General features: G+C 43.3%; 2 protein-coding genes across 2 annotated transcripts in view; both read right to left on the bottom strand.

Moving 5' to 3' along the window:
- Nucleotides 1–15,370: 15,370 nt before the first annotated feature.
- On the bottom strand, nucleotides 15,371–30,498 carry lurap1 (leucine rich adaptor protein 1). Its single transcript, XM_085983001.1, has 2 exons — nucleotides 29,785–30,498; nucleotides 15,371–19,086 (listed from the first exon to the last, which is right to left on the bottom strand). The coding sequence occupies exons 1-2, from the start codon at nucleotides 30,028–30,030 to the stop codon at nucleotides 18,490–18,492; spliced, it is 843 nt and encodes a 280-aa protein (XP_085839127.1). The 5' UTR covers nucleotides 30,031–30,498; the 3' UTR covers nucleotides 15,371–18,489.
- Nucleotides 30,499–69,667: 39,169 nt separating this feature from the next.
- The window catches only part of LOC147122169 (uncharacterized), a 10,756-nt gene continuing 8,334 nt past the window's right edge, over nucleotides 69,668–72,089 (bottom strand). Inside the window, exon 2 of the mRNA XM_085977722.1 lies at nucleotides 69,668–70,431. Within this exon, the coding sequence (XP_085833848.1) occupies nucleotides 70,265–70,431 (167 nt within the window). The 3' untranslated portion in view covers nucleotides 69,668–70,264. The remainder of the gene's footprint in view (nucleotides 70,432–72,089) is intronic.

The raw sequence follows: 72,089 nt of genomic DNA, 5'->3' as shown, positions 1-72,089 counted from the left end.
TTCATCCTCCCCCTTCAGAATTTTCTGCAGCTGCTAAGTGACATCCTTGACCCTGGCACCAAGGAGGCAACATACTATCCAGGAATCAAGTCTGTGGCTGCAGAAACACCGGTCTGTTCCCCTAACTATTGAATCCCCTATCACTATTGATTTCCCGATCATCCTCCTTCCCCCTTATACAGCTGAGCCGCCCATGGTGCCATGGACTTGGCTCTGGCTGTACTTCACAGAGGAACCATAGCCCTCACCAGTATTCAGAATATTGGTTAGAGAGTGACTCTGCACTACCTGCCTGGTCCTCCTTGTGTGTCTGGTGGTCACCCATTCCCTCTCTGCCTGCACACTCGTACGCTGTGGGGTGACCACCTCCTGAAACGTGCTATCCACATAGCTCTCAGCCTCACAAATGGTCCAAAAGCCAGAGCTTGAGCTCCTCCGGCTGATGACACTTCCTGCAGATGTGGCTGTCCTGGACACGGGAAGCGTCCTGCAGTTCCCACATGTCACAAGATGTGCATTCCACAGGATTGAGGTGCCCTGCCATGCCTCTATTTAATAGACCATTAACTAACTTAATAGAAATAAAATCAAGACTTAAGAAAAAACAGCTACTCACCAATATTTTTTTTCTTTTCAACTCCTTCCCTTGTGCTGACGTCACTAGGAATTTTTTACCTCGCTCCAGGGCCTACCTTTATCTCATAGAAACATAGAAGATAGGAGCAGGAGTAGGCCATTCGGCCCCTCGAGCCTGCTCCACCATTTAATGAGATCATGGCTGATCATCCAAATTCAGTACCCTGTCCCTGCTTTCTCCCCATATCCCTTGATCCGTTTAGCCTTAAGAAATATACCTAACTCCTTCTTGAATATATTTAATGAATTGGCCTCAACTGCCTTTTGTGGTAGAGAATTCCACAGGTTCACCACTCTCTGGGTGAAGAAATTCCTCCTCATCTCTGTCCTAAATGGCTTACTGTGGTGATTATTCCTTGTTTAGTAAAAGTATTGTGATTGGTTGTTTGTTAACTGCCTTGGGATATATGTTGTAATCTCATTGGTAGTTGATGTCACATGATGTGTGGTGGCCACCTTAAATTCAGTTCCTTTCCAGCTTTGGTTGGGACTGGATGTGGAAAGATGTGCTGCAGATTTTAAAGTTAATAAAGCCTAGCTTTGGAAGGCAAATCTATTCTTTATTTCAATTTATTAACTTTATGTTAGAATGGAGCGATATCTTCAACCAGAACGATTCAAGGCTGACCCCAATTCTGCTGGAGTGGATGATAAATGGAAACATTGGTATTGTAAACTTTTTGGGCGTGTTGGATCAAGAGTCTCTAAATAAGCTGAATATGCTGATCAACTACATTGCTCCGGATGTATATAAATATATTTTGGACTGTAAAACTTATGAAGTGGCTATTTCTACATTGGAAAAGATTTTTGTTAAACCAAAGAATGAGGTATTTGCACGTCACCTTCTATCTGCCCGTAGGCAGCAGGTGGGAGAATCTTTGGATACTTATTTACAAGCACTTCGGTGCCTTAGTGTTAACTGTAATTATAAGGCCATGACGGCTGAAGAATATAAGGAAGAATCGGTACGGGATGCTTTTATTAATGGATTACTGTCTAGATCAATTCATCAGCGGTTGTTAGAAAATAAGACTTTGGATCTTAAAAGTGCTTTTGAGCAAGCTTCTACATTGGATGTGGCTCAGAGAAGTTCGGATTCTTATGCTCTTTTTAATCGGCCTGCGACTGCAGTTTCGGATGAAAAGGAATTATGTGGACTTAATGGGAGTGGTTTACTAGATTCTGAAACAGTTTCTACTTCGGCGGCTGTTGCCTCTAGGATTCAGAAGTGTTATTTTTGTGGGAATATCTGGCACCCTCGTCTGAAGTGTCCTGCTCGGGAGGCTGTGTGTAGTAAATGCGGTGAGAGAGGTCATTATGCACGCGTGTGCAAATCATCAGGTTCAATTACCTCCTCCTCTCCTGGTGTGGGAGGGCCCTCCTCTACCACCTCCTCCTCTGTGACTATTCAGCCTTTAGATAGGGCATTTATTGCATCAATTTCTGCTGCATTTGCTCATGGCCTAAACAAAGCTATAGTTACGGCTCAAGTTAATGGGTTGGAAGTGAAGGCCCTTATAGATACGGGCAGTACTGAGAGTTTTATAAGTCTTCAGTTTGCGAAGGAGAAGCATTTGAAAATTTCGCCTGTTACGTATCAGGTGTGTATGGCTCAGACGACCCTTACTTCACAAATAGCTGGTTGTTGCTTTGTGAAAATGATTCTTCTAGGTAATACGTATACTGATATGCGCCTATCTGTTTTGCCTAATCTCTGTGCGGATATTTTGATTGGACATGATGTGCTTTAGTTACACGAGTCTCTTAGGTCTTTCATTTGGAGGGACTAAGCCACCTTTATCTATTTGTGGATTAACCTCTTTATCCATTATCACTTTTTTCCAATTTGATGCCGGATTGTAAGCCAATTGCTACCAAGTCGAGAAGATATAGTAGTCAGGATAGAGAATTTATTCATTCTGAAGTTCAACGTCTCTTATTGGAAGGAATCATTGAACCTAGTTGTTCGCCTTGGCGAGCACAGGTAGTTGTCACGACTAACGAGAGACACAAGAAACGAATGGTGATAGACTATTCCCAAACTATTAATAGGTATACTCAATTAGATGCGTACCCTTTGCCTAAGATTGATGAGCTTATCAATAAAGTATCTCAGTATAAGGTTTTTAGCACTATTGATTTAAAGAGTGCTTATCATCAGATTCCTATTGTTAAGAAGGATCAACCATATACGGCCTTTGAGGCTGGTGGAAAGCTGTATCAGTTTTGCCGAATACCATTTGGTGTTACTAATGGTGTTGCTTGTTTTCAACGGGCAATGGATGCTTTTATAAGTGATAACTCCCTCTCTGACACCTTTTCATACTTAGATGACATCACAGTGTGTGGCAAATCAAGGGTGGAGCATGATTCTAATTTTAAAAGATTCCTTCAAGCTGCGGAAAAAGTTGGTTTAACTTTTAATAAAGAGAAATGTATCTTTTCGACTACTGAGGTAAATCTATTGGGGTATATTATCTCGGGAAACAAGATTAAACCAGATCCAGAACGTCTGCGACCATTGATTGATTTACCTTGTCCTACTAATTCTAAGGCTTTGCAACGAGTTGTTGGACTGTTTTCTTATTATTCTAATTGGATTGCAAATTTTTCACGAAGATCCGGCCTCTTATTCGGGTTACGACATATCCTCTATCATGGGAGGCCAGGACATGTTTTGAGAATTTTAAAAAGGATATTTTAGGAGCAGTTGTGCATTCTATTGATGAGCAGGTTCCTTTTGTGATCGAGACGGATGCTTTGGATTTTGCAATTGGGGCTACTCTGAACCAAAATGGAAGACCTGTGGCCTTTTTCTCACGTACTTTGAACAATAGTGAAAAAAGACATTCTTCAATAGAGAAAGAGGCATACACAATAGTAGAAGCATTGCGTAAATGGAGACATTATTTATCGGGGCGACATTTCACGTTGGTAACTGATCAAAAATCTGTGTCCTTTATGTTTGATGTTAAACATTTTGGAAAGATCAAAAACGATAAAATAATGAGATGGAGGATTGAGTTGGCATGTTACCATTTTGACATAGTTTATCGTCCGGGGAAGGATAATGTTGCTGCTGATGCACTGTCGAGGGCTTATTGTTCTGTGATTCACGGAGATACGCTTATTAATCTTCACAATGCCTTATGTCATCCTGGGGTTACGAGGATGATACACTTCGGACGCAGTAAGAATTTGTCCTTTTCAGTTGAAGACGTCAAGCAGATGACTTCATCATGTTCTATCTGTGCTCGGTGTAAACCGAATTTCTTTAAGCCTCAACGAGCTCATCTTATAAAGGCTACTTCTCCTTTTGAATGTTTGAGCGTCGATTTTAAGGGGCCTCTTCCTTCAACTACTCAAAACCGATATATTTTTACTGTTGTGGATGAGTTTTCAAGGTTCCCTTTTGCTTTTCCTTGTGCAGATGTATCAGCTGCTACAGTTATCAAATGTCTGACTCAACTTTTTGTCATCTTTGGGATGCCTGCGTATATCCATTCGGATCAGGGAAGTTCTTTTATGTCTTCCCAGTTGAAGGAATACCTTCAGAGTTGGGGAATTTCTACTAGTAGAACTACCCCGTATAATCCCCAGGGTAATGGACAGTGCGAACGATACAATGGGGTGATCTGGAAGGCAGTTATGTTGGCTTTGACATCCCGGAACCTTAAGAATACACAGTGGGAAATGGTACTGCCTGATGCCCTGCATTCCATTAGACCATTGCTTTCAACGGCTACTAATGTGACCCCCCATGAAAGGCTCTTTAACTATCCGCGGAGATCTACTACGGGATATTCGGTACCTTCATGGCTTACTATGCAGGGACCTGTGCTGCTTCGACGCCATGTTAGATTGTCAAAATATGATCCTTTAGTGGAGGAGGTGGAGCTGTTGGAGGCAAATTCCCAATATGCTCATATTCGATTCCAAGATGGGAAAGAAAGTACCGTTTCAATTAAAGACTTGGCTCCTTGTGGTGGCCAGCCCTCTTCTGAGGATATTAACAATAGTCATGATTTAGATAATGTGGATGCTGTTACAGATACTACGAATGTCTCCAATCCGATTGCAGATAATTATACTTCTATTAGTCAGCCCTTGATGGATGTTTATGACCGTCCCAGTTTACCTTCTGATGGGATTTCTAATCCGGAAACCATTGAAAATCGGGATATGGATAGCCTTCCTGCTGAAGATACTTCTGTGCCTTCTGGTGTGGGAGGGCAAGGAATTTCACCAAGGTTAAGAAGGTCGACACGAACAAGATATCCAGTCGACCGATTGAAAATGGACTTTTAAATTGATAATGTTTTAAAATTGTTGAAATATTATATTATATTGTTTTAGTTGAGAGATACTTAATACTTATGTGCAATGTTATTATTTGTTGTTGTTCACTTAGTATTGTCATGTAAACAGTTTTACTCTTGTTGTGCATAGTTTTAGTTGTAAATAATTAATTGTAAAGGTTATTTAGGTTGGAGTATATTTTAAGAGGGGTGAATGTGGTGATTATTCCTTGTTTAGTAAAAGTATTGTGATTGGTTGTTTGTTAACTGCCTTGGGATATATGTTGTAATCTCATTGGTAGTTGATGTCACATGATGTGTGGTGGCCACCTTAAATTCAGTTCTTTTCCAGCTTTGGTTGGGACTGGATGTGGAAAGATGTGCTGCAGATTTTAAAGTTAATAAAGCCTAGCTTTGGAAGGCAAAGCTATTCTTTATTTCACTTACCCCTTATCCTTAGACTATGATCCCTGGTTCTGGACTCCCCCGCCATCGGGAACATCCTTCCTGCATCTAGTCTGTCTAGTCCTGTTAGAATTTTATAAGTTTCAATGAGATCCCCTCTCATTCTTCTAAACTCTAGCGAGTATAAGCCTAATCGACCCAATCTCTCTTCATATGTCATCCCTGCCATCCCAGATATCAGTCTGGTGAATCTTCGCTGCACTCCCTCCATGGCAAGAACATCCTTCCTCAGATAAGGTGACCAAAACTGCACACAATACTCAAGGTGTGGTCTCACCAAGGCTCTGTACAACTGCAGCAAGACATCCTTGCTCCTGTACTCGAATCCTCTCGCTATGAAGGCCAACATACCATTTGCCGCCTTAACCGCCTGCTGCACCTGCGACTGGTGCACAATAACACCCAGGTCTCATTGCACTTCCCCTTCTCCCAACCTATTGCCGTTAAGATAATAATCTGCCTTCCTGTTTTTGCCACCAAAGTGCATAACCTCACATTTATCCACAGTATACTGCATTTGCCATATCATCCAACCTGTCCAAATCATACTGGAGTTTCTCGGCATCCTCCTCACAGCACACACGCCCACCCAGCTTTGTGTCGTCTGTAAACTTGGAGATATTACATCTAGTTCCCTCGTCTAGACCATTAATATATATTGTGAATAGCTGGGGTCCTAGCACCAATCCCTGCGGTACCCCACTAGTCACTGCCTGCCACTCGGAAAAAGACCTGTTTATTCCAACACTTTGCTTCCTGTCTGCCAACCAGTTCTCTATCCAAGTTAGTACCTTACCCCCAATCCCATGTGTTTTAACTTTACACGCCAATCTCTTATGCGGGACCGTATCGAAAGTCTTCTGAAAGTCCAAATACACCACATCCACTGGTTCTCCCTTATCTATTCTACCAGTTACATCCTCAAAAAATTCCAGTAGATTAGTCAAGCACGATTTACCTTTTGTAAATCCATGTTGACTTTGTCTGATCCTGTCACTGTTTTCCAAGTGCTCTGCTATTACATCTTTTATAATGGACTCTAGCATTTTCCCCCACTACCGATGTCAGGCTTACCGGTCTATAATTCCCCGTGTTCTCGCTACCACCTTTTTTGAATAGTGGGGTTACATTCGCTACCCTCCAATCCATGGGAACTGTTCCAGAGTCTATAGAATTTTGGAAGATGACCAGCAATGCATCTACTATTTGTAGGGCCACTTCCTTAAGTACCCTAGGATGTAGATTATCAGGCCTTGGGGATTTATCGGCCTTCAATGCCATCAATTTCCCTAACACCATTTCCCTACAAATACTGATTTCATTCAGTTCCTCCCTCTCATTAGACCCTATGTTCCTCCACATCTCTGGGAGATTATTTGTGTCCTCTGTGAAGACAGAACCAAAGTATGTATTTAATTGGTCAGCCATTTCTTTGTTCCCCATTATAAATTCCCGATTCCTACTGCAAGGGGCCTATGCTTGACTTCACCAATCTTTTTCTCTTCATATATATATATATATATATATATATATATATATATATATATATATATAGAAGCTCTTAGTCAGTTTTTATGTTCCCTGCAAGCTTACTCTCATACTCTATTTTCCCCCTCTTAATTAATCCCTTTGTCCTCCTTTGCTGAATCCTAAACTGCTCCCAATCCTCAGGTTTGCTGCTTTTTCTGGCCAATTTATATGTCCTCTCCTTGGATCTTATGCTATCCCTAATTTCCCTTGTTAGCCACGGTTGAGTCACCTTCTTTGTTTTATTTTTATGCCAAACAGGGATGAACAAATTCTGTAGTTCATCCATGCGATCTTTAAATGTTTGCCATTGCCTATCCACCGTCAACCCTGTAAGTAACATTCCCCAATCCATCCAAGCCAACTCGTGCCTCATACCATTGTAGTTTCCTTTATTTAAATTCAGGACCCTAGTCTCTGAGCCAAATACTTCACTCTCCATCTTAATGAAGAACTCTACCATATTATGTTCACTCCGCCCCAAGGGGCCTCGCACAACAAGATTGCTAATTAATCCTTTCTCATTACATAATACCCAGTCTAAGATGGCCTGATCTCTAGTTAGTTCCTCAACATATTGGTCCAAGAGACCATCCCGTATACACTACAGGAATTCCTCCTCCACAGTATTGTTACTAATTTGGTTAACCCAATCTATATGTAGATTAAAGTCACCCATGATAACTGTTGTGCCCTTATTGCACGCGTCTCTAATTTCCCATTTAATGCCATCCCCAACCTCAGCATTACTGTTTGGAGGTCTGTATACAACTCCCACTAATATTTATGCAGCTAATTCATCCACCTTATTACGAATGCTCCTCGCATTAAGACACAAAGCCTTCAGGCTTGTTTTTTTTAAACACTCTTAGACCTTTTAGAATTATTATTTACTGTGGCCATGTTTGATTTAACCCCTTGATTTCTCTGCCACTTTTGCTTTTCTCCTTCCTGTCTTTTGTTTCTATCCTTGCTTCCCTTTCCTGTGTCTCCCTGCACAGGTTCCCAACCCCCTGCCATTTTAGTTTAAACCCTCCCCAACAGCACTAGCAAACACTCCCCCTAGGACATTGGTCCTGCTCCTGCCCAAGTGCAAACCGTCCAGTTTGTACTGGTCCCACCTCCCCCAGAACTGGTTCCAATGTCCCAGGAATTTGAATCCCTTGTACCATTCCTCTAGCCACATTCATCTGAAATATCCTTCTATTTCTACTCTGACTAGCACGTGGCACTGGTAGCAATCCTGAGATTACTACTTTTGAGGTCCTATTTTTTAAATTTACCTCCTAACTCCCTATATTCAGCTTTTAGGACCTCATCCCGGTTTTTACCTACATCATTGGTACCCATATGCACCATGACAACTGGCTGTTCCCCCTTCCCCTTCAGAATGCCCTGCAGCCGCTCTGAGACATCCTTGACCCTTGCACCAGGGAGGCAACATACCATCCTGGAGTCTCGTTTGCGGCCGCAGAAATGCCTATCTATTCCCCTCCCAATAGAATCCCCAATCACTATAGCTCTCCCGCTCCTTTTCCACCTGTCCTGTGCAGCAGAACTACCCACGGTGCCAGGAAGTTGGCTGTTGCTGCCTTCCCCCGATAAGCCATCTCCCTCAACAATTTCCAAATTGGTATATCTGTTTGAGAGGGGGATGGCCAGAGGGGACCCCTGCACTACCTGGCTGCACCTACTACTCTGCCTGGTGGTCAACCATTCCCTTCCTGCCTGTGCAGCCTTTACCTGCGGTGTGACGAACTCCCTAAACATGCTATCCATGATGTCCTCAGCATCGCGAATGCTCCAGTATGTATCCATTCGCACATAGCGCAGGAGTAGCATGCCACGGGGCCAAGCTGTCCTGCCATGACTTACCCTTTAATTAAAATTAATTTAAATCAAATCAATACCACTAATTACACTACAATTAAATGCTATACTCAAGGGCCCTTGGTTACTAGCACTCCCCGATACACAACAGGGACCTTAGAAACTATAACCACAAAAATTAAGACCTTCTAAATTTTATAAACTATTAATCTTAACTCTCAAACTATAGAGTAGCATAAATACTCACCTGGCCGTACTCACCCAATCAGCGGCTTCCTCTTGCCCGCGTCACTTTGAATCATGACATGGCTCCAGAACGCCGCCGCCGGTCTGCGAGATTGGTAAGCCTTGTACCGCTGCTCTCTCCGCTCCCAGCACTGGCCTCAATCAGCTCCCTTCCCTTGTGCCGACGTCAATTTTGGCTTCTGACGTCACTCTTTGAAAATTCTGTCGGTGCTGAGTTGGTACCGCCACCGCCGCCTCACCACTCCTCCCAGGTCTGCACTGCCACCGCCGCTGCTGCTGCGGGGCCTACCTGCGCTTTGGGCTCTCTTTATATTGCCGCCGCCTCACCGCTCCTCCCAGGTCCGCGCTGCGGCCACTCCTGTTGCGCTCTCCTCCTTCTCCCCCTGCTCAGAATTCCCACTCTCTCCAAATTCCCAACTTTAGCACTCGGTTTAGAAGCACTCTATTTAGGATCACTCTGAGCTTGGTCTGCACAGGGTGTTGTCAGACCTTGCCTGATGTCCAGTTTATGATAAGCCACAATTTTCTCCAGCTAAACATTGGGAAGACCAAAGCCATTGGCTGCAGCCCCAACCACAAACCCCATACCCTCGCTACCGATTTCAATCCACTCCCCAGCCACTGTTTCCAGCTGAATCTTAGTATCCTAGATGACCCAGAGCTGAATTTCTGACCCCATATCCTCTCCATCACAAAGATCACCTACTTTCACCTCCATAACAGCACTCACCTCTGCTCCTACCTCAGTCTCTCTGCTGCTGAAACTTTTATTCCAGGCTTTTTCTCACCTTCAGACAGCTATTCTAATGCTCTCCTGGTCATTTTCCAATCCTTCACCTTCTGTAGACTTCAGTGCATCCTACACTCTGCTGCCTGTATTCGATCCCACACCAAGCCCCACTGCCCAATCATTCCTGTCCTCGCTGACCTATATTGGCTCTCAGCTCTCCAATACCTCATCACTAATGTTTAAATCCCTTCATGGCCTCATCCATCCCCATTTCTGCAACCTCCTCCAGCCCTACAACCGTTCCTCTGACTCTGGCCTCTGGCGCACCCTCCTCCTCCCTTTGCCCCATCATTGCCAGTTGTGCCTTCAGCTACCATCATGTACAGGCTCCATTGGAAAAGGAGTAGAACTAACTGTATTTGGGGATTGGGATAAAAGGCATCAAACCGTGGAATTGCCCATTTCATGCAGCTGGGCTTTTAAAAAATCAACTAAGCTGGGAGGGGGTGGGCTGTTCAGTAAGACAGTGCAAACACACCAGAGTTTTGTTTTCTCCTTCTGAGCCTTTTAATGAGTAATTTACCAAGTACTGGATATAAGCTGGATTGAAGGCATGTATAGCTCATTATATTTGCAAGGGCTTTTAACGCAGTCGATGCCAACAGTGATATCAATTATAAGGAAGATAACAGAACACACTGACTAAGTTCTTTACTGTAATTAAGATCTTTCATTTTTTTTAAAACACTTTTATTCAACAATTTCTTACTGGTGACATTTTTAAACACTTTCTACATTTAGATCAGGAAATGTAACAGCCCACAGCAGATGCCATCTCCACATGCAACTGAAAAGGGTACAGAGAACCAAATCCTGTGAAAGTAATTAATCTGGTTTCTATTTTGATTCTTGTCCAAAAGAAGACAGGACAAAGATGCACTTATTGTTTTCTATATGTAAAAATACCCCCTGACGTAAGAAAATTATTAGGCACTTGGTCTAAGCATTAAACAAAGCTTTAATCAACTGTTTTACAACATGGAGGTCTAGTTGTGTCCTTCACTAGTTCCTGTTAAGAATGTCCTGAGCAAGCTGGGCCTGTGCCCAAGTATTTATACTCTCCCTGGACAGCGCCACCCGCAGGCCGCTCAGTATTATTTCATAAGTCTTTCTTTCATGAATGACTGATTCATGTCACCCCCTAAACAAATACTAGGGATATGCTGTATTTTGAAAGCCTAGTGCATGAACGTTTCTTTATTATCCCAAATATAGCGACGGTTTGCTGAAATCATTATTTCCAACACACAAAAGCAGCTCATTCTTCATTTAGGCATGAAATATTAACGCAGGAATGCAGCATATCCCTGTTTTGTACCAAGGGCAGATTAAATTATGAGAATTCAAGCATCACCTTTTAAATGGAGCCTATAAAGTGAAGAGCTGGGGTTCAGTTGTGACTTTACTGTAAAAAGAATTCATTGTTTTCAACAGCCTAGAAAAAGTACTAGCAGGTTTTTGGACTCATGGGGCATCCCAAACTGGCGAAAAAGGTGTCAAGACTCCCAGCGTCAATGGAAACATAACCCATCATGAGTTAATAGAAGTATGACCGTCTATGAGCCAAATGGCCTTTTCTAACTTTGCTTCACGTTTCAGAAAGGAGCTGATTAAATTGAGTATATTGTTCTCCAGGCCTTTTATCATTCCTCTTTTTAAAGGAGCTAATTTAATTTTAACGGAGCTAATTTAATTTTAAAGTAAAATAGGGATTCTGCTTCAATAACTTACAGAAAATTAAATTTTTTATAATCTCCCCTGTAATTCTTATGTTTATGCCCCACTACTGTCTTACCAGCCAATGGAAACAATGTCATAGTCCCTTATAATCTTCAGGCTAGAAATTCAGTGCATTTGCACCTCCCGTTGTCGCCTCTAGGGGGCACTAACGGGGCGCAAACAACTTTTTGCCTGGCCACAGCGCCGCTAACGACTCCCGCCAAATTCAGCGGGAGTTTAGTGGCGCCGGTAACCGGTAGCACCCCATTCCGCAGGACGTCATCGCCCCGCCTGCAAAATTGGCCCGCGCCCCCTGAATCTGTGCCAGGCGATGACAGCGACTGATTCAGGATGCGGGAACGGAGTAGCAGGAGGCTCGCAGGGTGGTAAGTAAAGGGGAGGTGCTGGGCGAGGGGGGAAAAAAAAACAAAAATAAATTAAAAATTAAAAAAAAAAAAAAATTAAAAAATCGGCAGACTTACTTGTCGCGGCCCGTTGTGTGCCACGACATCCCGCTCCGATAGTCCAGGTAGGGCCCCGCAGAGCTGTGGGCTTGGGCCCTTCCCTTTAATGACGGGTGGAGCTCTTCCACGTGGCAGCGCTACGTGGCCCAGTGCGTAGCGCTGCAGAACGCACCGCCCCGATATTCAGGGTTAGCGCTCTAAGAAGGAAGTGCAGCACTTGAATTAGCGCTTCACCTCCCTCTTGGGATGCTAAAACTGAAGTTCGATCGCCGGCGCTATTTTTCGCCGGGCGTTAAATTTAGCACCCAGGTGATGTTAGCGACCCAAAATGGTCGCTAATGAATTTTTCCCCCTTAAACTTTTAACATGTCTCTCCTAATTATACTGTGGTCATCATTTTCTAAACATTCACCTACCTAACTGCTCCACTTCATTACCAAGAACCAGGTCAAGTAGTACTTCTTTTCTTCATTGGAGTAACAATTCACAGAGCAAACAGTCCTGAACACAGCAAAAAAAAGTTATTCACCATAAGCATTTTCTCTATCTCAGTCCATTTTTTGGACAATTAAGACCTCCAACAAACTATACAGGCCCCTCTAATTCATATACAAATCTCATTCTACACAAGTGGGTAAGTAAAACACTTTCAGGAATCAAAAAAAACAACTTTTCATTGGCTGTAGGAAGAACTCTTGTAAACTTCCTTCCAAATTCCTTCACTGAAGTTGTGTATCCCTCTTCCACAACAGAAAACCTCTGACTTGCCATGAAAAAGTGCTAGTACAGTATATACATGTGTTTGATTTTTAGATATCTCATTCCAATATTGGTAATCCAATACTGTTAAACAGGTAAGTTCATTACAGAATTCTCTCAAGTAACAGAAAGAGGCTGAATGAGTTTAATTTCATCTGATTGGAGAAAATAGATTTGGAGATGTGGATATAATTCCTAAATGCATTGAGGTAGGAATAAATGTGAATGGCAGCAAATTATTCAATTTAGCTGTGATCGCAAGACTAAAAAGCATGAACGAGGCCCCTGGTTCACGATGACCAAATATACCAAATTCAGGTTTTAGAACAAAAAATTCCAGGGTTATTACCGCGGTTTTGGAAATTGCATCGCACGATACCTTCCGTTTTCCATGAAAAGCAGAAATCAGAAACTTTGATTAAGAGTAGAAAACTGGAAAGTTCTAAGAGAGATTAAACATTAGAATATTTTCCTCAGACGAGAAGACATCGGAGGTTTCCATTGAAAAAAGAGACTGGCTTCTTTATAAAACAGATGATATTATTTTATATATATGATTGAAAGTTTAAAAAGGATGCATACATACAGAGCCTTCCATACTCTAAAACACACCTGGGTCCACAGGAAGAATACCCACAAGATGCAACTAATCAGGCACAAAGAATACACATTCCAGTGTTAAGATCCATATCCTGGAGATTTTGCTTCATCAACCTCTAGAGATGGGGAGGAATTTCAGATTTTTCTCATTTTAGCAGTCTTCCTTTGTGGTTTCATGTTTTTCAGATAATAAATTTGAACGGCATTCAAGATAGCTCAACTCATGCATGGTTTGATTGTAGAAGCATCTAGGCCCCTTTTCCTTTTATATATTAAATATATAGAAAAAAAGGAATCAGACCAAGAGCAATGAAGTCATTTTCTTTCATTGGGTAGCCTTCACTACAGTCGAAAAACACACTCAGGCCTGAACCATAATTCTTATATTTTTTCCTAAAGGTTACAAGTTTCATTCGTTTCTGATGCTGTGCATTTTTATTCAGTGCCATGAACCATCTCCTGCCAAGTATCACCATTTTTCCCCCCCAATCACACCCTGATTTTTCAGGCAAACACTTTTGTGATGTGCTAAGATGCTGTGGTCCTGCACTTTTGTTCCCAATTCTGCACCAGTACATTTTTTTTTTAGTGTTATGTATTTAAACATTTAAATTTTAAACCCTTTGTCAAAATCATTTCTTTTACACAGGAGTTTCTCTGCACATCGAAATGAAATCTCTTGCTCTCGCATAAAGCATCCACCATTTCCTTTATACATCTGTGACGATTGTAACTGATGTTGCCAGTGGTACCATGGAAGGACCCAAAGGCATGGAAGTTAGGGCTGTTGTGACCTTGTGCTGTTCACACGCAATGGCAGTGCTACACCTGCGGATGAGCTTCAGTGCAGCTCATCTTGCAGCATTTTGACAATTCAGTCACTGCCTTGTGCATTGCAGCCTGCGCAAGTAATGATCCTTTGACAAAATCTAGGTCTGTAACTTCAAGTGCAAGGGTACCAGGTGACCAGCGAATGCCTCTTGCACCCCTAGTTATTGGAGAAAGGAGGATTCCCATGGTGAAAACCCATTTTTTGGGGGGCCACTCCCATTTTTGTTCCAACAGTTGCCACAAAAAAAGCTGTCTCAAAGCCAAGTGGGAACCATGGTGAGCATGAGGCAGCCGCAGTCCCCTTAACTCATTTGCCCAGCCCCTTGGCATGTCGCTGTGTGACATTCAGCTCTCCCTCCATTTTTAGTTAATTATTTTAAATATATTATGTAATTTTGAAGTGAGAAATGCCATGGGAGAGCCACTCGTTTATAAATGACTATTCAAATACATTCTTCAGTAATGCATTGTGCAGATTGATGAACACATTTATCATTGTTACAGATGAACAGTTAGATGCACAAAAGAGTCCAAAATAAAGTGATGCAATCTCAATTTCATGGATCATTTAGACTTGGGAGTGCTCTGTTTCAATTGGATAGTTCCTCGGGGAAGGGGGTGGGGATGAAGGGAAAATCAGTGTTCCAATAAAGTTATCATGAGTCTTTTCAAGGAGAATACGTGCTTAATCTTAGAACTCAAATTCCCTTACATGAAATACGAATAACGCAAGGTTAATTGGTTTAAGCTTAAAATAGCTTACTATATAACACACTCAAAACCCTTTGTGGAATGAAATGTCAGGCAATAGCAAATAAAATGGTATGCAAAGGCCAGGAAATCCACAGTTTTAGAGGGTTCCAAAATACCTACAAAATCAGTACATTACACAAAAGACAAAAACAGGAAGATTCTAAAGGTCTATGGTAATTCACAAAAAGGTAGCCCCACGCGGCAGGTATATAAATTAGGAGGTCCCATAGTGCTAGATCACATTGATCATTGGTTAAGATTCTAGTGCATCTCACTCAGTAGACTTTTCATTTGTTACATGAAGATATATTAAAAACCTCTGGCATCATAAATGAATAAATAGCTAGTAACTGACAAAGACACAGGCCAACTAAGCAGGCAAAGCACAAATAAGGAATCTGATTCCAGCAATGTTTGACTAGACATTATCCAAACTATTTACACACAGGTTTAAGTTTGTAAACAGAAGAGTTTAATATTGCTGTTACTGCATTGATCTATAATACTTTAAAGATATCTGTTCATCCATTAGTAACATTCACAGGTATACTACCACACTATGATTATATTTTAATCATAAAACTAAGCTTTGAGTTTTATAGTAAAATATAAAAATGTATAACCAAGGAATGTATTAAACAGAGTTAACAATAGAATGAAGCAGTTTACTGCAAACCTTAGTTTGGCTAAAATGAGGCAGCGAGTCCCAAGCACACAGGATTGATCATAGAAATTTACGGCACAGGAGGCCATTCAGCCCATCATGTCTGTGCCGGCTTGATTTGAAGATCTGTCACTGAACAGGTTAAATTTGGCAATTTATACAACACCCAGACACATCATACCATACACGTCACATACAAATAAGGGATTTTCATGGTTTGGCAACCATCATACTTTAAGACTTTAGTGCATTGTGTTGCTTTGCTGAAGAATGTTTCTTTTTCTTCTTTCATTAAAGTTTGGCAGGCACTTCAATCACCTTTGTGCCTTTGTTTTAAATTTTTATACATCAGCATAAATATCAATATATTTTGACAATACAATAATTATTTGAAGTACAGCATAAAACAATACACAGAGTCAGACCTGGTTTATCCATAATTCATTAAGCCAAACATTCTTTCTTCTGATATCCAGCTTACATTATAAGCATACTGGATAATCCAAAAACCTTGCACTCCGAGACCAAAGTGAATCAACTGGCAAATCCCTATTAATCCAAAAATGGCTGCCTATTAGACTGATTTACTGTCCGTCATTAATGCACATGCTTTTCCACCTTGCTGTCTTGCATCTGCTTGCATATATTGTTACTATCTGGACTTGCATTATGAGCCTAACAGGATACAAAATTATAAAAAGCCCCGCCTTTACTCATGAACACAGCATTTCAACATTGGCCAGGTTTTCAGACTTAAGCTCTGCAGGACATGTGCCTACCTCAACACATTCTAAGCTCACTCACTAGATGTCCTGTAACTGCACTCCGAAGAAGTCTCCTGCTAAATAAAAAGGCAGAAGCACAGTCTGGGTTTGGCCTGCGGCTTAGCCCATCAACTAGCTTCATTTGGAGAAACAGAGAAGCGGCTCGATTAAAGTGCCGACTCGTCCAGCTGGACCCGTGTCCATCAGCAAGAATGCTTAAAAACTCAAAACAAGGTTTGGTGGGCTGGGGGCGAAAATTTGGCCCCTTGCACCTCCAATAACCCACGATGACCTTCATTCAGTGCTTCACTATCCGAAGCAGCACGTGTGACCTGATGCTGTGATGAATACGTTTAAATTTAGGGATATCAAAAAGGGTCCAATCAAGACAAAGCAACAAAAAGATTCTCTTTTCCTCCGACCCCAGTTTGGTCACACAATTTTGAGTGTACGCTTGTATACAGTTCGAATGCTGAATGTGTTCTTGATCATCTGCAAACTGTATACAGAAAACTGCTCGTTTTTTGATGCATTTATGTCCATTTTCATTCTCTTGCACATTTTTTGAATGGACAGAGTAATCCAGTGATTTTCAATCTAATAGAAGCCAGTGTTCCAGAAGTATTTGAATAAACCAGGTCAAACTGCAACTACGGTATTACAGAACACTAGTTATTTTAGCAACAGCAAATCTCTGCAGGTTTCAAAAAAAGTCAGTCATTCAACATCTCCTGAAAAAATATTTTTTCTGTACCTTCCCAAAGTCAATCATGTAAGAAATCAGATCTCAAACCACAAATGTTCTCAAATAACTAGATGAAAGGTGGTTATATCTGTAATTTGTGCAGAATAGCAACAGCAGTCCAGAGGGCTGATATCTCCATCTTACTAGATTTTTAAAAAGTATTTTTAATGACCTTTCTAATCTCTGCTCACCTGAAGGGAAAAGTATGTATGTTGAACCGAATGACATTTGAGAAAATGTTTCCCAGCCATGGCGAGAGAGGTTAACTTACTTACAGTTGACATGTCATTTAAACATGAACCAGAATTTCCCTCTTGACCAAATCAGATGGGATGAATATGTGCACAAAAATACTCCATGTAAAAAGCCATATAGTGTTGAAGACAGGGCTCATACACCAGGTAATCCCAGCTGGAACTATCCACAAGGAAGGAATAGCTTTACAAGAATAGCTCAAATATTTTAAGTTTACACAAATATTTAAACCTGTTGAACCTTGGAATGTTTCCCTCCTCAGATCACCGATTGATACATTTTACTAATTAAGTGCTTACCTCCATGTACAAAAGCATAATCTTTCAACTGCTGGGCCAACACCTCAGAAATATAGTAGTATTGCAAAGGAAAGTACATCCAATCAATGTTATAGTTATACTACAATTATCATGGTTTCTAATTGTTGAAATAGGTAGGAAACAGTCCGATTATTGATCTTGCATGTGATAATACCATTCACTGTGAGATCACTGCCAATCCTATACATTAGGAAAGTGGTACTCAACCTGTAGCTCCAGTCATATTTGGCTATTCAGAACCACAATGCAGATTTTCATCTCCCCCACCACCCCTGTTAGTGATCACAAACACCAAAATACATTTTAGAATTATAAATGGTATTGATGAAAAAGCAAGCTGTTTCCTTTCAAGTGCATTTACACAGAGTCTGTGTGAAATAGTTTCTACTTCATATCGATGTTAAATATGTGGTGTAAATCCAGTTATGGCCCAGCCTAATTGTGCTTTGTTCCAGTGTCAGGTTAGGCCTGGACTCCAGATTATGGGTGCATTTACACTACAACTGTAGAACAAAGTGACAAACCAACCGTTTGCACCGACTGTGGTTCTAATCTAAAATGTAGTCTGTGATTGAAATTCCATTTCTGTTCTGATTTCTTAAAACTGCCAAATCACTCAGGCTACTACTCTGTCCTGACGCTGGAAGCATTTGACTTTTAATGCAAGAGTAACTCCAAATGTGTTTTTCTACATTTTGCCATCCTGACCACCCATACCTTTGAACTTGGCTGTTTGAGTCTACTCGGTGCTATGGTGGTTCTGATTGAGATGAGGTTGAGTACCACTGCATTGACCAACAACAGTGTCAACCCTACCTCCTCACAGGAATGTTACATCATCTTGTGACTGCACCCAGTGCCAGTGCGCATCATATTCAATGTGCATTTTATTTCGTTTACAACCATCATAATCTATTTTCCCATTTTTTTGAATCTTCAGTTTCCCACCATCTTTGCATAGTTTATCATGAGATAATTTACTTTCCACATTGTAATCAGCAACATTGTTCCCTTGCTTTGCCGAAAAGCCATTAGCCATGTTGGTTTGTTGACAGTGCGTCTCATTGGAATATATTTCTTTCTCCATTGTGGCGAATGGACCTCCTTGGCTCGAGTGTGTAGAGGACAATGGATCTATGGTGGTTTGACAGTATTCATCCATATCATCGGCCAAAGTATCCAAAAAACTTCCAATGGAAATGCCATCCAATTTATCATTTGGATCCTGCAGGCTGTTCCAGCTACCTCTCCGTGAGGTCTCCTGACTCTCCACAAGGCTGTACATACTGCTGGTCAGACTGCTGCATCTGCTGGCAAGTGTGCCTTTTTCTTCCAAAATCCACTTCACTGCCTCAATTCCTTCATTAACAGCCATCAACTGGTGCATTATCTTGATATCAATCGCCCTTAGATATGCCTAATGGTAAAAATGAACGGTTACTGGTAAGAATGAACAGTTACTGATAAAATCATAACAGCTTCACATTCTACTGCCTAAAGAAGCAATTTAAAAAAAGAGTTAATATCTTGCTGATCGGTTTCATGCTTAATAAAATTAGGTTATTTTCAAGGACAAGTACTATGAATAGCAAATGCCTTCCCCTCAGCGTCCCAGTATTCTTTATATCCAATAGCTTCACTTTAAATAAGGGTCACTCAAAGACCCTTTACACACATTTTACATCTGATATACTTTAACGCTGAGGATTAACCCACAAGGGTATGAAGACAGAAATGAGGAGGAATTTCTTCACCCAGAGAGTGGTGAACCTGTGGAATTCTCTACCACAGAAGGCAGTTGAGGCCAATTCATTAAATATATTCAAGAAGGAGTTGGATATATTTCTTAAAGCTAAAGGGATCAAGGGATATGGGGAGAAAGCAGGGACTGGGTACTGAACTTGGATGATCAGCCATGATCGCATTGAATGGCGGAGCAGGCCTCCTCCACCTGCCGGCGCGCAGTGCTTGCGTATCCCAGGGGTGCAGTTAGTTCGATGCGTCCCCTGGGATCACGTGGGCCATGGAGAGCCAATGGTAGCAGGGAATGCTGCATTCATAAGTTTGACAGGAAGAGCTGTCAAACCTATAAATACTATAAGCTCCAAAACATCACTAAAACTTCAAATAATTTTTTTTTTTTTTTTAAATCACATTTTTAAAAAGCTATAAATTACATGAAATAACTATTTTAAACAATAATTTAAATTTTTGAAAAAATTAATTACTTTCCAACGGGGCTAAAAATAAACTTACCTTTCTTTAAAGTATTTAAAAATAATAAACCTGTGGAAAAAATGTTTTAATTTTAATTAATTCACCACTTACCTTGTTAAAAGCAGGCCTTGTACCTGCTTTTTAAAAGTGTAACTGCTGGAGACTTACCCTCCTGCAGAAACTTGGGAAAAAAACGCAAGTTCAATGCGCACGCGCTGCCTCTCCGACGCACGCGTTCGACCACTGAACCCCTTCTTTCAGGGGAACAGAAGTGCCGGTTTCCCGTGCATGCACGAAACCGGCACTTTCATTGGGCCTATGCGCGAGTACCCCATGAGTACTCACACGTTGGGACCCGAATTTCTGGGCCTATGAGAAGGATGAACCATCCGTAGATAATTAAGGAAGTTAAGGAGGGTATCAAATTGAAAGAAAAGGCATACAATGTTGTGAAGATTATTGGTAGGCCAGAAGATTAGGAAATTTTTAGAAACTTGCAAAGGATGACTAAAAAAAAATAAAGAGGGAGAAAATAGATTGAGAGTAAACTAGCAAGAAATATAAAAACAGACAATAAGAGCTTCTACAAGTATATAAAAAGGAAGAGAGTAGCTAAAGTAAATGTTGGCTCCTTAGAGGAGGAGACAGGGGAATTAATAATGGGGAAACAAGGAAATGGCCGAGACTTTGAAAAAATATTTTGTATCTGTCTTCATGGTAGAAGACACTAAAAGCATCCCAATAATAGTGGAAAATCAAGGGGCAAAAGGGAGGGAGGAACTTAAAACAAATCACTATCACTAAAGAAAAAGTGTTAGGCAAACTAATGGGACTAAAGGCTGACAAGTCCCCAGGACCTGATGGCCTGCATCCTAGGGTCTTAAAAGAAGTGGCTGCAGAGATAGTGGATGCATTGTTTGTAATCTTCCAAAATTCCCTGGATTCTGGAAAGGTCCCAGCGGACTGAAAAACTGCAAATGTAATGCCCCTATTCAAGAAAGGAGGGAGACAGAAAGCAGGAAACTACAGGCCAGTTAGTCTAACATCCATCATTGGAAAAATGCTGGAATCCATTATTAAGGAAGTAGTAGCAGGACATTTAGAGAATCATAATATAATCAAGCAGAGTCAACATGGTTTTATGATAGGGAAATCGTGTTTGACAAATTTACTAGAGTTCTTTGAAGATGTAACAAGCAGGGTGGATAAAGGGGAACCAGTAGATGTCGTGTATTTGGATTTCCAAAAGGCATTCGATAGGGTGCCACATAAAAAGTTACTGCACAAGGTAAGAGTTCATGGTGTTGGGGGTAATATATTAGCATGGATAGAGGATTGGCTAAATAACAGAAAAGAGAGTCGGGATAAATGGGCCAGTTTCAGGTTGGCAAACTGTAACTGGTGGGGTGCCACAGGGATCAGTGCTGGGGCCTCAACTATTTATAATCTATATTAATGACTTGGATGAAGGGACCGAGTGTACTGTAGCCAAATTTGCTGATGATACAAAGATAGGTGGGAAAGCAAGTTGTGAGGAGGACACAAAGAGTCTGCAAAGGGCTATAGATAGGTTAAGTGAGTGGGCAATAAGGTGGCAGATGGAGTATAATGTGGGAAAATGTGAGGTTATCTACTTTGGTAGGAATAGAAAAGCAAAATATTATTTAAATGGAGAGAGACTACAGAATGCTGCAGTACAGAGGGATCTGGGTGTGAATGTACATGAAACACAAAAAGTTAGCATGCAGGTGCAGCAAGTAATTAGGAAGGCAAATGGAATGTTGGCCTTTATTGCAAGGGGGATGGAGTATAAAAGTAGGGAAGTCTTGCTACAACTGTACAGGTCGTTGGTGAGACCACACCTAGAGTACTGTGTACAGTTTTGGTCTCCTTATTTAAGGAGGGATATACTTGCATTGGAGGCAGTTCAGAGAAGGTTCACCAGGTTGATTCTTGGAATGAAGGGGTTATCTTATGAGGAAAGGTTGAGCAGTTTGAGCCTATACTTATTGGAGTTTAGAAGAATGAGAGGTGATCTTATTGAAACATATAAGATTCTGTGGGGGCTTGACTGGATAGATACTGAGAGGATGTTTCCCCTCGTGGGGGAATCTAGAACGAGGGGGCATAGTTTCAGAATAAGGGGTTGATGAGGAGGTTGATAAGACGCAGATGAGGAGGAATTTCTTCTCTGAGGGTCATGAATCTTTGGAATTCTCTACCCCAGAGAGCTGTGGAGGCTGAGTCATTGAATATATTCAAGGCCAAGATAGACAGATTTTGGGGAACAGGCAGGGAAGTGGAGTTGAGGCCAAGATCAGATCAGCCATGATCTTATTGAATGGCAGAGCAGGCTCGAAGGGCCTACTCCTGCTCCTATTTATGTTCTTATGTTGCATTGCTTGGGAAATAAATCTGTTCTTCAAGTGACTGCACTTGCATTTCTGGTGCTAGTGATCAAGGATTAAGAAAGGAAACCCAAAGCTCCAAATAGCCTCCATTTACTACAGAGAACACTCCTCTGGGATTAATAGCATTAATTCATTAATTCAGTTTTATAATTTCATCTGCATTTTAAATTAGGGCTCAAAGTGATTGCTGTCAGATCAGTGGCAAACAATCATAATTACTTTGGGGTGATCATTGCCTGCCCAGGAAGCCAGGTGATGTACAGAAGTTTCTTGCTGCTACCTAAAATATCTGAGAAACTATTTTTAAATAGGTCAATGCAGGAAGGCTTTAATTAATTGGTATTTAAACAGGTGTTTTTTTAGGTTCCCTAAAAGGTCTCTTTCCAACTCCCCCTCCCCCCCTTCCATCCTTAAAAAGACATTTGTGAACCAGTTGAGTTTTATGACAATCAGACAGCTATCACTTTAACCAATATCAGTTTTTAAATTCCAGATTTTTAAAAATAAATCTGAATTCAAATTCTCAAACCGTCATGGTGGGATTTCAACTCACATTCTGGATTATTAGTCGAGACTTCTGGATTACCAGTCCAGTAATATAACCACTACACTACCATACCCCCCTTGTATTCCAGAACAGAGCCATAGACCCGGTAGATGAAACAGTGCCAAAAAGATTCATTGCCTTGCTGGAAAATAGTGCAAACATCTCTCAATAAAGCTTGCCCACTATCACAAATATCTTCCCCAATGATGGTGGGCAGTAGTAGGGTGTCGTGGTGGTGGGTCCCTTGTACACGAAGATGGTGGTGCCAACAATGAAAGGAGCAGTGTAGGTGGGTGCGTTGATGACTATTCAGGCCAATATGGGACAGACATTTTCTACTACAAGCCTCATATAACCATGTTCCTGCCAGGCCGCCTGTTGATCCCTCTGATGTTGCCAACACTTCCATCTCTTGCATCTTGTTGCCACGGTGATGTAGCACAATGTTCTTCACTCCTTCACGCCGCTGCCTGGCAGTGGTCAGGGTTTCCCCAAGACCATGTCAGTGTGTCCTTGTAGTGCCTTTGTTGTGCAATCTGCTGGCATCCATCAGTTCTCCATAATGCACCTGTTTCAGCAACGATATGCTGTCCAGTCTAACAACATATCCAGCCCAATGGAACTGAGCACTGATTATTACAGCCTCACTGCTAGTGCTGTCAACACATTCGAGTACTTCGTGGTTAGTGACCTTGTCCTGTCATCTAATACGAAGAAGTCTTTCCAGCTGTTCCAGTGTGAATAGAACTAGGCCCACTACACATCCTTACCTCACACCATTCGAAACATGGAACGATTCAGACAGAGTATCGTCAATACACAATCTGCCACAAATGGTATAGGAGGTAGCTCCACCAAGTGGCAAACATCTTCTGAAAAAAAAAAAAGAGGTTCAGTAGTCACTGAGCCTGAACGTGAATTACCATTGCACTGTGAAAGGCAGAACTGCATTTTAAAATGAAGTGTTGGGTCATACTCCAGGATTTCACCGAAGAAAGAATATATGAAATCCCAGAAAGGGACTTCCAGTCCACTGATAGAAAATTCTCTTTCCTTTTCGGAAGAGGCCAAAACATAATAAACTACAGTTCCACTGGCACCAGCCACTCGTCAATAATTCATTCAGGTGGCCATTCATACGTGAGCAATATTAGGCTATTGGACAGTGGGAACCTGGGCTGATTTTTGCCTTCCTTACACTTGTGAACTTAAGGCTAATTTTAATTTGCCACAACCGGTCTGGCTGAGATCAACTAACTCAGCACATTTAGATAGCACCTTGACCATTCTGACAAAAGGTCATTGATCACAGATGCTCCCTGACCTGCTGAGTATTTCCAGCATTTTCTGTTTCTATTTCAGATTTCCAGCATTTTGCTTTTGTAGATAGCACCTTGGGCTGTCCTGGTCTATTGGCTCAGCTTCACACTAGGCCATGACTAACAGCAAAGGGGAGAAGAAAGCTCCATTGGTTTGCTTTGGAGTTATACGTACCTTCCTCCCATTTATTTCCCTTGCATTTACAACTGCAAGTATTAACATGGCTAAACACCATTGGCCACAAAATGCATTAAATATACCTACATACAAAAATAAACAGATGTACTAGCAGAGAAAAATATCTGTGACAATAATTTTCCAACAACCTAGCCCTTATGAATAACTAAAGTTTAATTAGCCAAAAATCAATTAACCTGGCTATTTGGCAAAATTTTACAATCGCACACTGCCTGCATATGCGTAATAATGATTCTGATAAGCAGTTTCCACTCTGACTATGCAGATTTAAATGTATAAAGGCAATAGCTCTCAGAACATTTAGAAAATCTACTTGATCATAAATTCATGCTTCACTCGCTTGTTTCTTTGGGGATTGAGGGAAAGCAGATAATATTGACAGCTTGCTTGACCAGTGATTCAGTCTACGATATTGAGGACTAAATTGTTTCTATAATATCCCTCATCTCTACTCCATGGAATCGTTGCAGTACTTTATAATCGCAGTTGAGGGGGATATCAACTTGCATGATGCACAAGCACTGGGGTCCTTGTCCTTTTTAAATCAGATTGTGACCCATTTCAATAATTCTAGTAGGGTGTCCACCATCAGGATCCAGTGGAATAGCTTTATCAGCATGAGCTGACCGGCAAGTTTTATATCACCCAATGTAACTACTTGCACTACTGTCAAGTCTGTCATTTTATATAGGATCCTATAATCCAATGCAAACTGTCCCCCTTAGAGCTGACCCTCTACACCACAGAACCTCACCTCACCTTGCCCAAAGTTGGCAAATTTCACCCAGCCCTGGCAGGAGGGCTGGCAGAACTGTGGCCACAAACACACATTCCTACTTGCATGCTGATCCCACCCTACCCTCCTGAACAAAAGTGCTGCTGGCTACTGAAGCTACAAGAGTGCTAACCACCCCTCTGAATCCAAGCCCTTGTATACCCAGCCTACTACCTGGAAAATGAACCCCTGTCCCTCTCGAGCTCTCACAGATCTCCATCCTGGTAGCAAGATAATGCATCCCCCGGTTGTGCCAAAATCCAACACAACATATGCAGTCTAAGCATATGGGACATCTACCAGTCAGATCAAGTAATGTACAGGCTGCTAATGGATCTGGAGAAACACCAGGAGATGTTTGACACCTTCCTGGAGGCCAGCCACCCATCCACAGCCAGGCCACGCCTAGGATTACCTGCACCCTCCAGTGTCAGCAGGGCCCAAATAATACTGCAGTCTACAACCCACTATCTCCCCACAAGCCACTAGGATTCCGTGTCTAGGGATAACACCAGCTCCAATACCAAATGCTCTAATGTATAGATCTATATAGTTATGCATAACCCTCATTGCATTTACCTGCAAGTATGGAGCCGTGTACTATAGCATACACTGTAAAACCATACTTAGTGTGTAAACTTCTATAATAAAAAGGTATTGTATGGTCTTCATAAAATTAGACTTACTGCAATCCTCCCATGGTGAATTTTCTCTTTACTTTGTAAATAAAAGCTGCAAAACTTGTGCCTATTAACATCCTCTCCTCTCTGGGAAGCTCCTGTCCAACTTCCATCATCTAGCATGAAGTGCTTAGAAGTAATCTAGTTTTCTGAATGATATTTTTGCTTCTGTGAGTTTGAATCATTTGATTTAGGCTAATTTAATCAGATGGCTGCAAATGATTCTGGAAAATTTCTGAGAAGACAATGTTCCACTGAATGTCACAGGAATTCCTTCTCCCACAAAAGATTATTGCAAGTGAACTTTCTTTTATTCCTGTGCTCTGTTCAGGTCTTTGGTTTGAAAACTCCACATTACCAAATGTAACATGGAATGACAAAATGCAACACTCTTCCTCTGCTTTCAAAAAATGCCACTGCACTGACTCAGTCTGAAGACAAACCCAAAGGCCCGGATTTTGCGGTTAGTGGCGGCACATTGAAGAATTTTCACAGGACAGCAAACCAGGAAATAAAAAGTACTGATTATCCTTCACTTTTTAATCATTTTACAGAGAGTGAAATAAAGATTGGAACCATACACATGGGATTAAGGTAGAAGATGAAATATCATAAACTTAAAAAAAAATGTTTTATTTATTTTAAAAATCTATGGGAATTTTTTATCATAATGGAGAAATTTGACATTCCACAAATATAAAATTAGTTTTTCAGGGCCAGAGAGGTTGTTCAGCAATAATTATAACTTACTACGCCGTTAAAAACCCAGTTACATCTCATTCAACAAGGCTTAACTTTTTTGGGGGGGGGCGGGGTTACAATGAAATTAGAGCATAAAAAGTTGAAGTTCACATCAAAGCATTGTAAGATTTCTATCTGTGAAGACTTCAACAGCACACCCTGTGGAGGTGCAGGGAATCACTGACAACAACTTCTGGATTTAACTGCGCATGTGTGGACGCCAGAAGTGGCTGTCAGTTTCACAGAGTAATGACGGCGAACGCTGACAGTTTTGCCGTCATTACAACCGCAAAATCCGGGCCAATATCTCATTAGGAGCGGCATGCAATTTGTGCAAAAGATTTATTAATTTCACACTACTGTTACAGTACCACTAGCTGATGGAAATAAAGGATATCTTGATTAACATTTTTAATGTGGCAATCTTCCAAACACAATGTTGCATTCTACGGAATAAATGAAGATTTTAAAAAACTGAACGAATGATGCAATTAAAGAGAAGAAAATACTTTTTGGTGGTAGGAATATATAAAATCTTATCCTCCAGTATTTTCTGAAAGATATTTGAAATATTTAAGCACGTGCAGACAATGGTCAATTTTCACACCCAGGCAGGAATGTAGCAATGGCTCAATTTTAATGGCCTGGCCTCATTAGCATGTTGCTTCCCAACCAAAAGGGCCAGGAAGTCAGCGGGAAGCGAATGGCCGGACGTTAAAATCATGCAGTTTGGAGGCAGCCGCTGGGGACCAAAGCGAACTGTCCCCAGCACACTAAGTCCAGCGGAGGGGAATTCCGGGGCAAGGACAGCCCCAGGTTGCCCTGTGGGGCGCAGAGGAGCACTCTGTCTCCTGGCCCATAGGAAATGAAAAACAAACTGGCTTTGCCTCTTCTGGTACAACACCTCCTCCCCCAGGCCCGAGGTTAAAATAGCAAATCAGGCTCAATTAGGTCATCAGAGCCCAACCTGCATGTTTAAAGAGGGACCTGTCGGCTTCAAGCAATTTAAAATTGCAGTCAGTCAGATTGGGGTCTGAAAGGAGGGAGGAGTGGATGTGTCCTACTTTAGTTTAACTGCCCCCCGCCAGTCCAGTTTCCGCCAGTAAAGGAGTTAAAATTACCCCCCCTCCATGGTTTCTGTATTTATCCACCTCCAAAAACCATTGTTTCTGAATCTGCATACTGTTCTTCATTACTAAAACCCCTCATCTGATGCAGTTAGCTATGTCATAAATATACTGCTCATATCCTACAAAGCAGCAGATAAATCTTGGATGAATCACACACAATTATATAGTGATGGGACAAGTAAGACAAAACAGAGGGATATATAGCTCCCATTATATGAGAGATAGCAAATTTACCTACATACAAAAATATCCTGGCATGTCAAACACTACCAGTCTGGTCTAACCAGGGTCCATTCATTTCTAACAATCAGCATTTATAAGGTTAGCTTAGATCGGAAGCAAAATTAGGGGGAAAAATTGAAAGGAAAAAATGAAATCACTTGAGAAGAAACAGATGTAGCAGGCAGTAAATATAAATAGAAAAGTTAAGCAACACTTAAAAGATACAAAAAAAGTAAACAAGTTCTAATGCTTGTGTCAGCTCGATGAACTTGGGTGGTACTTAGCCTTAAAGACGAGATAGATACTGGAATCAATCCCTAGTGTGTGTGGGCTGAATTAACTAATAGACTAGGGTGTGGTTTGGTCTCAGAGTCCATTGGCTGGGCAGAGTCAGATATAAGAATTAGGAGCAGGAGTAGGCCATACGACCCCTTGGGCCTGCTCTGCCATTTAATAAGATCATGGCTGCTCTTCGACCTCAACTCCACTTTCCCGCCAGATCCCCATATCCCTGGATTCCCCTAGAGTCCAAAAACCAATCTATAGATATACTCAACAACTCAGCATCCACAGCCCTTTGGGGTAGAGAATTGTGAAGATTCACAACCCTCAGTGAAGAAATTCCTCCTTATCTCAGCCCCTTATCCTGAGACTATGCCCCCTAGTTCTAGACTCTCCAGCCAGAGGAAACATCCTCTCACCCTGTCAATCCCTCTTAGAATCCTGCAAACAGGGGATCCCGCCCTCGCCGGCATAATATGACCTAATATGCAAAATAATTGATTTTTTTTTTTAAAAAGCCGATCCATACGATTTAGTTCATTTACTCATGCACCTGCTGTTTTTCCTTTATTTTAAATCATCCATATGTTTCTGCTGAATTTCATTCTGAGGAGGGCCAGAAACATGAATAAGTACCGCGTTACTAGACGAACTCTAGCAATGTTACTGCAAAATTAGGCAATGTTCCAACAGAAAGAAACTAAAGACGCATTTGCAAAATTAAAAAAAACTACTGATCAGCTCCGACTTGATGAATGCAATCGCTTTCAAACGTCGCGAACTCGGTTCAATAACAAGTAGTGAAACCAGCCTCAATGTTATAGCAAGTTGCAAAATTACAGGAGCCCACACGCCAGGGATGGCCGAGAGCCGAGCACTGGTATCGCGGGGGCGGGGGGCAAGCCCATCCAGGCCTTGGCAGATCCGGTCACTTTTTAGCATGAAGTGGGTGGGTTTTTTTTTTAAAACAGAGAAAGAACTGCTGGCCCATTTAATCACCCGGGCCTCGGTGATTTTAAAAATGCATGGGGGAGGGGGGGCGAAATGACAAGCAAACCTCCAATAAATGAAAGGGTTAATGTCATTCAGGTGACAACCGCGTCTGGTTTAAATGCAACCAGGCCGGGTGCATCCGCGCTTTGTTCAGCAGCAGCAACCGCGGAGCCGGGGAGGGGTGAAACAATGCTTGCCTTTCCTCAGAGCCGCAAAACCGGCCTGGGCTGCTCACACTACCCGCGGGAAGCTCCTGTTAACACACACACACTCAGCATTACAACCCCCGCCCCTGTTGCACTCGTGGGCTGCGGGTTTAATCAGCTGTGGACCGGAGACAAATCCAATGGAAGGTGCAGCCGACAGGCGGCGAGTTCTCGCCTGACAGGTCTGCACACCCAGGGGTTAAAGTCAGTGCTCCCGACAGGACAGGACAGGAAATGTCAAACTCCGGACTAACTTTCCCCCAGAGGCTGTGTGGCCAAGGTAAATAAATAGAAATGCGACCACAGCTTGCCCCAAGTATTTCTAAAGTACCTGCACAAGCGAGCCGGGCACCTTTAAAGTGTAAATACAGCGCTCCCTCTCCCTCCCCTCACCATTTCCAGCCTCAGCACTCGGATCTTCTCCGCCAGCCCCTCGGGCAGCCTCTTCCCCGGACTGTTGCCGGCCCCGCAGACCGGCGCCGCCTGCTCGCCGCTCGGCCCGGGATGGTCCAGCTTGTCCCCGGCGGGCCGAGCCGTGTCCTCCCGCAGCCAGCGCAGTAAGCCTTCGGGCGTCTTCCGTCCCACCTTGTTCTCCAAATCCTTCAGATCCGGCAGCGGTTCGCTCGCACTTTCCTCCATAGCAGCAGAAGCTATATATATAAATAATTGTAAAAGGATTCGGTCCAGTTAAAACCAGGCTAGTTATAGTGGTGCTCGCCGCCAGCCGGACTCTCGGGGCTGTACATTTCCCCGCGGTTGGTGTCGGTGCGCCGGGGCTCAGTGTCTACCGGCCCGAGGCTGCCGATCACTCACTTCCACCTGCAGGAATCAATGAATGAATGAAGACACTGCAGCGAAAGCAGCTCCGGCACCGCCCCTTCCTTACCGCAATGGATCTAAACAAAGCGCCCTGAGCGAGGAATGCCAATTATCACCGGCGGGGAGACCTCACCTCCCACACCCCGTCTATCACCCTGGGACTCGCATCAGGAGGAGACAGAAACACCACCAGCCGGGTTAGACCCCCCAATCTACTGACCCAAGTCCCAATGTCACCAGTAAACCCGCTTCCTTTCCACTTGTGAGCGAGTTCAGAATAAGGGGTTACAAATAGAAGACAGCCACCAACAGATCAAATGAAGAATTTAGGAGGGGTTTCTTTACATAACACGGAGAATGATGAGAATGTGGAACCGGTTGTCACGTGGAATGGCTGAATCAGACAGCATTTATGGGGAGGATTGATGTATGCCTGAGGGAGAAGGATAAATCATAGAAATTTACAGCACAGGAGGCCATTCGGCCCATCTTGTCCATGCCTGCCGACAAAGAGCTATCTACCCTAATTCCACTTTCCAGCACCTGGTCCATAGCCTTGTAGGTTACAGCACTTCAAGTGCATATCCAAGTACTTTTTAAATGTGATGAGAGTTTCTGCCTCTACCACCCTGTCAGCCAGTGAGTTCCAGACCCCCATCACCCTCTGGGTGAAAAAAATTCTCCTCAAATCCCCTCTAAACCTCCGACCAATTACTTTAAATCTATGCCCCCTGGTTATTGACCTCTGCTGAGGGAAATAGGTCCTTCCTATCCACTCTATCTAGGCCCTGCATAATTTTATACACCTCAATTAGGTCTCCCCTCAGCCTCCTCTGTTCCAAAGAAAACAACCCCAGCCTATCCAATCTTTCCTCATAGTTAAAATTCCCCAGCTCAGGCAACATCCTCGTAAATCTCCTCTGCACCCCCTCTAGTGCAATCACATCCTTCCTGTAATGTGGTGACCAGAACTGCACGCAGTATTCTAACTGCGGCCGAGCTAGTGTTTTACACAGTTCAAGCATAACCTCCCTGCTCTTATATTCTATGCCTTGGCTAAGAAAGGCAAGTATCCCGTATGCCTTCTTAACCACCTTATCTACCTGTCCTGCTACATTCAGGGATCTGTGGACATGCACTCCAAGGTCCCTTTGTTCCTCTACACTTCTCAGTATCCTACCATTTATAGTGTATTCCCTTGCCTTGTTAGCCCTCCCCAAATGCATTACCTCACACTTCTCCAGATTGAATTCCATTTGCCACTGTTCTGCCCACCTGACCAGTCCATTGATATCCTCCTGCAGTCTACAGCTTTCTTCTTCATTATCAACCACATGGCCAATTTTTGTATCATCTGCAAACTTTTTAAACATACTTCCTATATTCAAGTCCAAATCATTGATATATATCACAAAAAGCAAAGGACCCAGTACTGAGCCCTGCGGAACCCCATGGAAACAGCCTTCCAGTCACAAAAACACCCTTCGAGGGGACATGGTGGGAAGAGGTAGAGTTAAAGAGGCTCTATGCAATTCCTCTGTTTTAACACTTAAAAGCCAGACACATGGCTTTGTTAAGCTAACATATATTTCTTGTTTACTTAGTACAGTAAAGGTCAAACGTTTAAAAAGTTAAAGTGTCAAGTAAACTAAACAGAAATGCATTAATGCTTCAGTGAATCTAATTTCTTTTATGGGACTGAGGGTTATTTTCAGTGCCCAGACATGTGATAATTAAATGGAATGGAAAATAAATGCTAGGAGTAATGTACCCCATAGCTCTGTAACAAACTTTTTAAGTACTGAACATTCATTTTCTGCAGAATTAATAAGATTTACTTACGATCCAATGACTCGCAAGAGCCACAAACAATGTTATGGGTCAATAATACCACCACCACCACCACCACTAATATGAAGCTATTTTAGACGTGTATCAACAGAAAGAATATAGCATAATATACAGTCAGGTTAGTGGTCCGACTGGTCTGACAAGAGGTACGAGCTCACCCCAGGAGGTATTCTCAAACCGCTTTAACATCACTCCTTCTGCAGTATAACTGCAGTCTAATGCAAACTTAAATTTCCAAATTCCCAGATAGAACTTTTAAACTTAATGTTTCATCTTATAGAATCATAATCATAGAATGATACAGCACAGAAGGGAGTCATTTGGCCCATCATGCCTGTGTCGTCTCTTTGGTAGAGCCATCTAATTAATCCCACTCCTCTGCTCTTTCCCATAGCCCTGTAAATATTTTCCCTTCAACTATTTATTCAACTCTTTTTTCAAAGTTACTATTGAATCTGCTTCCACCACCCTTTCATGCAGTGCATTCCAGATCACCCATCAGTTATCATTAATATTTAAACAGGATTTGGAATCCAGGCTCTTTGTGCCTGGGTAGAAAGGGACATTGGAGCTGGCACTATAACATGGGGTCTACTGATTAATGATCTGGACAAGGGAACTTGATGTAATATCTCCAAGTTTGCAGACGACACAAAGCTGGGTGGGCGTGTGTGCTGTGAGGAGGATGCCAAGAAACTCCAGTATGATTTGGACAGGTTGGGTGATTGGGCAGAAGCATGGCAGATGCAATATAACGTGGATAAATGCGAGGTTATCCACTTTGGTGTCAAAAACCACAAGACAGATTATTATCTAAATGGCAATAGATTGGGTGAAGGGAAAGTGCAACGAGACCTGGGCGTCCTTGTGCACCAGTCGCTGAAAATAAGCATGCAGGTGCAGCAGGCGGTTAAGAAGGCAAATGGTATGTTGGCCTTCGTAGTGAGGGGGTTTGAGTACAGGAACAAGGATGTCTTGCTGCAGTTGTACAGGGCCTTGGTGAGGCCACATCTTGAGTATTGTGTGCAGTTTTGGTCACCTTATCTGAGGAAGGATGTTCTTGCCATGGAAGGAGCGCAGCGAAAATTCACCAAGCTGATACCTGGGATGGCAGGAATGACGTATGAGGAGAGATTGGGTCGATTGGGCTTGTACTCGCTGGAGTTTAGAAGAATGAGAGGGGATCTCATCAAAACTTATAAAATTCTAACAGGACTAGACAGACTAGATGCTGGAAGGATGTTCCCGATGGTCGGGGAGTCCAGAACCAGGGGTCACAGTCTAAGGATAAGGGGTAAGCCATTTAGGACTGAGATGAGGAGGAATTTCTTCACCCAGAGAGTGGTGAACCTCTGGAATTCTCTGCCAAAGAAGGCAGTAGAGGCCAATTCATTAAATATATTCAAGAAGGAGTTGGATATATTTCTTAAGGCTAAAGGGATCAAGGGATATGGAGAGAAGGCAGGAACAAGGTACTGAATTTGGATGATCAGCCATGATCTCATTGAATGGCGGAGCAGGCTTGAGGGGCCGAATGGCCTACTCCTGCTCCTATCTTCTATGTTTCTATGTTTTTACTGTTCATTTGTAATCTTAATGTGTAGTATAACTGACCTCATAGTATCACTCAATCAATGCAGTTCTTACTTCTTCAACCAAACTCTGTTGGGTATTGCCACATCGCCATGGAAACAGGTATCCTCAGTTAAAGCGTCATCATCATTGTTTGAGGATGGAGAAGAGCCATACATCACTCTCATCTTTAAGATGTCATTTTCAACCAATGCTGTGATATTACTGCCATGGGATCTTTTACATCTACCTGGATTAACAAAGGTGTCAGTGTCATTCTAGGTGGTGAAATGGATTTGGGTGAGGCTGGAGTGTGACAGTACATGTCCAAAGGAGTCGGAGGGTAATCTTTCCCAGGATGCAATGTAATATTGGAAGTTTTTGGGGCAGGCAGGGAACTGCATAGGAGTGGTAAAGTAGTGATCGGAGAGAGCCATGTCAGTGATAAAGGCCTCAAGGCTACGTGTGATGATAAGGTCAACGGAATTGCAACTCCTCAATCAAGTAGTGGAATGGATGTACTGATCTGACTTCAAGAGACTGCTCTTGGATTGTGACCATGTCTTTTCATTGATGTCAATGTGATTTCTTGACTGTAAATTGATTCTTTGTTCAATTTCAGTCATAGCACTTATTCCAAAAGCTACTTTCCCCTTTAAGATGTTTACAAAATACATTAAGAGAACATTTACAAAATATAACAAAAGTTCTGGTATTTTGCAATTGCTTTCATGAAAATGACAGTTGTTGGGCATTAGCCTTCATTCACTCCTTGTGTCCCAATTACTGTAATACACTGACAACTTGGTAGTTCATTTTAACCTATGCTACCAATGTTCTTTTATTCATGAGACACATATTGAACTACTTGAAACTACTGTCTTTATGGCCCGGATTTTGCAGTCATTAGCCCTCTGAGCTGACAGCAACTTCAGGATTTAGCACATGTGCAGATAAATGCAGAAATCCAGAAGCTGCAGTCAGTCATTCCCTGCTCCACCACAAGTTGTGCTGTGGAACTTCCCAAAGCCAGCAATCAATTGAAATCACACTGAAGGACAAAAAATTCCCCTATTACGCTGGAATATCGCTGTTAAAAAAAATAATTTAAAGTTTGTTTATGATATTTCAGCTTCTACCTTAATCCTCTGTGTCTGTCCCAATCTTTATTATTTTGCTCTCTGTAAAATTTATAAAAATGTAAATTAGAATCTGTGCATTTTACTTCTTGATTTGCTGACTGTGAGAATTCTTCAATGTGATTGGCTGCTCAGCCTGCTTGATAACATCACTGCTGCTGAGCGCTGGAGATTCGGTTGATTTGCCATCAGATTCAAACAAAAGTCGGGAGAGCTGACATTAACACCACAGAGATCGCTAGCTCTTTTTGGGCAGCTTTCTTTGAGGTCAGCGGCAAGCGCCATTGCTTCACCACTGACCGCAATTCAGGACCATTATGATGTATTATTGTCCTTTTATCCTCTATATAAAGGTGCCAGCTTGACTCAGTTGGCAGCATTCTTGCCTCTTAGTTAGAAGGTTGTGGTTTCAAGCCCCACTAACAACTTGAGCACCTAAACTAGGCTGAGGGAGTGCAGAATTTTCAAAGATGCTGCCTTCTGGATGAGACATTAAACCATGCCCAACTGTTCAAGATCCCATGGCACTATTTAAAGAAGAGTTTTCCAATTGTCATGGCAACTTGCTAATAGCTGTTCACAAATTGGTGCCTCATTTGCCAACATAACAACAATGACTGCACGACAAAAGTAATTCACTGATTGTGCAGGACTCTGTGACAATCTGAAGATGTGATAAAGTGCTATATAAATGCAAGTTCTTTCTTGTATTTTACCGTGGTTACTTTTTTCATAGCCTTTGTGAAATAATCACTAATGCTGCACAGAATAAAATTTCATAGCATGCTGGTGAAAGACCTGTCATGAATCTAGCCCACTTATCCCTGATAAATTACTGCACAATACATTTCAGTACACCTGTGAAGGTTATCAAGTACCACGTACTCTGATAACACAAGGACCACTGGCAGCCTCTGAGGGGCACTAAAATAGCTCAAAATACATTTTTTTTTAAAATTCATAAACAAGCTGCAGTGCTTTCATATCTGCAGAATTTCCTATATTTCAAAAGGAAAATACATCTCTGTACAGATAGAGCCAAGAAAGTCAACCAGGACATGAATGATAGATGTATCTTGGTGTCCAATTCATCAGCATTACAGTGAGTAGGAAACTGGGATATGCATATCACAATTAGACAGCATGCATGCATTCTCCACTGTAATATCACCAAGTATTAATAAAATAGCAATTTTTACACACAAACTTAATTAAAGAAGTGGTATCGATGCATTTACCAGGTACTAAAGTATCAAGTGTTGTATTTCTTTATTAATTAGCAAAATCTCTGCAATTTCATAATTTACTTGTTTTTCCTGATACATTTTCACGGTTAAACACAGCAATACTGAAATAAACATAGAAACATAGAAGGTAGGAGCAGGAGTAGGCCATTCGGCCCCTCGAGCCTGCTCCGCCATTCAATGCGATCATGGCTCATCATCCAAATTCAGTACCCTGTCCCTGCTTTCTCCCCATATCCCTTGATCCCTTTAGCCTTAAGAAATATATCCAACTCCTTCTTTAATATATTTAATGAATTGGCCTCTACATCCTTCTGTGGAAGAGAATTCCACAGGTTCACCACTCTCTGGGTGAAGAAATTCCATCTCATCTCAGTCCAAAATGGCTTACCCCTTATCCTTAGACTGTGACCCCTGGTTCTGGACTCCCCAACCATCGGGAACATCCTTCCTGCATCTAGTCTGTCTAGTCCTGTTAGAATTTTATAAGTTTCAATGAGATCCCCTCTTATTCTTCTAAACTCCAGCGAGTACAAGCCCAATCGACCCAATCTCTCCTCATACGTCATTCCTGCCATCCCAGGTATCAGTCTGGTGAATCTTCGTTGCACTCCTTCCATGGCAAGAACATCCTTCCTCAGATAAGGCGACCAAAACTGCACACAATACTCAAGATGTGGTCTCACCAAGGCCCTGTACAACTGCAGCAAGACATCCTTGTTCCTGTACTCGAACCCTCTCGCTACAAAGGCCAACATACCATTTGCCTTCTTAACCACCTGCTGCACCTGCATGCTTACCTTCAGCGACTGGTGCACGAGGACGCCCAGGTCTCGTTGCACTTCCCCTTCTCCCAATCTATTGCCATTCAGATAATAATCTGCCTTCTTGTTTTTGACACCAAAGTGGATAACCTCGCATTTATCCACATTATATTGCATCTGCCATGCTTCTGCCCAATTACCCAACCTGTCCAAATCATACTGGAGTTTCTCGGCATCCTCCTCACAGCACACACGCCCACCCAGCTTTGTGTCGTCTGCAAACTTGGAAATATTACATCTAGTTCCCTCGTCCAGATCATTAATATATATTGTGAACAGCTGGGGTCCAAGGACCGATCCCTGCGGTACCCCACTAGTCACTGCCTGCCACTCGGAAAAAGACCCATTTATTCCAACTCTTTGTTTTCTGTCTGCCAACCAGTTCTCTATCCAAGTCAATACCTTGCCCCCAATCCCATGTGCCTTAACTTTACATGCTAATCTCTTATGTGGGACCTTATCGAAAGCCTTTTGAAAGTCCAAATACACCACATCCACTGGTTCTCCCTTATCTATTTTACCAGTTACAGCCTCAAAAAATTCCAGTAGATTAGTCAAGCACGATTTACCTTTTGTAAATCCATGTTGACTTTGTCCGATCCAGTCACTGTTTTCCAAGTGCTCTGCTCTTACATCTTTTATAATGGACTCTAGCATTTTCCCCACTACCGATGTCAGGCTTACCGGTCTGTAATTCCCCATTTTCTCTCTATCACCTTTTTGGAACAGTGGGGTAACATTAGCTACCCGCCAATCCATGGGTACTGTTCCAGAGGCTATCGAATTTTGGAAGATGACCAGCAATGCATCTACTATTTCTAGGGCCACTTCATTAAGTACCCTAGGATGTAGATTATCTGGCCCTGGGGATTTATCGGCCTTCAATCCCATCAATTTCTCTAACACCATTTCCCTACAAATACTGATTTCTATCAGTTCCTCCCTTTCATTGGACCCTATGTTCCCCGACATCTCTGGGTGGTTATTTGTGTCCTCCTTTGTGAAGACAGAACCAAAGTATGTATTTAATTGGTCTGCCATTTCTTTGTTCCCCATTATAAATTCCCCTGATTCTGACTGCAAGGGACCTACGCTTGACTTCACCAATCTTTTTCTTTTCACATATCTATAAAAGCTTTTACAGTCAGTTTTTATGTTCCCTGCAAGCTTACTCTCATACTCTTAATTAATCCCTTTGTCCTCTTTTGTTGAATCCTAAACTGCTCCCAATCCTCAGGTTTACTGCTTTTTCTGGCCAATTTATATGTGCTCTCCTTGGATCTTATGCTATCCCTAATTTCCCTTGTTAGCCACGGTTGAGTCACCTTTTTTGTTTTATTTTTATGCCAAACTGGGATGAACAAATTCTGTAGTTCATCCATGCGATCTTTGCCTATCCACCGTCAACCCTTTGAGTGACATTCCCCAATCAATCCTACCCAACTCGCGTCTCATACCATTGTAGTTTCCTTTATTTAAATTCAGGACCATAGTCTCTGAGTCAACTACTTCGCTCTCCATCTTAATGAAGAATTCTATCATATTATGATCGCTCCGACCCAAGGGGCCTCGCATAACAAGATTGCTAATTAATCCTTTCTTATTACATAATACCCAGTCTAAGATGGCCTGATCTCTAGTTGGTTCCTCGACATATTGGTCCAGGAAACCATCCCATATACACTCCAGGAATTCCACCTCCACAGTATTGTTACTAATTTGGTTAGCCCAATCTATATGTAGATTAAAGTCACCCATGATAACTGCTGTGCCCTTATTGCACGCTTCTCTAATTTCCCTTTTAATGCCATCCCGGCCTCCGCATTACTGTTTGGAGGTCTATATACCACTCCCACTAAAGTTTTCTGCCCCTTGGTATTTCTCAGTTCTACCCATACAGATTCCACATCATCAGAGCTAATATCCTTCCTTACAATTGTGTTAATCCCCTCTTTAATCAGCAATGCTACCCCACTTCCTTTTCCTTTTTGCCTATCTTTCCTGAATATTGAATACCCCTGGATGTTGAGTTCCCAGCCTTGGCCACCCTGGAGCCATGTTTCCATAATCCCAATCATATCATATTCATTTACCTCTATTTGCGCAGCTAATTCATCCACCTTATTCTGAATGCTCCTCGCATTAAGACACAAAGCCTTCAGGCTTGTTTTTATAACGCTATTAGATCTTTTTGAATTATTAGTTGCTGTGGCCATGTTTGATTTAAACCCTTGATTTCTCTGTCTGCCACTTTTGTTTTTCTCCTTCCTGTCTTTTGCTTTTATCCTTGTTTCCCTTTCTTCTGTCTCCCTGCTCAGGATCCCAACCCCCTGCCATTTTAGTTTAAACCCTCCCCCATAGCACTAGCAAACACTCCCCCTAGGACATCGGTCCCAACCCTGCACCAAGCAAAATACAGAAAAATGTGCACCATATGGGAACTGTGTGGTCATGAGCTGGGAGCACTGAAATTCTGAATATATTTGTTGGTTCTAAACTGCTCATGCTGGTTCACGAGATTTGGGTACAGCTAACTTTTTCTTACTGCATTATAGCCATCCAGGCCTACCATGGAGTTTTGCATCATGTGATAGGAAAGGGAAGGATTTAGGTATTGACATAGGCTCCGAATTGCTATAGCATCCTCTGACATGAACAGTTTTTAAAAATATATATATTCACCATTTTCTCCCTCTTCTGAAGACTTTTGCTGATGTGCAGTTCCCCAGTAATTTGATACAAGGTACAATTCCACCAATTTATATTGTGCCTTTAACATGGAAAAACATCCCTAGGCACTTTGCAGAGGGGAGACATGAGCAACATTTTAAATAAGAAATAATTCACTCTGTTTTATTGACTTATAATGCTTGTAATTAAATTTTAGAAGAAAAATTGCAGGGAACAACAGTTTTAAACTGTTTGGAGTAATCGATTATTTTCTTGTTCTGCAAAGATGAATCTACTTCTGCTTTCTTCCGTTTACCTTTAATTTAATGTCTGCCTAGTTTTTAATGCAGATATTAATCACCCAGTTTCTGATATGGTGAAGCTCCCAACATAATATAAATTTATCACGGTAAACACTGTTTCATTATTAAAAGGAACCACAGTGGGTGTCTCAAGGAAGTGCAGGCTGAACTATTGGGATTGAATTCAGACAGCCCAGCATCACTGGCAGCCACAATATTGGTTTGACTATTTGAATTTTAAATATAACATTGGGAGATATGACAACAGCCTCAGGTGACTCTTCCCCTTCCTCAGAGGGGGGATGGGCGGGGCTATCTCCCCATAGCAGTACAACTGAGGTTGACAACTTAGCAGTCCGGCAGTTGACCATAATAACTCTATCATTGCAATGCAGTGATTGGTGTTCCAATATGTGCCAAACAAGCCTTTTAAAACAAAAAAAAATCACAAGAAACAAGTGTGATCAGAAAGACAACTTACTTTATGTAATATAGTATTTAAAACTATCAATTATTGGTTATTTCTGTCAGATCATTTTTACAGATTTGAGACTTCTGCAGCGGTGGCTGGAATACAGCATCTGGGTCCAGGCCTAATATGTGGGCCTTCCAGCGCACTCCTGTCCAATATACAGCAGGAGTAAACCCGAAGGCCTGTGGATTGTCAGGGCCAATATGATTAATATGGTCGGTGCACCTGTCCAACCTCCTCAGACCCAATGCTTCATTTAGCAGCAAATTTGATTTACAAATATACTGGTTTCTTAGTGTTAGCCGTAGCTCAGTGGAGTGGATTCAAGATTCTCAAGTTTCTTCAGTGGGATTCAAGATTCAAGAAACTTGAGCACAAAATCCAGGTTGACACTCCAGTGCAGTGCTGAGGGAATGCTGCACTGTTGGAGATGCTGTCTTCTGGTTGCGACGTTATACCGAGGCCCCATCTGCCCTCTCAGGTGGACATAAATGATCCCATGGCACTATTTCGAAGAAGAGCATGGGAGTTCTTTCCGATGTCTTGGCTAATATTGATCCCTCAACCAACATCACTAAAAAACAGATTATCTGGTCATTATCACATTGCTGTTTGTGGGAGCTTGCTGTGCGCAATTTGGCTGCCGCGTTTCGTAAATATAACAGTGACTACACTTCAAAAGGAAGTGCCTCATTGACTGTAAAGCACTTTGGGACGTCCGGCAGTCGTGAAAGGTGCTATATAAATGGTAGTCTTTTTTCTTTGTGTAGATAATGGCTTATGATGTCACCTGACCTGCTTGGGTAGGTAATTTACTTAGAGATATACCTTAACAACAACAATTTGCCTTTATATTGCGACTTTAATGTAGTAAAAAATCCAAAAGCGCTTCACGAGCATAATCAGACAATAAAATTGACACAGAGCTAAAGGTGGAGACCAAAAGCTTGATCAAAGAGGTAGGTTTTAGGAGTGTCTTAAAGGAGGAGAGAGAGGTGGATAGGCAGTGAGATTTAGGGAGATAATTCCAGAGCTTAGGGCCCAGACAGCTGAAAGCATGGCCAGCAATGGTGGCATGAAGAAAGACAGGGATGCACAAGATGCCAGAATTGGAAGAAAGTATAGTTTTTGGAAAGTTATAAGGCTGGAGGAGGTTGCAGAGATAAGAAGGGGGTGAGGCCATGGAGGGATTTGAACACAAGGGTGAGAATTTTAAATTTGAGGTGTTGCTGGATCAGGAGCCAATGTAGTTCAGTTAGCGCAGGCATGTTGGATGAATGGAACTTGGCGTGAGTTAGGTAACGGCCCGCAGAGTTTTGAATGAGCTCAAGTTTCTGGAGGGTGGAAGATGGGAGGCCAGCTTGGAGAGCGTTGGAATAGTTGAGTCTGGAGGTAACAGAAGGATGGATGAGGGTTTCAGCAGCAGATGGGCTGAGGCAGGAGCAGAAACAAGCGATATTACGGAGGTGGAAGTAGGCGGTCTTAGTGATGGATAGGATATGGGATCGGAAGCTCAGCTAAGGGTCAAATAGGATGCCGAGGTTGCAAATAGTCTGGTTCAGCCTGAGACAGTTTGCCAGGTGCAGATTACTTACTGAACACCTGTTAAGGAGTGATGCTACCACTGGCCAAATTCGACACCTATGAAGTTATTGTTCATAAATCCCATCTGCGTTATCATACCCTAATCAAGATCTGATTTATAGGCTTATGACTGCATTTCAACAGTGGCATGATTTCTGTTAAAAATACAATTGGCACATGTTTCTACTGCATTCATTTCAATAAGATGGGCTCTGCACCTTGGTGTTCGAATTTTATTTTATTTTTTGAGTAATTTTTCACCAGATGTTTAATTTACCGCTTGGTGAATCCATACGATTTTTGAGCTTATAATTGCCTTTTTCATTTTCACAACTTGAAATATCAAACTCATTCTCTTTAAAATATGGCTTATGCTCGAGTGGAGTTTTAACACCAGTTTGCCTTTGACACTGTATTGTCAGTGGGGATAAAGTTTAACTCAATACTGAAACTCAAGTGGTTAATTTCTTGTGTTAAGATGATTATATTGCACGATTGTATTGCCCTATTGAATAGCCTAAAATACTAACACTGATTCCTCACTGTATTAATGGAACTGTTCACTGGCAGGGTCCCTTGCTGGTGTCAGCTCAGCAGCCCTCCTATAACCTTTACATCTTGTATTTTGGGTCTCCACAAGGCTACTGAAAGATGATTAAATGACACATCACTCCTGCTGAGTTTTACAATGACGTTGATAAAATGCTAAAAGGAGGAAGTCATTTACATAATATATTCCGGCTGTCTTTAATATATTAATGATAATTTTATCCTGGGAAAGAGAGATCGAACCTTCCACAAAAATGGTGGGATGTCTTCTTAGACCACCACTACTACCTTTCATAGATACTGCTAAGTATCACAAGGATAAGACAGTGTTCTGTTTTTACTCTCTCCCTCTGTCTCCTGATTTACCACAACTTTTATTCTTTACAACTTTGGTGTTGTCCCTCACCTTAGTTTCCCAATAAGAGAATGTTGGTGGTGCTGTTAAATGCCATTTATTTATGAGTATTTTACACACTTTTTATTGTATCTAAATAATCGTTATTATTTGTCATTTTATGAATTAGAATTGCACAATTGTATTGCCCTATTGAATAGCCTACAATACTAACACTGATTCCTCACTGTATTAATGGAACTGTTTGCTGACAGGGCCCCTTGCTGGTGTCAGCTCAGCAGCCCTCCTTTAATTAATATTTGTAAATTCAGAAATCGTTCATCAAAAATGTAATTAAAAAAAATTGAGATCCGGTAGCTATGAAGTTTAGTTCCCAGATGGTTTTGCAATTATGAAGATAGTGCTGCATAGGAAATTATTGATTGCCTCCATTGAGGTTGTAGTGTTGTTAATTGTGGACATCATCACACAAGATACATGTTTTATGTTACCAATACAATACTGACCTCCAGTGAGCTGTTCTGAAAAGGATTGATGTCTTCCACAAGATGGCACCCTTGATCATTGAAGACAATACTTCACTTCTAAAGAATGAATATACATATACTTAGGTCCTGATATATTGAAGGAAATAGTATTTCACATTTATAAATAAATATAGCAGTTTTCCTATGGTTGTCTGTTCATATTGTTGTCTGCATAAAACAAAAAATAATACAGAAATTCAAAGAAAACAGCTCAGTCCAAGTTGAATTAAAATCAGTGCTCCCAGACCCTGGGACCCAATCCCTCAAAATACTGCTAAACCCTGAGATCCCATCCCAGTGCTACCAAAACCAGGGCACCCGTCCCAGTGCTCTCCATTACAAAGTCTTCCCCCAATGCTGATGAATTTGTTTTGTTGGTAATACAACTTAGCATAGCACCTCTGTCCTTGTAAAACCTCTGGTTCACTCTGCTAATAGTAAATAAGCCCTGGAGCTTCCTGATGTCATTGGTAAAATGTTGGAGTGGCACTTGAGCCCACCCACATGATCCCGCCGACATCGGCTTCACTGAGATAAGTGTCACTTCAGTCCTGCAGCGCTCCATCGGCACGGTCCCAGCCACAGACCTCCCAACCTCCTGACACTGGGGTAGCATCACATAGGAGTAAGAGGTTAGGATCATGTGTAAAAGGAGTTTTAGGCACAAAGGGTAGTTGCAGTGATAAGAGTTAGCAGCAGTAGTAGAACGCAATGAAGGGACAAGATTGTAGTAAGCATACACATTTCTGGCAGTTTCTGTGTTTATGTATTTTTCTAGAGCAGCCTCCTGTTATCCCTCTCATATGATGATTAATGTTTATAACTTTCCTCTCCCAGAGAGGATATTAGACGTATTACAGATTGGCTGAATGGTTGTCTGAGAGCAAGGCAAGGGACCATGATGAGCTTTATTGAGTCATGCAGATGGAAGGCCCCATCTTTATTGGAAGAAGTTGGTGATGATCTACTACCTGATAGTACGTGCTGTTGGCAGTGAAGTGTCTGGCCCCCACCTCCACTCACTCCTGAGCTTCTTTGTTTTAAGCGGGGGATTGGTCTCCAGCACATTCTTTGTCTTCACTTTCTGATCTTGGAAGATCCACATTATGGAGGATGCAGCAAGATCTACAGTTCTGGAAGGCTTTGCTGAACTATATTGCAGGCCAACCCCTAACATGTCTCGGCAATGGAAACTGGACTTTTGATGGTCCATTCCACAATGATCCTGGTAGCATCTAAGGCTTCATTGGACATGCTTTCAACCTCTGTCTTTTAGCTCCGAAATGGTGTCATCAGCCAAGGTTGAAGTAGGTATCCCTGTTACATTATTGTGGCTAAACAGGGCAGGTAATATTAACAGGCCCCAACATCAAAAATAAAGTCGAATGTTCATAATCAGAAAGCTTTAGCTCAATCAGCTAAACAATTTTTAAAGGATTAAATAAATACCTTAAGTATATAAAATATGCTTACAGCTGTCTTCACAATGTGTAATTAAGAGTAATAAAGATTTGTTGTGCATTATTAGCTGTATACTTGGAATCTGTCCCATCAAACTTCAGTTGTCTATACGTGAAGCAGGTGACTAAAGCTGTGCTGTATCTCGATTCTGCCCGTTCATGGGGGAAGAGAAGGCAGACGCGCCTTTTACCAAAGATACAAGGCTGAGTGCATCAGACCACAATTGTTCTATTCTGATATTGATATTTAAGGATTTGATCAGGTTTACCTCTAATATTTTGAATTCAGCTTCAGGAGAGGGGCATAGTTAGCTGGTGAAATCAGGTTTAACCCTAAAATCAGAAAGCTTATGATTCAGTGTGCTGGAAATTTTACCCTACGTTAATTAACTCATGTTTTTCCTGACCGTAGAACGCTTTGTGTTGACATGGAGTACAAACATAGAAACATAGAGATAGGAACAGGAGTAGGCCATTCGGCCCTTCGAGCCTGCTCCGCCATTCAATGAGATCATGGCTGATCTTCGTCTGAGATCATAACTGATCTTACCAGTTCAGTACCCCGTCCCCGCCTTTTCTCCGTAACCCTTAATCCCCTTAGCCTTCAGAAATATATCCAATTCTCTCTTGAAAATATTTATTGAATTAGCCTTCACAGCCCTCTGTGGCAGGGAATTCCACAGGCCCACCACTCTTTGAGTGAAGAAATTCTTCCTCATCTCTGTTTTAAATGATTTGCCCGCTATTTTTAGACTGTGGCCCCTGGTTCTGTGCTCCCCGGCCATTGGAAACATTCTCTCTGAATTCAGCCTGTCCAGGCCTGCCATAATTTTATATGTTTCGATGAGATCCCCTCTCAATCTTCTAAACTCCAGTGAGTACAAGCCCAAACTATTTAATCTCTCTTCGTAGGTCATTCCCGCCATTCCAGGTATCAGCCTGGTGAATCGCCGTTGCACTCTTTCCATGGCAAGAACATCCTTCCGCAGATGGGGCGACCAAAACTGTACACAATACTCCAGATGCGGTCTCACCAGCACCTTGTACAGCTGTAGTAAGGTATCCCTATTCCTATACTCGAACCCCCTTGATATGAAGGCCAACATACCATTTGCCTTCTTAATCGCCTGTTGCACCTGCATGCTCTCCTTCAGTGACTGGTGCACAAGAACACCCAGGTCCCTCTGCACTTCCCCATCTCCCAATCTATTGCCATTTAGATAATAATCTACCCTCCTGTTTTTACCCCCAAAGTGGATAACCTCGCATTTATCCACATTATAGTGCATCTGCCACGTATCCGCCCATTCCCCCAACCTGTCCAAATCGCACTGTAGCCTCCTGACATCCTCATCAGAGCCCACCCCTCCTCCTAGTTTAGTGTCGTCAGCGAATTTGGAAATATTGCATCCAATTCCCTGATCCAGATCATTTATATATATTGTGAACAGCTGGGGTCCCAGGACAGATCCTTGCGGCACCCCGCTGGTCACTGCCTGCCACTCCGAAAACGAGCCGTTTATTCCAACTCTCTGTTTTCTATCCGCCAGCCAGTTCTCTATCCACGTTAATACTTTGCCCCCAATCCCATGAGCCTTAATTTTGCATGATAATCTTTTGTGTGGAACCTTATCGAAGGCTTTCTGGAAGTCAAGGTACACCACATCCACTGGCTCTCCCCCATCTATTTTACCAGTTACTTCCTGTGGAAATTCGGAAAATATTCTCCTCTCTAGCACAAACATCTCTCAATTCAATAAGTACAATGTTAACATAAAAAAGTACAAAAAAGAAAACTTTCATTTTGTAAAATCCTGTAAACTTTTGGAAAAAGTTGGTGAATGCTAAAATAATAAAATTTACAGTTTTATGCCTTTCACATACAACTTGGGAGGAATTTCCAATATCCGCCACTTGTAAATTAAGAGATTGAAGAGTCATGATACTTTACAAGTGGATACAAGGTTAGAAAGTTTGATAACTAATTCTAAGGGGGAGAAATTCAGTATCACCCCGTTTGGGGCGCAATTATCAGCCGGGCGCAAAGTTAAGCGCCTGGCGCCAATTATCGCCTCTGACTGCAAACTTGGCTTCTATCGCCCCTGGAGGTGATTGGAGCGCTAAATCAGGCGCTACACACCTCTCTTAAGGCGCTACCTCAGAGTGCGGGCGAAGCTCATGTGATGTCAGTTAGCAATGGAACACAGACACACTGGCGCTGGCCAGTTCTTAAAGGGGAGGGTCGATCTTGCTTTCCATCCACACTCTGCTCATTGCAGCCTTGAATCTCGGCCTGGAGAGACCTGTACATCAAATCTGCTGGAAAGAACAATGGAGAGGCCCAGGGAAAGATGTCAGAGTGCAGCCCCCATAGTCTCTTCTAAATTGATGCAAGGAAGATCAAATCAAAATGAACCTGCAAAGTGCTGCTCAGTACCCAAAACTTCTCAACACAGCGTTGAATATCTCCAGAAGTTTCTCTCTCTCCCTCTCAGAATGCGTGGTGCAAAAATGCCACCAAAAAAAAAGGCAGGAAGCAGTCGCCTTTAAATAGCGCTCCCCCAGTCCTTTCCCAACTGCAAAACGCTCCCCTCAACCTGTCGTTGCTAGCGGCAGGCGGTAAGGCAGGGGGCGCCACTCAATATCCAATCCGGGGCGCTACCGGGGCGTTGTATGCTCAACTGACGTCACGATCTGCGGGCGCAGGAAATTGTGGCGGTAGTGTTTAGCGCCGCCGCAAAATGTCTGGTCAATTTCGCGAGCAGCGCAAACATCGTCGCACCCGAGCGCTAGTTGCTTTGCGTCCCATTAGCACCCTCTTTAGGCGCTAACGGGAGGCGCAAACCAACCGAATTTTTCCCCCTAAAACTTTACATACTAACACTAGTGGGCGTATGTAGAATAATGGTGAAATACCGGCAAACATTGAACATACATAATTTTGTGATGTTTGTTAAGGTAGTTCTCCGCTTTATTAATTTATTTTCTGTCCAATTTTCTCCCTTTCCCTCTCCCTTATTCGAGTATTCATCCAGAAATGGCAGTCACTCTCTATTACCTTGTCCAAATGATCATTATTCATGTGTGAGCCTTGACAGTAAGACTATGGGCTGGATTTTGTCAATGGGGGCGACTTGGAGGCGGGACTGCTGCTTGTCGTGTCAATGTCTCGCCTCCATCCTCGCCTGACCATTCAGAGGGATTTTCCCCTGATTGAGCTTTAAATTGGCTCAGCAAGCCAATTAGGGAAGAAGTCACTGACAGATCACGCCAACGTCAGACGTGTTATCTGTCAAGACTTCTTGAAAGAAGAAATGACAGCGTTTGACAGCTCTGTGAAGCGGTCAAACACTGACATTCTCTTGAGTTTGATTCGTTTTTGTGATGAGGACTGAAAAAACATTGTAAAAAAGTAAATTTCAGATGTCTGATGGATCGGAGGGTCCATCAGCCATTACCTGAAATTGACACGGTGGATGTCCGCTCTCCCGATCCAGCACGGCTAAAGGCTACAGAAGTAAAAAAAAGGTAAGTGAACACTTTTTTAAACTTATCACTCACCTTGCATACTTACCACTCCACACTTGCACCCATCACTCACCTCTACACCTTACTTCCAGGTGCCTCCATCCACCGCAGACCTCCTCCACCCCGATGGGGTTCTCCGAGGTCGGGAAGCCTTCACCTGTGAAGGTAAAATGGCACTAATCCCTTTTTCTGCTTGTTAACTACCTATTAACAGGCAGTTAAAAGGATTAAATGCCTTTCCCGCCTCCGGGAGATGGGACCCGAAGCTGCACATCCTCCCGCCTCCTGGCAAAAGGGCACGGAGGCGGGATGGGGGCGGGTTTGCCACCCGCTGTATCGACTTGTATGTGGGTTCAATGACGAGACATTTATGAAAGAGAATGTCTTTTAATCTAAAGTATGTTCAACTCTTTTTAACAGCATTACAGGAGACACCATGCTAGTGATCCATCTAGAACGAAACTGAAACTAAACTAAACTCTGCCTCTGTCACATGCCCTCTGCTGGTCAGGCATAAGTAATCAATCAGGCAAACATGCTGGTAAGGCATCATAATCAAACAGGCAAATACCATCACTATTTGCTGATATCATTACACCCGCCCCCAATTTCTCCGATTTTACGTGCTGTCCCGCCTCCATGCCCGCCTCCTCGGGGCTTGGAAAATCGAGCCCTTGGATTTTCCTCCAATATTCTGATTCAAATTGGGCAGGATAGTAATAGAAACGTTGGGGGATACCAGGCAGTGAGGCCTACCACTGCCTCCCTATTCTGACCTTAATTTCCCCCTTTTTGCAGCTAATGGGACCGCTGCTGGCAAACCCTTCTCCACCCACTGCATGCAAATGCCGGTGGGGAGGTGCAGCTCAGGCTCTCGAAACCATTTGCTCCCCGCCCAGTCCACCACTCCTACCACTGCATCGGGACTGCCAGGTGAAGCCTGGTTGTGGTCCCAGGGGTGGCGGCGGTGAGAAGGCCCCAAAGTCTTCTGATGGAGGGAGAGAGCCGAGTAGCGACCTGCTCTCCTTTCATTTCAGCTCGATCTCTTACCTGAAGGCTTTGGTCTCAGCCGAGACATTCAGTAAATGATTTGCTGGAGTCTTCAGGGTCCTGTGGATCTTTTAACCTGGCCTCCCACCTCTTCGAGGCCTGCTGCAGTACCTCCTGGATTTTCCTGGTGGTCACTGATGGGCTCCCTCTTACTGGCAGGGATCTTGCCGGGAGCCTGCCATGGAAGAGATAATGGTCTAGAAATTCCCTACCTTACCGCCGACCATCAGCGCCACATTTCGGGAAAAAAATGGCAGCTGCCTCGCTTCCGGCGCGAAACGCGGCATCTGCCATTTTGGTGAGGTCTATAGTGCTGCCATTGCCAGCGCTGGCCTCTCAAATTCAAATGAGCGGATTGTGACACCAATCAACGTGCAACGCCTGCTTTGACGCATAACTGCGATTTTCAATGTCGCCGCAAGCCATAACGCCCACTCCAAACCACAAACGGAAGAACGTGCGTGTAACAGCACTGCAGCGATGTCAACGCTTCTTAAAGGGACACACACATCTTTCAGGTGAGTTTGGATTTCAGCTTTTGGACTGGGTTTTTTATATTTTATTGGAGTAGTGGCTTTGTGCAATACATTTAAAAAGTTGTTAAAGTGTGCAGGGAGTGCTGCTGGACACTTCAAAAGCTTTGGTTGGTGTAATGTTATCTTATATCCAAAGTGATGGAAAGTGTCGTCAACAGTGCTATCAAGCGGCACTTACTCAGCAATAACCTGCTAACTGACGCCCAGTTTGGGTTCCGCCAGGGCCACTCAGCTCCTGACCTCATTACAGCCTTGGTCTAAACATGGACAAAAGAGCTGAACTGAAGAGGTGAGGTGAGAGTGACTGCCCTTGACATCAAGGCAGCATTTGATCGAGTGTGGCATCAAGGAGCCCTAGCAAAACTGAAGTCAATGGGAATCAAGGGGAAAACTCTCCATTGGTTGGAATCATACCTAGCACAAAGGAAGTTGGCTGTGGTTGTTGGAGGTCATTCATCCCAATCACATGACATCACTGCAGGAGTTCCTCAGGGCAGTGTCCTAGGCCCAACCATCTTCAGCTGTTTCATCAATGACCTTCCCTCCATCATAAGGTCAGAAGTGGGGATGTTCGCTGATGATTGCACACTGTTCAGCACCATTCGAGACTCGTCAGATACTGACACAGTCCGTGTCCATATGCAGCAAGACCTAGACAACATTCAGACTTGGGCTGACAAGTGGCAAGTAACATTCGCACCACACAAGTGCCAGGCAATGACCATCTCCAACAAGCGAGACTCTAACCATTTCCCCTTGACATTCAATGACATTACCATTGCTGAATCCCCCATTATCAACATCCTGGGGATTACCATTGATCAGAAACTGAACTGGGCCAGCCATATAAATACTGTGGCTAGAAGAGCAGGCCAGAGGCTGGGAATTCTGCAGCGAGTGTCTCACCTCCTGACTCCCCAAAGCCTTTCCACCATCTACAAGGCACAAGTCAGGAGTGTGATGGAATACTCTCCACTTGCCTGGATGAGTGGAGCTCCAACAACACTCAAGAAGCTCGACACCATTCAGGATAAAGCAGCCCGCTTGATTGGCACTCCATCCACCACCTTCAACATTCACTCCCTCCACCACCGGCGCACTGTGGCTGCAGTGTGTACCAGCTACAAGATGCACTGCAGCAACTCACCAAAGCTCCTTCAACAGCACCTTCCAAACCCGCGACCTCTAACACTTAGAAGGACAAGGGCAGCAGACGCATGGGAACATCACCACCTACAAGTTCCCCTCCAAGCCACGCACCATCCTGACTTGGACCTGTATCGCCGTTCCTTCACTGTCGCTGGGCCAAAATCCTGGAACTCCCTTCCTAACAGCATTGTGGGTGTACCTACACCATATGGACTGCAGCGGTTCAAGAAGGCGGCTCACCACCATCTTCTCAAGGGCAATTAGGGATGGGCACTAAATGCAGGCCTAGCCAGCGACGCCCACATCCCATCAATGAATAAAAAAATTTTAAAAATCGTAGTATTAAGAGGCTTACGAGTAGATATCGGTGAGTACTCTTTATTAGGTCTTGAGTCAGTGCCAGCTCGTGTAGTACTGCCGCATGGCCAAGATGGCTTCCTATTTATACGACTGCCGTCAAGCAGCTGTCTTTACTACAGCTACCGTAAAGCAGCTGTCTTTACTACAGCTACAGTTATCTGTACATCTTTCCCCCTCAACGATGACATAAACAGTAAACACCATAACATAACATAACACATAGAACACATATTAACAACATATAAAAACAGTCAGTGTAACTACTATTAATATTAGCGTGTAAAAACTGTCAGTGTAACTATACCTTGCAATAACTGCCAGTACATATAAACACTACCCACACCCAGAAGTCCATTAGCTGTTTACAGTCTTTCCCTTGTCTACAGGTCGAGTCTAACGACAGGCTTTCTGGTGCGCTGTGACCTGTGTAGCTGAGCGGGTATTTGCTGGGCCAACCCAGTTGTGTCCATTAAGTTCATGTCTGTACCACACGGATCCCTTGTCTCATTGTCACCCCTGTGTACTCCATCACTTTGTGGCATTGCCCTCGTCTCCTCGTCACTCTGTCGGATTTCCATCATCAGCTCATCCTCTGTGTCCTCCTGCGGCTGATAGGTCTCGGTGGTTTTCAGTAGGTGCCTCCTGTTTCTGCGATACACATTGCCATTTTCTGTCATGACACTGTATGACCTGGGGGCGACCTGTTGTAGAACGGTGGCTCTTTGATTCCATGACCCAGGCCCTTCAATGCGAACTACATCCTTCTCCTGTAGAGGCACTAGTGCAGTGGCTGTGCGGTCATGGAGCGTTTTTTGTTTCCGTTGAAGTTTCCGGGCCTTGTCTGCCTATACCTCATCTCTGTGATCAGGTGTGGCATGCCTGGGAAGTCGAGTACGGATTTTGCGACCCAGTAAGAGCTCAGCTGGAGACTTGCCACTTTCCAGCGGGGCCGCCCTGTACGACATCATGGCCAGATATGGGTCAGTGTTGCTGTGTGCTGCTTTCTTTAATAGTCTTTTCACAATCTGCACCCGCTTCTCCGCTTTTCCATTGGCTTGAGGGTAGAGCGGGCTGGAGGTTACATGCTTAAACTCATACTCTGTAGCAAACGACTGAAACTCATGACTGGCATAGGGAGAGCCATTATCAGAGACCAGAGTTAGAGGGATGCCCTGCCTGGAAAAGATTGACTTCAGGTGAGTTATCGCAGCTCTTGACGTGGTGCTGAGTAGGAGAGCAATCTCAGGATAATTAGAGTAATAATCAATAACTAACAAATAGTCTTTTCCTTCGTAGTGAAAAATATCAGTTCCTTTTTCCCAAGGTTGTGATGGGAGCTCTGTGGTAATGAGGGGCTCTTTTGTTTGCTTGTAGTGATATTCCTGACATGTAGCACACTCACTGATCATCTGGTCAATATCAGAGTTCATGTTTGGCCAGTAGAGTGCCTCACGTGCTCTCCTTTTTGACTTTTCCACACCCAGGTGCCCTTCATGTATCCTGTTAAGCATTTCTCGTCGCATAGAGATGGGCACTACAATCCTGTCACACTTAAGCAGTAGTCCATTGACCACAGAAAGCTCAGACTGAATGTGATAATATTGTTTACATGACCCTTTCTTCCAACCCTCTTGAAGATTTCTCATCACTTTCCTCAGAACAGGGTCCTTTGATGTCTCTGTGGCTATCTTTGATAGTTGTTCCTGTGAGGCGGGCAATGCTGCATAGACCATATCCACATGAAGGTCCACATCCTCTTCTGTGTCACTGTTTTGTGTGGCACGAGGCGCAGCCCTGGATAGTGTATCTGCAATGAACATTTGTGTCCCTGGCACATATGTGAGCTCAAAATCATAACATTGTAGTCTCATCATTAGGCGCTGTATCCGTGATGACATGTCACACAGATTCTTTTTTGCGATCCCTAGCAGTGGCTTATGGTCAGTTTCTAGGATAACCTTGGGAAGTCCATAGATGTAGGTATGAAATTTTTCACACCCAAATGCCAAGCCCAGGCACTCCTTCTCTATTTGCACATACCGGCACTCTGTAGCCGTCATGGAGCGTGACGCATATGCCACTGGTCGCCATTCTCCTTCATCTTCCTGTAGAAGGACAGACCCTAATCCATCCTTCGAGGCATCTGTGGACACTTTTGTCCTCTTTTCAGGGCAGAAGAACTTCAGTAGGGGTTCACTTGCTAGAATGTGTAGCAGCCCCTTCCATTCATTCTTATGTTCATGTCCCCATTGGAACTCTGTCTCTTGGTGCAGCAGTTTTCTCAAGTGAGCGGTTTTCACTGCCAGATTTGGAATGAATTTCCCTAGGTAATTAACCATGCCAAGGGCCCGCTGAACCCCTTTCTTGTCCTTCGGTTTTTCCATGTCATGTATGGCCTTCACCTTTGACTTGTCTGGCTGAATCCCTTCTGCAGAAATCTTGTCCCCGAGGAATGTGATTTCATTGACGCTGAACTGACAGTTGTCTTTATTTAGTTTGAGTCCATACTGCCGTATCCTCAAGTGTTTTTTCCAGTCTGGTGTCGTGCTCTCCCTGAGTGGAGCCCCATACTACCAGATCATCCACGTACACCCGCACACCATCCAGGCCCTCGATGATTTGCTCCATTGCTCTGTGGAAGATTTCTGGGGCAGAGCTAATGCCGAAGGGCAGGCGCTGGTAAGAGTATCGACCAAACGGGGTGTTAAAGGTGCACAGCTTAGTACTCTCTTCATCAAGTTTCAGCTGCCAGAATCCATGCGAGGCATCCATCTTGGAGAAGAATTTTGCTCCTGTCATTTCGCTGACTATTTCCTCTCTCTTTGGGATTTGATAGTGCTCTCTTTTTATATTAGCGTTAAGGTCCTTGGATCCATGCAGGCAGACAATTTATCAGTCTTTTTTGAATTGATGCAAACCATGGAATTTACCCAGTCAATCGGTTCCTCAGTCTTCTTTATGACACCTAGTCCCTCCATGCGGTCTAGCTCTTTCTGCAGTTTCTCACGGAGGGCCACCGGAACTCTCCTGGGTGCGTGAATCACAGGTTGTGCGTCATCTCTCAGTTTGATGGAGTATGTAAAGGGCAGTGCTCCGAAACCCTGAAATACATCCGCGTACTTGTGTGTTATAGCATCATGCTTTATATTTGTACTGTCTTGGGGGGCACTCTGCACACAGTTCAGTTCATTAATAGTATAGACTCGTTTTACCAAGCCCAAATCCACACATGCCTTATCCCCCAACAGTGACTCATGTCCTTCATAAGAACATAAGAAATAGGAGCAGGAGTAGGCCAATCGGCCCCTCGAGCCTGCTCCGCCATTCAATAAGATCATGGCTGATCTGATCCTAACCGCCAATCCACTATCACAGAACCATCTCCTGAATCTAACAGAATTAGACACACGAAATAGGAGCAGGATCAGGCTACACGGCCCCTGGGCCCGCTCCGCTACCCACAGGGCCATGACCGATCTGAACCTAGACTCATGTCCAAATTCCTGCCCGCTCCCCGTAACCCTTAATTCCCTTTACTTCTATGAAACTGACTATTTCTGTTTTAAATTTATGTAATGATGTAGCTTCTACAGCTTTTTGGGGCAGCATATTCCATGGACCTACCACCCTCTGAGTGAAGCAGTTCCTCCTCATCTCAGTTTTGAAAGAGCAGCCCCTTATTCTAAGACTATGCCCCCTAGTTCTAGTTTCACCCATCATCGGGAACATCCTCCCCGCAACCACCCGATCCAACCCCTTCACAATCTTATATGTTTCAATAAGATCGCCTCTCATTCTTCTGAACTCCAATGAGTAGAGTCCCAATCTACTCAACCTCTCCTCATATGTCCATCCCCTCATCCCCGGGATTAACCGAGTGAACCTTCTTTGCACTGACTCGAGAGCAAGTATGTCCTTTCTTAAGTATGGACACCAAAACTGTATGCAGTATTCCAGGTGTGGTCTCACCAATACCTTGTACAACTGAAGCAACACCTCCCTATTTTTATATTCTATCCCCCTAGCAATGAAAGCCAACATTCCATTGGCCTTCTTAATCACTTGCTGCACCTGCATACTAACCTTTTGAGTTTCGTGCACCAGGACCCCCAGATCCCTTTGTACTTCAGTACTTTCCAGTTTCTTGCCATTAAGATAATAACTTGCTCTATGATTTTTCCTGCCAAAGTGCATAACCTCACACTTTCCAGTATTGTATTCCATCTGCCAAATCTCTGCCCACCTACTTAGCCTGTCTATGTCCCCTTGCAGGTTTTTTATGTCCTCCTCACTCACTACTTTCCCTCCCATCTTAGTATCATCTGCATACTTTGATATGTTACACTCGGTCCCCTCCTCCAAATCGTTAATATAGATTGTAAAGAGTTGGGGACCCAGCACTGACCCCTGCGGAACACCACTAGTTACTGATTGCCAGTCTGAGAATGAACCATTTATCCCAACTCTCTGCCATCTGTTAGATAGCCAATCCTCTATCCATGCCAGAATATTACTCCCAATCCCGTGATTTTTTTATCTTAAGCAATAATCTTTTGCGTGGCACCTTGCCAAATGCCTTTTGGAAGTCTAAATACACTACATCCACTGGTTTCCCTTTATCCACCCTATATGTTACTTCCTCAAAGAACTCCAGCAAATTTGTCAAACATGACTTCCCCTTCATAAAACCATGCTGACTTTGTCCTATTAAATTATGATTGTCCAAATGTCCTGTTACTGTCTCCTTAATAATGGACTCCAAAATTTTACCTACCACCCATGTTAGGCTAACTGGTCTGTAGTTTCCAGCTTTCTGTCTACTGCCCTTTTTAAATAAGGGTGTTACATTAGCAGTTTTCCAGTCTGCCGGGACCTTTGCCGAGTCCAGGGAGTTTTGGAAAATTATTACCAATGCATCCACAATCCCTACCGCCACTTCCCTCAAGACCCTAGGATGTAAGCCATCAGGTCCAGGTGATTTATCCGCCTTGAGTCCCATTATTTTACCGAGCACCACTTCCTTAGTGATTTTGATCGTGTTTAGCTCCTCCCCCCCTTTAGCCCCCTGTTTGTCCAGTGTTGGGATATTCTTAGTGTCTTCTACTGTAAAGACTGATATAAAATATTCATTCAGTGTTTTTGCCATCTCCATATTTCCCACCATTAATTTCCCGGTCTCATCCACTAAGGGACCAACATTTACTTTAGCCACCCTTTTTCTTTTTATATAACTATAAAAACTCTTACTATCTGTTTTTATATTTTTTGCTAATTTACTTTCATAATCTATCTTCCCTTTCTTAACCTTTTTGTTATTTTTTGCTGTCTTTTAAAGTTTTCCCAATCCTCTATCCTCCCACTAGATTTGGCTACCTTATATGCCCTTGTTTTTAGTCGAATACTATCCTTAATTTCTTTACTTAGCCACGGATGGCTGTCTTTTCTTTTACACCCTTTTCTTCTCAGTGGAATATATATTTTTTGGAAGTTGTAAAATAACTCCTTAAATGTACACCACTCATCATGTATCGTCTTACCCATTAATCTATTTTCCCAATCCACTCTACTCAATTCCACTCTCATACCTTCATAGTCTCCTTTATTCAAGCTTAGCATGCTTGTTTGAGATCCAACCTTCTCACCCTCTAATTGAGTATGGAATTCAACCATGTTATGGTCACTCATTCCAAGGGGATCCTTTACTAGGACATTTTTAATTAACCCTGTCTTGTTACACAGGACCAGATCTAAGGTTGCTTGCCCCCTGGTCGGTTCAGTTACATACTGCTCAAGAAACCCATCCCTAATACACTCAATGAACTCATCCTCAAGGCAGCCCTGCCCAATTTGATTTGTCCAATTAATATGATAGTTAAAATCCCCCATAATTATAGATGTTCCCTTATTACAAGCCTCAACTATTTCCTGATTGATACTCCGTCCAACAGAGTTGCAACTGTTCGGAGGCCTATAGACTATGCCCACTAGTGTTTTTTTCCCCTTATTATTCCTTACCTCCACCCAAACTGTTTCATTATCCTGATCTTTTGACCCAATATCATTTCTCTGTATTACAGTGATTCCTTCCTTTATTAACATAACCACCCCACCTCCCCTTCCTTCCTGCCTGTCCTTCCAGATCGTTAAATAACCTGGTATGTTTAATTCCCAGGCATTGTCACCCTGCAGCCATGTTTCTGTAATGGCCACAAGATCATACCCATATGTAGTTATTTGTGCCATTAACTCGTCTATTTTGTTACGAATGCAACGTGCATTCAGATAGAGAACTTTCAAATATGTTTTGTGACACTTAGTTCCTGCTTTTGCCCTTTTTATTACTTTACCTTTTACTCCATACCTTCTGCCCCTTCCTGACACGCTCTGGTTTTTAATTTCCCCACTGCTACCTAAGTCTATGACCTTTTCTGTTGTCATTTTTATTATTTGCTCTCTAGGAACCTCCCCCCCACTAGTTAGTTTAAAGCCCTCTCTACAGCCCTGGTTATATGATCCGCCAGGACTCTAGTCCCAGCACTGGCCAAGTGAAGCCCGTCCCAACGGAACAGCTCCCTCCTGCCCCAGTACTGGTGCCAGTGTCCCAGGAAGCAAAACCCATTTCTACCACACCAGTCTTTGAGCCACGCATTTAACTCTCTAATTTTATTTGTCCTAGCCAAATTCGCTCGTGGCTCAGGTAATAATCCAGAGATTATTACCCTTGTGGTTCTGCTTTTGAATTTGGCCCCTAGCTGCTCAAACTCCCTCAGCAGAACCTCCTTCCTTGTCCTATCTATGTCATTGGTACCAACATGGACCACGACAACTGGATCCTCCCCCTCCCACTCCAAGTTTCTCTCCAGTCCAGAGGAGATGTCCTTAACCCTGGCACCGGGCAGGCAACACAGCCTTCGGGACTCTCGCTCTCGGCTGCAAAGAACTCTATCTATCCCCCTAACGATACTATCCCCTACCACTACAACATTTCTTTTAACTCCCCCCACTTGAATGGCCCCCCGCTCCACGGTGCTGTGGCCAGGTTGCTCATCCTCCCCGCAGTCCCTGTTCCCATCCTCACAGGGAGTAAGAGCCTCGAACCTGTTGGACAAGTGCAAGGGCTGCGGCTCCTCCAACACTACCTCCTGGATCCCCGTACCTGCCTCACTTCTAGTCACACCATCCTGACCCTGGCCACGGACTACATCTGAATTAATTAATCTAATTGGTGTGAATACCTCGTGATACACAGAGTCCAGGTAACTCTCCCCCTCCCTGATGTGTCTCAGTGTTTGAAGCTCAGACTCCAGCTCTTCAACACGGAGCCGGAATTCCTCGAGCAGCCAACACTTACTGCAAATGTGATCACCGTGAGCATCAATGGTGTCCACCAGCTCCCACATATTGCAGCAGCAACACATCACCTGATCTCCCATTCTATGTAATTAATTACATTTATTAATATTATTCTTAAATACCCTCTGCCCCGATTCTAGATGGTGAATATCACACCTTAGAAGCTATAAACCAAAGAGGTTTAAGCTTAAAAAGGGAGAAATACTTACCAACCAAATCACTTACCCGCTTTCTGGTGACGTCACACTTGGATTACTTTTTACACCTCTCCTGCCCTCCGAGTTCCCAGACTGGAGATTGGTACGCCTTACCTGGTCTCTGGGGCCTTTTATAGCCCTGCTCTGCCGCTCGAGTTTCCCGCCGACGCTGTGAGGCCTTACCTGGTCTCTGGGGCCTTTTATAGCCCCTCTCTGCCACTCGAGTTTCACGCCGACGCTGTGAGGCCTTACCTGGTCTCTGGGGCCTTTTATAGCCCCGCTCTGCCGCTCGAGTTTCCTGCCGACGCTGTGAGGCCTTACCTTGTCTCTGGGGCCTTTTATAGCCCCGCTCTGCCGCTCGAGTTTCCCGCCGACGCTGTGAGGCCTTACCTGGTCTCTGGGGCCTTTTATAGCCTCGCTCTGCCGCTCGAGTTTCCCGCCGACGCTGTGAGGCCTTACCTGGTCTCTGGGGCCTTTTATAGCCCCGCTCTGCCGCTCGAGTTTCCCGCTGACGCTGTATAACACTATAACAAACGTCAATGGGTGAATGCGATTTTTTACCTTAACATTCAGCCTACACGTTTCTTTTGTTTCAATACTTTGTCCATTGTACGCCTTCAAAGCCACTGTCTTGTTCAGTATTTTTGGTCTCACTTTGAGATTCCGTGCATCACTTCAGCTTATGAGGTTTGCCTTAGCACCTGTATCTAGCTTGAAAGGAACAATGGTGCCATTTACCAGCAAGGGGGCTATCCAAACTTCAGTCTTTAGTCCTACAGAATGTACTTCCTTTTCCATATCTTTACCCTGTTTTAAGTCATTTTGCACCATTCCAACATACAAAGTCTCCGATTCTGTGTCTTCAGTCTCAATAGCATGCACTGTCTTTTTACCTTCGGTTTTCTCTTCCCAAAAGCACATTTTAGCAAAGTGATTCCTGCCTTTACGTTTTGCGCAGTTCTTCCCATAAGCCAGACACTGTCTTGCCACGTGTCTATTGCCGCACTGTCTGCAATCGTATGGCGTCATAGTCCAGAACTCTGTGCGCCCTCTTGTGTCCCTTCTGTGTACTACATCCACTGGTAGGTTGTCCAGTCCCAGCGCTCTCACACCCATTGCTGTAGTTCTCCCATTGAATTTTTGCTTGTGCATGGCTGAGAGTTCACTAGCATGACATTTTTACTGCAGCATCCAAAGTTAAGTCATTGTCCCTAAGCATTCTCTCCCTCACCTCCTTGTCAAGTATTCCGAAAACGACCTGATCACGTATCATCGATTCCTTCAAGTCTCCAAAGTTACATGTTTGTGCTTTTGTTTTTAAGTCCGTCAGAACAACATCAAAGGATTCTCCTTGCTTTTGCCCGCGGGAGCGAAAAACAAATCTCTCGAACGTTTCATTCTTTTTAGGTGTGCAGTATTTATCGAACAAATCTATCACCTTGTCCAGATCATTTTTGTCCCCTTCAGCTGCGAACATAAATGTATTATACAGCTCGATTGCCTGCGAGCCAACCACTGTTAGCAACAAAGCTACCTTACGTGTTCCAGAGCTAGTCGTGGCGTCGATCGCTGTGAGGTAGAGAACAAAGCGTTGTTTGAATTCGCGCCAATTTTCGTCCAGATTTCCTTCAAGTTGCAAGCTAGTCGGTGGTTTTATCCCTTCCATTGTTGTGGTATGCCCGTATCATGCGTTCTATAAATCCTGGTACCATGTAATATTATCTTATATCGTAGTATTAAGAGGCTTACGAGTAGATATCGTTGCGTACTCTTTATTAGGTCTTGAGTCAGTGCCAGCTCATGTAGTACTGTTGCATGGCCAAGATGGCTTCCTATTTATCTGACTGCCGTCAAGCAGCTGTCTTTACTACAGCTACTGTAAAGCAGCTGTCTTTACTACAGCTACAGTTATCTGTACAGTTGGTAAAGGAAGGCCTCTGAGAAGACAGAAAATGTTGGAAATACTCAGCAGGTCAGGCAGCATCTGTAGAGAGAGAAACAGAGTTAACGTTTCAGGTCAAGATGCTGCCTGACCTGCTGAGTATTTCCAGTATTTTCTGTTCTTATTTCAGATTTCCAGCATCCGCAGTATTTTGCCTCTGAGAAGACCACAACTCACAGTCCTGGGGGCACATGAAGATACAGAGGCAGCAAAGAGGACAAGCTGCTCACAGAGGGAAGAGGAAGAAGCAGAGGAGGAGGAAGCGGAAGGAAGGAGCAAACCCAGACACCTCCTTTCTGACTGGAATATTCGGTATCATCTGCCTGCGGTACCAGTGACCACAACTCCAGTTCCCCTTTCAACATTTGTCCCACACCTTACCTTCCCTCTGTTACTGACTATCACAATGTCCTCTTGGCCACAGTGCTGAAATAAAAGCCACCACAAAGCAAACTTTCCAATCCGACTTTATCAATATATGCATCCAATATGACATCAAGAAATCAACTAATAAATTTTGTGCATTCACTTAATGAGTGTATTGTGTCTGCCTTTGCCTATCCCAGTGATGTTATGCACTGCTACCCCAATGGCTGCAGCATGGCTAGCGGAAGGCTGCTGACTTTCAGTGGGTGACACTGCAGATGGCCTTGAGCTGCGAGTGTGAAATCGAGTGACAGTGTTTCTTCTTCTTCTTCACTCTCCTCTCCCTCTTCTTGGTCAACCACTGGCTGGGCAGGCTGGATTTCTTGGGTGTGTAATGAGGAAGGCACAAAGGTAGGGTTGTGGTGAGGGGAGGGGAGGAATGCAAGAGCTGCATGCTTACACCATGTGCACCTTGTAAATCAGAAGATATTGTGGGAGGAGGGGTAAGTGGGATGTGAGAAGGAGAATAACGTATGAGGGTACTAGCATCCTATATTCTTTCAGCCCCGCCACTGGCCAAGGGCTCAGCCATGCCTCTGCCAAGAATGGCCAACACCATCTCTTCCAAGGGGTGAGGTGAAGCTAGGAATGTGAGGTGTGCCTCATGTTTGGTAGAGATTGTTGGTAGGTGAGTAATGGGGGAAGTCGTGCATTGAGCAGTGTGTGAGGCTAGTGGTGAAGTTGGTAGGAGACGGCTTTTGAAGATGCATTCAGTGGCAGTGACGGCCTCAGTGATCTGGTCCCGCATCGTTCTTTCTCGAGGGCCTCCTGGCCCCCGGTGGGCAGAGGACCTCTCTTGCAGTGTTGATCCCCTGCACAAAGCTGGAGTGTTGCGTGCGAGACCCTGGGTGCCTTTTTCCTGGCCTGTTGAGCCATTTATGTTAGTGCTGAAACACTTATACCATTTTTTTATGTGCAGAAGGCAGTTCAGCTTTAAGAGCTGAAGACTGCCATTTTGGAATGATTTTTAATGTTTTTTTCAGAGGATGTTGAGCTCTAAGGGCTAGAGAATGCCTGTTTTTAAATGATTTTTTTTAAGAAGGCAGTTCCCCTTTAAGGACTTGAGCCTGCTTTCTAAAATGACAGCCTTGCTTTAAGAAAAGGCAGCCTCACTCCAGGGACACTATAGGGATGCTACAATGGGCCTCCTGCTGAGTGCGCAACTGGGGGCAGTGTGTTCCTCACTAGGCGGTGCGCTTCGTTCATTCAAATCAGCAAGCAGCACCAAAATAACGGCGCTGCCTGCGATCTTTTTATGGGCGTGAGCAAACCTCGCCCGTGGTGGCACAGCCCATTTTTGGGCCTTATCGGATTTCCAGGCTAAAGACCAGGCTGGGGCCATGGCAAGGTTAGGGCATAGGGCAGAAGTTTAGCCCTGACCATTTAGAGGCAGCTTAAGAAAAATCCAGCTGTGTGTGGAGGACATGACAGCCAAGTCCAAAATTGTTCTCACACATGCAGTCCTGACATACAGACATATAAATTGGCCAGAAAAAGCAGTAAACCTGAGGACTGGGAGCAGTTTAGGATTTAACAAAGGAGGACAAAGGGATTAATTAAGAAAGGGAAAATAGAATATGAGAGTAAGCTTGCAGGGAACATAAAAACTGACTGTGAAAGCTTTTATAGATATGTGAAGTGAAAAAGATTGGTGAAGTCAAGCGTAGGTCCCTTGCAGTCAGAATCAGGGGAATTTATAATGGGGAACAAAGAAATGGCAGACCAATTAAATACATATTTTGGTTCTGTCTTCACAAAGGAGGACACAAATAACCTCCCAGGGGTGTCGGGGAACATAGAGTCTGATGAAAGGGAGGAACTGAAAGAAATCAGTATTTGTAGGGAAATGGTGTTAGGGAAATTGATGGGATTGAAGGCCAATAAATCCCCAGGGCCTGATAATCTACATCCTGGAGTACTTAAGGAAGTGGCCCTAGAAATAGTTGATGCATTGCTGATCATCTTCCAGCATTCGATGGAATCTGGAACAGTACTCATGGATTGGAGGGTAGCTAATGTTACCCCACTGTTCAAAAAAGGTGGTAGAGAGAAAACAGGGAATTACAGACCGGTAAGCCTGACATCGGTAGTGGGGAAAATGCTAGAGTCCATTATAAAAGATGTAATAGCAGAGCACTTGGAAAATAGTGACAGGATCGGACAAAGTCAACATGGATTTACAAAAGGTAAATCGTGCTTGATTAATCTACTGGAATTTTTTGAGGATGTAACTGGTAAAATAGATAAGGGAGAACCAGTGGATGTTGTGTATTTGGACTTTCAGAAGACTTTCGATAAGGTCCCGCATAAGAGATTAGCATGTAAAATTAAAGCACATGGGATTGGGGGCAAGGTATTGACTTGGATAGAGAACTGGTTGGCAGACAGAAAGCAAAGAGTTGGAATAAACGGGTCTTTTTCCGAGTGGCAGGCAGTGACTAGTGGGGTACCGCAGGGATCGGTCCTTGGGCCCCAGCTATTCACAATATATATTAATGATCTAGACAAGGGAACTAGATGTAATATCTCCAAATTTGCCGACGACACAAAGCTGGGTGGGCGTATGTGCTGTGAGGAGGATGCCAAGAAACTCCAGGATGATTTGGATAGGTTGGGTGATTGGGCAAAAGCATGGCAGATGCAATATATTGTGGATAAATGCGAGGTTATCCACTTTGGTGGCAAAAACAGGAAGGCAGATTATTATTTGAATGGCAATAGATTGAGAGAAGGGCAAGTGCAATGAGACCTGGGTGTCCTTGTGCACCAGTCGCTGAAGGTAAGCATGCAATTGCAGCAGGCGGTTAAGAAGGCAAATGGCATGTTGGCCTTCGTAGCGAGAGGGTTTGAGTACAGGAACAAGGATGTCTTGCTGCAGTTATACAGGGCCTTGGTGAGACCACATCTTGAGTATTGTGTGCAGTTTTGGTCGTCTTATCTGAGGAATGATGTTCTTGTCATGGAAGGAGTTCAGCGAAGATTCACCAGGCTGATACCTGGGATGGCAGGAATGACGTATGAGGAGAGATTGGGTCGATTGGGCTTATACTCGCTGGAGTTTAGAAGAATGAGAGGGGATCTCATTGAAACTCATAAAATTCTGACAGGACTGGACAGACTAGATGCAGGAAGGATGTTCCCAATGGTCGGGGAGTCCAGAACCAGGGGTCACAGTCTAAGGATAAGGGGTAGGCCTTTTAGGACAGAAATGAGGAGGAATTTCTTCACCCAGAGAGTGGTGAACCTGTGGAATTCTCTACCACAGAAGGCAGTAGAGGCCAATACATTAAATATATTCAAGAAGGAGTTGGATATATTTCTTAAGGCTAAAGGGATCAAGGGGTATGGGGAGAAAGCAGGGACCGGGTACTGAATTTGGATGATCAGCCATGATCTCATTGAATGGCGGAGTAGGCTCGAGGGGCCGAATGGCCTACTCCTGCTCCTATCTTCTATGTTTCTATGTTTCTATGTACTTCGTAATATTGTAATCTTCAGAGTCCTTCGCACACTATGAAAAATGAGCTGTCAGTTGAGCAGTTTTATTAGCTTGAATGGGTTTCCCACAGCCCCTGCCAAATTTAATGGCAGGGCCTGATTTGCATGGGAAACCTCTTGTTTCCCACCCGCAGCCAGCCAGATTGAGAGGCTGGCTGGCTCCGGGTGGGTAGGCCTGTGGCACTAGGCCGCAGAGAGGAGCAAGGGAGGGATCAGGTGGGGGCTGGGGGTGGCTGGAGGATCACTGGGAGGGCCAGGGAAATGGGAGGAGGGCAGTTGGGTGAGGATCAGAGGTCGGGACCAGCACAGGGTGGCAGGAAGGGGTGGGTGAGGATCGGGGGCCAGGCCCAGCATGGAGGGGGGGCGGTTGGGTGAGGATAGGGGGAGCAGGGGGATTTGAGTGAGGATTGGGGGCCGGGACCAGAATGGGGGGGCGGCAGTCGGGTGAGGATAGGGGGCCAGAGGAGTAGGGTGGGGCTCGACTGAGGATCGGGGGCCGGGACCAGCATGGGTGGGGGGGTGGTGTCGGATGAGGATAGGGGGCCAAGGGAGCATGGGGTGGGGGTCAGGTGATGATTACTGACTGGGATCAGCATGGGGTGTGTGTGGGGGGGTGAGGACCAGGAGCCTGAGGAGCACAGGGAGAGGGGAGGGTTAGGGAATGATCGGTGGCCGGAGGAGCATGGGGGGGGAGGGAAGGGTTCGGAGGCTTGGGTGGGGCAATCGGAGGCCACGTGGGTAGGTTTCCGATCACGACAGGGTGGGCTAGGTAGGGATGCTGGATCCAGGAGGTAGGTGTTAAAACTGGAAGTGGGCGGGTTGGAAGTGGGTTCTGGTCGGGATTCAGATTTCTAACACTTAAACTTCCCACACGATCCCAACCCACCCATTTCTTTAGGTTAAAATTCCCCCCAATTATTGTGTGTGAAAAATTAGAGACTACACTCTCTAAAATCATAAGCCGCTATCAATAAATATCCTAGGCCAGTAGATATTTATTTTGTTTCTGAAACTATCTTTCCATTATCAGCCCAATTTACAAGAAGAAATATTTGGAAGCATTTTGAATCCACATTCACAGGGCAGGTTGAACCCCACAGGTAACTTTACCAATGGGTCTTTTATTACAAGTCAAAATACAGAATGCACACTTCAAATATCACTGCTGTCATGAATCTTATCATGACTCTTGAAGTAACACTGGGCGGCCAGCTGGTGGCGCCGTCCAAGGAGTATAAATACTCGGGCGTGGGCCCAGCTTGCTCAGGATGTTTCTGTAACCAGGAACTAGTGATTGTAACTAGAAATCTCATGGTTTTGAAACAGTTGATTAAAGCTTTGTTTTATCCTCAAACCAAGCGTTCAGTAGTCTTTTTACATCAACTGCTGCAATTATATTATTCCGTCTTTTCATTTGAACTGTTCCACTGGATGATATTATGGGTTGAACAGAATTACCATTGACAATGAAACATTAATCTAGGGGGTGCATCAGCTTTAACTGCACTGGGGCTAACTGCTCCAGGCTGGGACAATCACTGTTGTTATTAACACTCACTTTTTAAATAGGTGCTGTCTTGATTGCTGGGAAGAATGAGCCATGTGTCATTTTCATTACTCATAAATGAATGAATTTCATTGTGTGATATGATGGGCGTTGATGGAAATTGGATTATCACATCGTAATATTTTTCAAACACAAGTTGCCAAACACTTCTTCACTAGAGAATATTCAAAAGCAAATCAAATAGAAAAACGCCCAAGTTAATGTCAATCCTTTGTAACAGATTTGTAGCCTTTTGCCCCAATTTGTCATCTCTCACTGGTATTGCAGTGTTTGACAATATTGACAAACTAGCTTCTATTAATCTTTTTTAAAAAGATGAGGTGCATCTGTCCCTACCGTGACTTCTTACAGCAGGCTTGCAGATGGTGACAGTATATCCTAAGGTGTTTTAACTGAAGGAATAACTAGACTGTTTACATTTATGCCGTGATTTTGCCAGCGCTCAGAGGGCGGGTTTGGAGGCTGGTCAAAGTTTAAAATAGTTTTGATTGACGGTGGGTTGCGATCCCGCCGTCAACCCGCCTCCAAACAGCTTCCCCAAGTGTCAGGTCCCTGATTTCACAGAATCACAGAAACCCCACAGTGCAGATAGAGGCCATTTCGGCCCATCGAGCCTGCACCGACACATATCCCACCCGATCCCCGTAACCCCTACACCAACACATATCCCACCCTATCCCCGTAACCCCACGTATTTAATCCCCCTAACACTAAGGGTCAATTTATCATAGCCAATCAACCTAACCCACACATCTTTGGACTGTGGGAGGAAACCGGAGCACCCGGAGGAAACCCACGCAAACACGGGGAGAATGTGCAAACTCCACACAGTCACCCGAGGCCGGATTCGAACCCGGGTCTCTGGCGCTGTGAGGCAACAGTGCTAACCACTATGCCACCGATTTGCAAATGGAACCAACACCTAGCAGTGGGAAGAGGATTAAAGGCAATTACCTGCCTATTAACAGGTAGCTGCCAGTAGTTGACAGCCTATTTTTGAATTTTGCAACTTCTGGCTCGGGCTTCCTGACCTCCAGACACTACACCAGGTAAGTGTGGCGTGTTGTGAGTCTGCTGTAATGTTTCTGGATTGATGACAGCTGCAGAAGTGGTGTGAAGGATCCAATGTTGCACATGGTGAGTCTCAGGGGAAAGAAAATGTTGGGAACTGCATTTTTAATACATTTACACTTTTCTTTAGGTTACAAGTTTTTAAATCCATGTCCAGTGTCACCTCATTGGGAGAACCTCTCTCACCAGTGACAGATTGCTTCTGCACCTGCAGCTGCCATCAATTCCAGCCTATGGAGGGAGTCATTGGAGAGCCTGGGTGCAAGAGGTCACCTTTGTGTAGTGCTTGTCAGTGTTTGCAGCACCTCAATGCTGTCAAACACTGAGAAATCAACTATCAAAATAAAATTGTGCGTGGTCCCTTTAAGGAAACCGGCAGATGACGCGTCATCAAATGACGTCATCTGACCCGCTTCCTGTTAATTGGCCAGCAAGCCCGCTGGGCGGGCTTAACAAGGTCAGTCAAGGCAAAATCACATCTGTGGGCCGGATACAGCTGGGGCGGGACTGGAACCCGGAGACCACCCGTTCCCAACCCACCTCCATTAATAAAATCGCAGCCTAAGTGTTTTTCATTGGCAGGATCCATATTTTTTTTAATGTAACTTTATAAATCATGAACTTTATATATTTTTGCATCTTTACGGCATTGTGCAATGTTTCATTATTGTTGAAGGAGTGTGTAACATGAGTTGTATTGTCAGCCCTAGCTCAGTGGGTAGCGCACTCGCCTCTGAGTCAGACGGTCGTGGATCCAATTCCCACTCCAGAGACTCAAGCACATAATCCAGGCTGGCACTGTTGGAGGTGCCGTCTTTCGGATGAAACTTTACACCGAGGCCCCATCTGTCCTCTCAGGTAGATGTAAAAGATCCCATAGCTATATTCGAAGAAGAGCAGGGGATTTCTCTCGGTGTCCTGGCCAATATTTATCCCTCAACCAACATCATTAAAACAGATCATCTGGTCATTTATTCATTGCTGTTTGTGGTATCTTGCTGTGTGCAAATTGGCTGCCACATTTCCTACATTACCAACACTGGCTACACTTCAAAAATATTTCATTGGCTGTGAAGTGCTTTGGGACGTCCTGAGGTCATGAAAGGTGCTAAAAAAAATACAAGTACTTTTATTCTTTTTCTTTTTGATGCTGCCAAGCTATCTCAGCGAATACTGGTTTAGTGATGTAGGAGTTCTTATGATACGATGTTATAGTCATAGTAACTTATAGAATAAAATCACTAACCTGTCTGTATTGTATTATAATGCAGTATACACCACACTCTTACTTCCCCAGTAATGTTTGCATCATAACTATGAGTGGTTCCTACATTATATACACCTGTGCTACAAAGCATGCAACTAGTCTTGCAACAACAGCACAGAAACTTCTCATTTATTGAACAGCCACAGTTCAGCCGTCACAGTGAACAAGTTTATTTTTAACATGAAATCCTGCTTCTTGTACATTATGAAATGACAGGTGTCTGTGAGTAAGGATAGGGCACATCATTTAATCTCAAGATCTGGATTGTTTCTACAAAAGTGTCTCTAGCGGGGCGGACCGAAAAATGCTAAATATGTTTTAATTCGTTGTCATGGTTTTCAAGTTTGCAATTATACTGTAAATGGATTTATTTTAACTATGCAAACTGACAACAATCTACTAGCAAGATGTTAAAGCACAAAAGCTTTGAACCAGCTCCATAACAAACAAAATATATTTGGGTGATAAGAAGTTTTATGTTCAGCATTTCCTGGCACTGGTGCAGCCTTTCTTGTCCTGTTCAATAGAAAATTGGGACAGTTAAACATTGATTACGTTAAACATTAAAAACAGTGTGATCAGACACAATGTAAACGCCTCTTACTCACTGTTAAACTATTTTGTAACAGAAAGCTCTTTACTGAAGGGCCAGCCAAAGTGTACAGACAGCTGTACTCTGTTGATATTGGAATCTCAGTATTAAATTAATCTGAAATTGAGACATAGATGGTTGTCACATCCATATTGCAATTACATTCTGACTGCCAGCTATCGGTTCACAGCAAGGTGGGTGTATGATTTTGCGCAACTGCCACTTGATGTCTAGGGGCGCACCAAGAAACAAGTAATACAATGAAGGATAGGTACATTTTTCAATCGATTGTTCTACTAGGAATTTGAAGACAATATAATGCTGTGACCACATGTACAGTATATCCAGTAACAGTACATCTTATGTTGACAATCTTCAGGAAAAAAATTACGTCAAGGTTACTTTCTAGGCATTTTTATTTCAAAAATAATTGAGCTGAAACCTGTCATATTAAAAAATCCCACAAAATGATGCAATCAAAAATATTACAGCACATTTCATCTCCCTGTGAAGCACCATTAACATTCTAATTCCAAATATCTTTAAACAGAAATCAGTAAATTGTGTAAAGTTCATACTCAAGGTGATGTTTTAAAGGGACCGCAGTCCCCCAAATGGAATACCCCCAGAAGTAGTCCCCTTGATAATTTTGAAAATGAATGACATTACATATATGTCACGTGGAGGGGGAAAAAGAAGCAACAAAAAAAGATGCTTATATATAAAAAGATGTCTTCAATTAGTCAGTCCAAAGCTACAGGTGTCATCACTCAAGCAATAAGCACTCTTGTGACAGCTGTGCAGAAATTAGCAACATTTTCCTGGTCTTTTCTTTCTCATATTCAACTTTATTCTGTGTGAGAGAGACAGAAAGCTGGATTCAGTTCATCTTTAGCTTGTAGTTAATTAAAGAAGGATATCCTGTATTCATCTGCCCTTGTGTTTCCCATTTCTGAAGTTCAATCATTTTCATGTCTCTTGAGGTAAATATAAATGATCTTCTATGAAAATCACCAGTTCATCTGGCTTTTCACCTCCTTCCTGGCGCTGGCTATCTACTTCATTCAAGCTACTGGAAATGCATTTCAGTTTGCTTTTATTGCTGCTGTCATCTGGAGTTGGTCCAAATATCCAGTCTGTAAAAAAGAGCATTGTATAATATGGAAAACAGAAAGAAGAATAAAAGGACAGTGTCTCTGATTAACAACACCCTGAAACCCCAGGTTACGCATGTTACTAATGGAAATGAGTTTCTTACTCACCATTGCTCTTCTACGCCAGCAGAATGGAAACATTTTGTACTAAATAGGAGGCTTCCATTTACAGTAACTGCAATACCTGATGTGACAGCAGTTACAGAACAGGAATCACTAAATAACTGACACAAGATCAATTCATTCTCATGCGTCTAATTATCATCTAGATTAGAAGATTAATGAATGACTGTTTTCCAGATGACATGTTACACCTGAAGGAACGCTAAACAGATGTTAGCAGGGACGTGGGGAGGAAATCAAGGAGGAGATCCAGAAAACAACACCTAGAAATTGTTCAGCCTTTTATTTAACAATTTCTAAAGCCAATTAACAGGGTACATTTTACTGTAAGGTTTATTTTACACATTTATACTGTGTATATATATATATACTGTATAAAAATATTTCTATTTCCCCACCCAAATATTCAATTCAGTGTAGCATAGCTAACGGAAGGAATAGTGACACATAATGGCAGCAATTACATAGAAAATGTCAGATACATAGCAATAATTGCACAGAATAACACATCTGTAGAGCTGATTGCAGAGATGATAATAAATGCATGGAAATAATTAGATGGATGATAACCAATGTGTTGGTCTGATTATACAGAGAATAACATATGTAGGATTCATTTTATGGAATATGACAGATGTGTGGAACTGTTTACATGGAACATAAAAATATATGGGGCTGATTACCAAGAATAGCAGATAAATAGAACTGATTACATAAGGAATAACAGATCTGTTTAGCATTTCTCCAGGTGTAACATGTCATCTGGAAAATGGTCATTCATTAATCTTCTAATCTAGATGATAATTAGACACAGGACTGATTAGTTGGCGATAACAGATGGGTAAAACTGAATACACTCAGAATAATAGATAGTTGGAGCTGATTACACGGAGAATAATAAATATGGGACTGATTAATGGACCATAAGGGATACATTAATAGTCAACCATGCTGGGTGGGAGTTGAATCATGTATAGACCAGACCAGTAGGGGTGGTAGGCTTCATCAGTGAACCAGTTGGGTCTTTAGAACAATCCAGCACCTTACATGGTCATTTTATGTGGCGCCAGTCCACAAATTACTGGAAGACCAAAGCCATTGTTTTTGGTACCCGCCACAAACTTCATTCACTAGCCACTGACTCCATCCCTCTCCCTAACATCTGTCTGAGGCTGAACAACACTGTTCACAACCTTGGTGTCATATTTAACCCTGAAATGAGCTTCTGACCACATATCCGCAGCATAACTAAGAGCGCCTATTTCCACCTCCGTAACATCACCCATCTTCCACCCTTGCCTCAGCTCATCTGCTGCTGAAACCCTCATCCATACCTCTCGACTTGACTATTCCAATGCACTCCTGGCTGGCCACCCACATTCTACCCTACGTAAACGTGAGGTGATCCAAAACTCGCCTGTCCATGTCCTAACTCGCACCAAGTCCCATTCACCCATCACCCCTGTGCTCGCCGACCTACACAGGCTCCCAGTTAAGCAATGCCTCGATTTCAAAAT

Source organism: Somniosus microcephalus, chromosome 3 (genome assembly GCF_052327205.1).
Source record: "Somniosus microcephalus isolate GS21.2 chromosome 3, FLI_Smic_1.0, whole genome shotgun sequence".
Taxonomy (NCBI): Eukaryota; Metazoa; Chordata; class Chondrichthyes; order Squaliformes; family Somniosidae; genus Somniosus; species Somniosus microcephalus.
The sequence above is the reverse complement of the archived record's forward strand: the minus strand, read 5'-3'. Positions and strand labels throughout refer to the sequence as shown.

Coding starts and splice junctions, on each gene's coding strand:
- lurap1 (XM_085983001.1), bottom strand. CDS start 30,030: ATGGAGGAAAGTGCGAGCGAACCGCTGCCGGATCTGAAGGATTTGGAG. Junction 19,087..29,784: donor GAGTGCTGAGGCTGGAAATG/GTGAGGGGAGGG, acceptor TTTTACCATTAG/GCATATCTAAGGGCGATTGA.